Source organism: Lygodium microphyllum, chromosome 23 (genome assembly GCF_053477565.2).
Source record: "Lygodium microphyllum isolate KBCC chromosome 23, Lygodium_microphyllum_v1.1.10, whole genome shotgun sequence".
Taxonomy (NCBI): domain Eukaryota; kingdom Viridiplantae; phylum Streptophyta; class Polypodiopsida; order Schizaeales; family Lygodiaceae; genus Lygodium; species Lygodium microphyllum.
The window spans coordinates 7,515,236-7,587,324 of NC_141157.1; the positions used below are offsets into that span (position 1 = coordinate 7,515,236).

Here is a 72,089-nt window from a genome sequence, read left to right on the forward strand (position 1 = left end):
TAATGTATAGAAGAAATACAAGAGGAAAAAAGAAGATGGCAGCAAGATACCCACCTCTTACAATGGTGGATCAAGGTACTTGCCCCATAGCTATGGTGGGAGGTCCAAAAATAGGAGTCCTCAAGAAAATTTTTGATTAATGACAAAAAGATGATGTGCACAATTACATTCTCAACCTTTTATACTCCACCCTAACCCTATGCTAAACCTATGCACTTATTTGCTCTATTATAGAGCCTAAGTCAAATGATAATTTGGATGTTAAAGCAAAAGTTAAGCTAGTGGGTGGACAATGAAGTTTCGTAGCTTCCTTGAAGATTGCCAAAAAGAAACAATTATTTACTTTAGAATATGTGCTTGGTTGAAAGAATCAACTAGCAGGATTAACTATACTTCGAGTTCATACATAGTTAAATCATGAAGTTTAGATTTTTTAGTAGTGAAAATTTGAAGGTTTAGATGAAGCATCAGTTGTCTAGATGTTGCTAAAGCTCAAGGATTATGTTATGAATGTTTAGATGAAGATTTAGATGGTCTCAATTGTCTAAATGTTGTTAAAGTTAAAGGATAATGTGATAGTTGAGATTAGAAAAATTGGTGAGTTGCATACAAAAGTTAAGAAATGTTCAAGAGAGGACATACATGTTTATTATCAGAGTTTGTGCAAAAAGAAGTACTGAAACAAGTTAAATCAAAATGGATATAGAATTGCAAGTTAATCAACTATTGGATAGGTAGAATCAATTAGAAGATCTAAAATTTGACATGCAAATGTGGATTATTTTTTTGAATGTAACTTAAATTGTTTAGACATTGGACTTTAGCTTTGGAGTCCAAGATAGAGTTGGAATATTTCTCTAAGTCATGTTATATTGTACACTAAAACCCAAATTTTGTAGCAAAGGATAGAGTGAGTTTTGTCAATCATGAAGCATATTATATTGGGTTAGGAAGATATAGAGATACAAGGAGTGTTGGTTTCTAATATCGATTTAGAGAATATGTAGCAAGCCTTAGTCTAGATGAGTAACATTGTTTGGAAAGGGATCGGGCCCAAGTTGGGCTTAGTAGTCTCAAGACCTTTTCATTCTTTGTAGGTTACTTTTGTGTGTGAGAGCTTGAAATATAATGTGAAAAATATTAGAAAGTTAGAGGAAAAAGTTGTTGAGCTTAATTAGATCGTTGCTTATGCTCAAAGTTCAATGGTCTTGCCTCAAGCTAAAGAAAATGAGCCTAGAGAAGTTTTGAAGCTATTATGGTTCAAAACTTTGATATACTGAATGTTTTGATGATTTGCAAGAAGTAAGAAGCTAAACTACAAGTTGAAACAAGTCTTGAAGCCTATAGTTGAGGCTTAGGAATCAGCTCAACTTACTTCAAAATAGGGATTAAAGATTTTGAGCAAAGTGATTGATGCTAGTCTTGTTATTGATCCTTAGAATCTGGTCTTTTTTATTAGTAATTTGCTAGTAGGAATATCAGTTCACTACAAGAATTTTATTTTGCAATGTAAGTCATGTAAAATATTACACGGCGCAGCGAACAGAATTTGAGAAAGAGATAGAGAGTACACAACAGATAAGAGGAGAATCAGTAAATTCTTTAACTCCAAACAACTGATACAAAGATGGCTCTGTCCACCCGTGCGCTTCCACTGTGTGAAGCTTAGATGGCGATCTAGACAGAAGATAGGTGAAGAGTTTAAGGCTAGCTGGAACAACAACTCTGACTGGGTGAAAGATGAGTGAGTGATGGCTGCGAAGGGGTTTAGCTTTTATAGCCCGCGAAGGTCGTTAGGTCGGCTTGCTGACCGACCTACCATATGAGCCTCCACTAGTCGGCCAGGGAATATTCCAGGGAATATTCCCTTTACCATCGGGCCGGGGGCGCTGCCCCCGGACCCCACAATAGGGGCCCCTTTTAACTCCCTTACCACGCAACTCAATGCAATGTGCCTCGAGTTGCTACCAGCTTAACCACTCCGTCTAACCCAAAGATTAGACCCACAACAGTCACCTTTTTGCCATCCGGTCACATAGACCTCATCTGATATACAAGTCAGGACTCAACCAATGTCCGGGCTCACATTTGGCTTCTCCTCATAATGGGGGCCTTACAACTTTGAGCACCATGGATCATTGGTAGCACCTAATGAGGGTGGGGCATTGATCATATCTAACAAGTCAAGCATTTACTATTGGAAGATATACTTCATAACACTATTCTAATTAGGGATTGTGAGTCTGAATCAAGATTGGCATCCTCTTCATGGGTTGTGCAAAGTGTTGAGCCCATCATGACCTTAGGCTTATTAACTTTTAGTCATAAGCCTTTTGAGGGATCTAAATAGTCATGGGAATGTCATGTAACTAGTTAATTCACGAGTTGCATTCGATGTTTGGAATCAAATATGTATGGAAATGAGTGCCAAAATGATTGTATTCTACATGTTGTATATGTATTATGAGTAGCATTGTGCTTATCAAAAGGATAATGCAGGATTTCTATTTCTTCATTATGCATGCCATGTTTAGTTTTCAATTTTGAATGTCTGATAATTATGGTGCAATGGTTGATCATTTAGGTTTTGCATTTTGAATGTTATGTCTATTTGTGCAAGGTCATTGGTGACCCTAATGCAATTTCTTTTAATCCCAAGGCCCCTATTCACAAAAGCATAAATATTCCCACTCTCATCGTTTCCATCTAACCTATGTTCACATTACCATAATCTCTATTAGCCTATTCACACACTGTTTTACCCTTCTGTGCTTATGGGATTTCAGACATCTCTTCCTAGAGCATACATCATTGTCTCTCTCTCATACAAAGCCATAAACATACATGCATACATACATATAGAGATAGAGAGACAAAGAGGAGAGAGAGTAAAGCTTGAGATTGGAGAGATGTTAAGAAAAATGAAAAATCTTTTCTTGGGAAAAAATCAGTTTTCTTACTCTCTCTCTCTCTCTCTCTCTCTCTCTCTCTCTCTCTCTCTCTCTCTCTCTCTCTCTCTCTCTCTCTCTCTCTCTCTCTCTCTCTCTCTCTCTCTCTCTCTCTCTCTCTCTCTCTCTCTCTCTCTCTCTCTCTCTCTCTCTCTCTCTCTCTCTCTCTCTCATGGAGACATGGTGGAACAAGAATAAAAAAAATTTGGCATGTCTTATAAGCATGTATTCCTAAAGTAATTCTTTCTTGCAAATCATGCTAGGGCTCTTTGTGTTGTAGATAAGAACAAACTGAAGTATGAAGTCAACTAAGGGCAATAATGGTTTGTGAGAAGTAATATCATGGTAGCTTCACAATTTGTGTATAACAACCTTCTTAATTGGTATTCAACTAAGAACAACAATGCATGGCATAAATTGTGGTATGCCAAAGATAAACTACACATTGAAGTGTAAATCCTGGCTATCATAGAGGTAGGGGCAAAATCTTCAAACATCAAGGGAAATGAAATCGTCATTGAGGATGACAAGTTTGTGTAATGGCCTCTTGAAAAAACAATACATACTTAACCCTTCAATGTTATTAAGTAACTGTACAATCATGACATGTAGACTTAAGAATGTAACAAAATTTATATTTATACATTTGTTATGCATACAAGTTCTAGATTCTATTGGATAAGAGGAATTGCCACAAGGAATCTGATAATATTGACTTGCCCCCATCTAGCTAGAGTACTTAAAAATGCTTGAGATCGATGAGGGGATCCATCAATAATGAGAAGAGGGAGAAGAAGGAAGATGCAAGTACCAATAATGGTAGAGGTTGAGTATATGAATAGTACTTGAAAAGGGGGTTGTGACAATTAGGGAGTACTTAGTGAAAAATCCTTGGGCAAGCTAAGAAGGGTAAGAGAAAACTAGACTTACCTAAGAGAACTGTCAAAGAAGAGACACAATATTCAAATCCTAGTGATGAGGTGATTATTACATTAGGATGACTACAATATGGGCAAGACTAAGGAGGAGAAAGAAAGGTGCAAGGAAACAACTAAGACCAATAGAAGGGATCCAAGAGAATACATTGCAACACATATACAAGTGGCAAGATATTGCTTGTAGTAACATGCAATAAACAAAGATCAACTATAACAATGAGTGCTTCTATGCATTGGTTTTGTATTGGTTTGTTTAATGCATAAATTGTTTCTACGCCCTATGTTTGGTTTTCTTAGATGTCACTTCATGTCTATAGTTCTAAAACATGTTAGGATTTAGAATTGGATTTTGATATGTGATGCTTTATATGTATACCTTAAATTTTTCAATTGCAAGTAAGGATGTCTAAACAATTCTCGCTTGCCTTGTTGTGTCATCTTATAGCCATACCTACCATTAAGTGACCTCAAGGTATAAAGAGCTTCTAGAGGCCTTCTATAGCAACGAATATGTTTGTAAGATGCACATTTTTAGTCTCATTATAGACACTCAAAATGAAGGCCCGAAAATTCAAGAATAATGTAAAGAGTTGTAAGCAAGCATTAGGAGTTCAAGAGCAAGATTCATAGACATGGTGGGTATTCCTATTGAATTAATATTCTACACATGGGAGGAGAATAATTGGCTAATGTGATGGATGTAGTAGATAAGTGCATGCAAGCAAACTTATTGTTCTTTGTATATTATATTAATTAGAGCTAGTTTGTAATAGTAGTCACCTCAACTATAGCCTTTTCCAAACAATCCAAAGCAACAAATGCAAGTTAACTCTCTACTTTTGAAGGTCTTAAGCATGACAAAGAGTGAGATATTGTCAACTATATTTCACGTGATGATACCATCATCTATAAGCAAAACATGCTAAGATGCAAGTTGTGGATATCAATAAATTAAATAAGTACCAAATTATAGGGATTTTTGTGGCCAAAACTTTGCTATCATAAGTTATAACCAAAACATGGTAAGGTGCATGTTTTGGTGGAATAGGAAGAAACCTAACTAGATGTATAGCCTACCATTACAAAAATCTCGTAGAGGAATATTGAGGAGAGAATAAAGGCAGTGAGGACAAAGAATAGCAAAAGTTCAAGGTAGAGGGAGGAGATCCATGCATATGCCACCAACACATTGACAACTATGACCTTGAGCAAGGTTCCACCCTAGCCCCTACTATACTCACTAACTAGAGTAACAACCACAAAAGTGATAGTAGTTCCAATCCCATGAGTAACAATAGTAAAAAAAGCAACAACACCAACCATAGCAAAACAATATTGATAGCACTCCTTTGACTTTGAGCTCCCAACTAAGTTATGCAAGGTCTTTCCTCTCTCCCTCATCTCATACCTTAGTTTTCAAATTGAGAGAAACTTTAAAACTAGATAGATCATCCAGCTCACTGGACATTTTTCAGAAACCACAAGCAATGATGCACCAATGCTCAAGCCAAACTAGCCACCATCTATGGCATTCAACTAGCTTGGTGGCACTGATTGCTCAAGGCAAAAGAGCTAGTGTGGTATTGCCCATTGCTCTCCATCAATGCATAATCGCCTCCACCCTCCCTATCCTAATAGATTCAACCCCTCACTTAACCTTAAGATAGATTGTCACTGTAATTTTCCAAAAATCTATAGCATCTAGGCCACTAGTATTGACACCACTTTGATTTATAACATCATGCCATAGCCACTTATCAATTTGGTCTGCAAGGGAGGGACATATCTAGGGAGCTTCAATTTTGCCTATTGTTCGACATGTATCCTATCCTAGTCCTTCATCCACACCATTACTCAAAATCCTATAGACATCGCCCCCCCTAGGAGAGCACTTATACAATTTTGATGGTAGAGCCCATATACCACCATTGATTAGCTCGTCATCAATCATCTTACCATCATTGGAGTCCCTTCTCTCACCACAAAATGTTAAGGGACTAGCACATTGTTGCAAGGAGGTGATCTAGCCATCTATAGAGAGGGTGGAGAAAATTAAAGGTAAGGGAGAACTTGTTGAATGTAGGAGAGGCATTAAAGAACAAAAGAACATGGATGTGAAAATCAAATATAAGGGATTGATACCATTTAGAAAGGGGGGTGATTCACCTCTTTATGACACATGAATAGGAGAGCAAAGAAGAAAGAAGCAATAAGAAGAAATTGGCACCAAAGGAAAGGAAACATGTGAAATAAAACTACAAGCGACACAAGTTGGAGAAGACACATGAGTTGCCAACCAAGGACATATGAAAAAATATTTTTTGCCAATTTATTTTGACAATACCTAAATAGTTTTGAGACTCTTTTAAGACCCATATCTTGGGGCCACTTTCTTTGTGAAGCTTGAGTGTGGACTCCTTTTTGTGAAAATTATTAAATGCTAAGACCTAAGAAAAGAACTAGGTTGACAAATGCAGCTAAGTAAAGGACTATGAAGTTCCATATGCAAATCTTGCATGTTTGTTATGTAGCAGTTTTATTGATGGTGTTTAGACATGTGATGTTTTTTAAAGTGAAGTACCTTTGTAGATAAGATTTAGTATTGTTTAAATACATGGAGAATCTCAAAAGGAGAATATGTATACTTATATAGTTCAAGTCAATGATCATGAGTTTGAACATTCACTTTTTTTTTGCTATGTTAAATGAGGTTTCATCTCTTCAAAAAATAATATTTTTTACATCTTGTTAGGTGTCTGTATAGGTTGTTGTAACCTATCACGATTGTATTTTTCTTACGGATGGTGGCTTGCTCAAAATTCCTGGCCTTGTGTATGCTATCAACTATTTCTTCTACATTAACCTCGAAGTTATCCTCGAACAATTGGAATGTGTCTAGGTTTTTCTTCATTTTCGTGACGAGATTTCTTAGTGCTATTGGATTCTTTTCTCGATGTTGGTCCTTTGTCCTACATACTCCTTGTTGTTTTTCTTACATCTTGTATTGTAGATAAAGTATTTGTTTTTGCATCTCTGCATTGGCGCTTGTGGACTAGCTCATGGGTTTTGGTTGTTGCAAATAGTGCATGATGATATGGAAGTACTTGAGCTAGTGGCAGGACTTGCAGTGGTTGAGGTTGCAAGTTTGGCATTGGCAAAAGTTCAATTTCTTCTCGGTTTGCTTCTGTCTGCATTTCTGCAAGAAAAGTTGGTATTGTTTATTTTTTAAATGTTTGAGAAGAATTCATGATTGAGAACTTGCGTGTTACGTAGTTTATGTTGCTGAATGGATCAGAGTTGGAATCATATTTCTAGGTGTAGACCTCTTTGCTCAAAAGGTATGTGACCTTCTCGATCGTTATTGCAGGATTGTCACAACCGTGATTGTAGTGGTTCTTTTTCGTGTAATCTTTTAGTATGTCCTTTCCTTCTTTTTTCATGACTTCTACTAGTTGATTGAGCGAGATGTTAAATCCATAGTGTAGCAGCTCAATCAAGTATGTTCCAATGTCGTTTGTTCTTGTGTCCAAAAGCACTTGGGCTATGCTTGTTCATAGTGGATTGTCACTTGAGTCTTCGTACTCAAGTTCAAGTTTGTTGAGTATGCCTTTGAGAAGTCTTACATGATGTTAAGTGCATATGACTTAGCATTGTTGTTTTGAGTAAGAATGAAGGTTGCATAATTTGTAGAAGTTTGTGTACCAACTGCGATCATGTCATCTGACGCAAGACACCATTCATTGTCTAGAATTTGAGTGGATGTGGCCATCAGTTTTTGGAGGTCGTTGTAAGTTGCTAAGCTATTGACATATGTTGATGGCTTTTTCCTAGCGACATCTGCCATTCTCATCTAGTTTGTTGTTACATACTTGTGCTTCCGTGTATTTGCAAGACATTTCTTAATCTGGCACTCAGTATTCGTGTGGTTTTGAATGTATAGATGGAACACTTGCATGCATATCTCAATGTGGTTAGGTGAAATAATGTATTTGCATTTTTATTCATTTTAGGTATCATTTGGATTGTTCGTACCTCATCTGAAGTCATCTTTGCCTTGACGAGTGATATGTAATAAGGTATGCACATTAGTATGTTCATAAATGTATTAATAGGAGAAAAAATTTAGGAAAATACATTAGTATATTAACAAACAACATTTGAAAGGCGGTTTACAAGATTACTTTATTTCTTGCTTTAAGAAGCATATGAGATTGTTGTGTGATGGAATGTGTTGTGTTTAATCTTTGTTTGTTTTTTGTTGAGCTATGTTGTTTCTCTACTTGAGTCTTGGTGTTAGCAAATTTCTTCTTTCAGTTATGTACAAGAGCATTATGTAGACTAGTCCAAGTGCGAAAACGCTTCTTATGTGTATAAGTGTTTTTTGGTTGACTATGGCTCCTTACAATTTGTGGCTGATAATCACATATGCGAGTGTCAAAGAGAATGTGGATTTATGGTACCACTTGCTATTCAATGCCTTGCATTGGTGCTTGCTGCATCATAGGTGAGCTATTGGTTCATTGACTGGATCGTGACTTGGATTCCTGATATCATTTTGTCATTTGATGTGTTGATACAGTTGATCTTACACATCGCACTTGTTGCACCTATGGTGAGGTCAATGTTCTCAATTATCATTGCAGTTGCCCCAACTGCTATCTCCTCTCTCATGGAAGTTGTTGTCATGTAGCCAGGTTTGCAATGTTGGCTCATCATTTGCATTTGTCTAAACTTTGATGATGTGGATCTATTCGGTTGTGTAGTATGTGTGTAGAATCTACTTGTTGTAGTTGCGAACATCTTCCTTATGTGTGTATATGATTATTGTTTTTTGATCAACAAAATCTAGGATGTCCTTCTCATTTGATCATGCATTGATGTAAGCATTCATGTATCTCTTGCTTTGTTAGACAACAATACCTGATCACTTGTAGAAACTATAAGAATGAGGCAAGTTGTTTGCGTGACGAACTGAGGTTTGGAGAGTGTGTTGATTTCCATGTGCTCAATATGATGAAGATGTGATGTGACATTGTTTGCAAAACTTTGTCTGATGGTTGTAGATAGGCGGTAACTATGCAAGATCACCAAATAATATCACAAGCTTCTTGCTGAATGGATTGAGTAGTGAGCCTTCGCAAACACTCGCTAACTGGCGCATTATTATATCGAACATTGTCCTTGTTAACATGGAAATCTCATCGATGATGATTGCGTCAGCTTCTCTTATTGCAATGTAGCATTCGTCCATCTCTTGCAACTGTACCAGATATTGTTTTGCATATATTGGTATCTTGAATTGGTAGTGGACTATGGTGGATAGGCTACATAGTCTAGTTGCAACTGGTCATGTGCTTGCTATCAGCAGTATGCTCTTATTCCTAGCAATGCAGTTGTAACTATAGCAATGTATGAGGAAACTCTTTTCATTGCTTGGTATGCTACTGGACGATGTGTAGCTTGTATGTCGCATCGATGAGGTGGTTGTAGATAGATTGTTGTTATATTGTTAGAGTATTGTCAAGAATTGTTCAGAACTCTTTCGTGAGTTGTAGCATCTTTATCCATATTGATGCAACACTACTTTCACATTTAGAATCTGTTGGAGGTAGTGTGAATGTTGTTGGGTTGTCTTTTATGAAAGGGATCTTTTAAATGATCATGTTCATTAGTTGGTGGATTCGGTTTGAGGCGAACAAGTTTCTTTGCGTGTAGTCCTCTATGATGAACATTTTGAGGTCTTCCTCATTGGACATGAGACCATGGAGTTGGGACTCAATGTAGTACGATTGTGGTGTATTCTTGGTACTTATTAGTTTGCTCTCTGACCTGAAGGTTGTTCATTGTAGTAATGTGTTAAAGAAGAAATCTTCTGTTTGTTGGTGGTCTGGGTGAAAATTAGTGAATCATACTAGTCTCGTATGCTACTTCACGATATTTCCATAAGCATCATGAAGAGTGGGTTCGAGTTCAAATGCAGTCATCATTTGGTGATACTGTAGTTTTTGTGGTAGTGATAGAATGTTACGTGCTCTAAGCTCAATGGTCGGGCACAATAAAGGTCTACATGGTGCATGATGATATTCCCTATCCTTGCTAGCTTATACTATCATACTTGTGTAGGGGAGCTGTCAATATACTTGACAAACTCGCTTCGTGTGACTATCAAGATCTACATGCAATTCAATGCCACTTCGATAGGTGACACTAGCTTGCATAATATTGTGGGCAGAAATCACTTTTTACTTGTTTTAGTCCAAGTCTTGCAGTCCCAGTCTCTTGGCATCTTTTGTCTGGATGTTTAACTTTCCAATCAGCTCTGCCTTCATTGCGTACTTGAGTAGGTAGTAATAGATGAAAGAATTTGTTTCTCATTGAATATTCATGTGTGCTTCCCTAGAGTAGCAATCGACATGATATGGCACAACATTTTGGTGCTCATCTCTAGGATAGTAGTAGATGTATCATTGAGTTTCAGGGTCTATCGTTGGTTCTGAATCGTCACACAATGCATACAAAAAACCATACTTGCATTTATCATGGCTATTACTTTTGCTTATGTAGTAAGCACGATGGCACCAATAAATTTGCTTTGCCATGATGAGAGCTCTCAGTTTTCTTATCAAACTGCATCGATCATCATTGGATGGAATGTATGCACATATCTCATTTGTCGTATTTGCAACATCCACCTCATATAACCATACGATTACATGCGCTTATAAGGAGCCCCTATGTTGGATCTCATACCTAATGACATGGTGCTAGATGCACTCAACGCAAGCAGCTTTGCCAAGAATATACTTGTTGAAGAAAAGGTGGAACCTAGTGTGGAAGAGGATGATGCACTCAACAGGGCAATCTTTCCATAAGAAATCATGATTGAATTCATTTGCAATGCATTCCAACTTGTTTATCTCAGCCCACCTTGTACTAGTGGCCTCGTCTATAGTGAACATAAGGAAGAAATGAGGTATATCCCATATGTCGATCATTGTGATAAGGTCCTTCAAGTTATGCTAGTGCCAAGATGGGGATCCCGGTATTGAAGCAAGAACACTATAACGAAGAATGTGCATGACAACCTCCTCATTGGAACTGTTCTTGTTTGTGCAATTGTAGTTATCAATGTCCCTTTGTAAGCAAGATGTGCTTGTGTTGTTCGTGATCACAAGACAACTTGTTTTAGTTGGTATAGAATCAAGATGTAAGGCTTGTGTAAGGTGTACATAGAGAATAGGGTCGATGCCCACATCTTGATGTATTCACTAAGATAGATGTTGCCATCGTAAGCACCATGGCCAAGTGGAAAAAGCAATGGAAACACTACATCTTTCAAGGTGATATCTAGGCAAAGTGAGCTTCTTGCATGCAAGCCATCTATCCTAAACATTAACATTCTTGCTAGAGACAGTTATTATCCATAATATGATGCTTGCAAACTCGTGTTGATCAATTCTTTGGAATGTTTGTCATCGACTTGGCTCGACTATATTGTTGAGCAAACTGTGACCTCTTTGATTCTGTTGTTTTGCTTGGAGCATTGGGTCAAATGGAGAGCTTTCACGATGGAGCTCTAGATTCCTTTCAATAGATTGCATGCTGAGGATGCAAAGACATGTCCTTGAATGTGGATGTTTTGCTATAACCGTGTAATTTTGGGTCAATGGATTATGTAGCATGTTGAAAGCAAACACATACACAATATCAAATGTAGTCAAGTCAATTCTAGTAGATGGCTATGAAAGTGATCATCATTCCAAGAGACTAGAGAATTATTGAGAATAGATCGATGGTCCAAGGTTTTGTTTGCAATCACTTTTGTCATTTTGGAGACTGAGATGGATGTATCAATGATGCTCAACAATTGAAGCTATAACGACTTTGCATTGAGAATTTGTTTTGTGTAGCCTAATAACAGGGAGATCACATATTTGTTTCTATCTTTGTTCACAAGAAATGGTTGACATCTCGTTATCGTCATGTTGACTCTGTATTGTTGGTATACAAGGATGAGAATAATACTTGACAAAGCCGTTGTTACTTGTATTTCTTCTATAGATGCATCATTCTTTTGCAAGATGACACCATGGTGTTGCATTGTGACTATACCACAGCATGTGCACAGTGTTAGTGTTCCAATGGTGCTTTCACATTTTGTTGCCCAAGATGATTCGAATTTGTCTATGTTGTACCAACTTATAACGAAGGGTTTTAGTGATGTTTTTCTACAAACTATTTTTTCTAGAAGTCCTGAAGGATGCCCTATGACTTTGTTTTTGCATAGCATCCATTGATGCTGATGAGAACAATATATTTTTATCATTCAACACCACTACACTTGTTTATGAAAATAACATGCTATACTTCGTAATTACATATGTTTTTAAAAAATAAAAAGCTAATTTATTTCTTTTACGTGCAAGAATGATGATTTTTAATTGTTTTACTTAATTGTAATTCAAATAAATAAATAAAATCAATAAACATTAACAATACTTCAAAAACTAAATGAAATGAAAAAACATGCTATATAGCATGCCGAAGAGTTGGCATAGGTCTCTTCATATTTAAATAATTATGTGGGAAGGTCCCATTCCCCCGTCCATTCAAAATATGTCGTTTGTTCAAGATGTACGGTTTCATTTTTTCTAGTATATTTGAAAGATCGTTACACTTTCGTTTTTTCCATACATTCAAAAGATTATTTTCTTTTCCTTTCGTTTCACTACTAATTAACTATTAACAGCTACAAATACTATTGATACTACATAAGTTTAAGTAATTAACTAATAATACTACAATTACTAATACTATTAATAAGTCTAACTACTTCTAATGCTAGAACTAATAATTAACTATTAACTACTACAAATACTAATATTTAAGTAACATAAGTCTAACTTGTAATACTATAACTAATATTTAACTATTAACTACTACAAATACTATTGATATTATATAAGTCTAACTATTAACTAATAATAATACAAAAATTACTACTAATACTACTAACAAGTCTAGCAAATATAAGTCTAATCACTAATACTGCAACTAATAATTAACTAACTATTAACTATTACTAATACCACATAAGTCTAACTAAATTAAGTAATAAAACTACTAATAAGTCTAACTAATTAACTAAGGGAGGGCTCTCTCTCTCTCTCTCTCTCTCTCTCTCTCTCTCTCTCTCTCTCTCTCTCTCTCTCTCTCTCTCATCATGTCCTACCTATCGATCTCTTCTTTCTCCCTCAGCCATACCCCTGCCACCATCCACCTCTTCATCTCCACTTCCTCCTACATCTAGCATTCATTTTGCCTTCTCTTGTGACTCTCTCTCTCTCTCTCTCTCTCTCTCTCTCTCTCTCTCTCTCTCTCTCATAGCTAGATCGTGAGCGACATGCAAAAGCAATCGACTCTAGGAAAAGGGTAGAAGAAGAAGAAGCAGCAGCAGCACAAGAAGATTAAGAATACTAATAATATGCAAGAGAATTAACAAACATATTCACGAGTGCACCTTCTATGTCTCGATTGCCGAATCTTTGACTTGTGTCTCTTCCTTCGTCGAGTCTATCTCTCTTAAGCATTCTATTGCTTGGCAACCAAGTTGACCAACAACATGTTCATCATTTGTTGGAGCTGCCGCAAGTGTACATGTTGCACTATGTATGACCTTCCTCTCTCCTCACATAAGAGACAAATTTGGTAATCAAGGAAATTTCCCATACTACTTAACTCTCCTCCCTTTATATAGGTTTAAGGCTTCCCAATGTTCAAACCTTTCCTTTAAGCTTTTTAAGCTTTTGTTTAGAAGCTTCAAAAGCCAAAGGCTTTTTAAATGTAGGTTTTTTTAAAAATGTTTGTTGCAATTTTTCATAAGGGTGAGCAACAACTAACGCAACTATAAACAAAGTTTTTTGAAAAACTTTATTATCTTTAATAATCAACGATAGCTAACCAAGAGGTAGGACTGAGTTGACGTGCCGAGAGAGGGAGGATGACTGAGCTGACGCGACTAGAGGGGACGATTGAACTGACACGATGCGACTAATTGTTAAGCTTTTTAAAGATAATCAAAGGCAACTAACGATGACGCCACACGATTAACAACGGTAGCTGATGGTGATGCCACGTGACTGACTGTAAAAGTAGCTTTAAAAAAAAGTTTTTTTAAGATAATCAACGGTAGACAATGGCAGGTAACAAGAGCAGTGGGAGGGGGAGGATGGTTGCCGCAGAAGTGGGCGGTTCGTTTGCATGCGAGGAGGCTTTTTAAAGATAAAGATAATCGACTGCAAGTAACAGGAGATCAATGGCAGGTGACGGAAGGGGCAGGACGACTGTCGTGGGGGTTATCGCATGTCACGTGTGAGATAATATAAAAAAGATAATTTAAAAATGTTAGACAACAAAAAAGATAATCTAAAAATGCTATATAGTTGCACTTGTAATAAATACTCGCGTATTGGTTGCGAACCTGTTACCACTCCTCCTTCTTTGACAACTCCTCATCTCTCTCAGTGTCTCTACAGTGCCTCTTCCTCATTTTACTAGTGGTTTCTTCCTCTTTCAATGTTGATCTGATAGCGGCTCTTCCTCCACAATGGCTACTTTTCCATTTCTTCGAGTGGCTTGATGACGATGGTTGGAGTGGCCTTCCATCTATCTAGTGGTTCTTCCCCACTTATGGTGGCTCTGCTCATGCTACTACATGGCTCCTTGCTTTCACAATGATTCTTCCCTCTTCTTGATGGCATCTCTTCTTTACTTGAGGGTGGCTCACCCTTCATGCAATCCTCTTGATGGTTGTGTTAGTCCATTGGTGATGTGAAGGTTGTGGTGACGGGTAGTGCAAGTGGGATGGGTGAGGGGAAAAGCTTGAGGTGCATAGAGATGGAGAGAGAGAGATTTGATGCAAACTAAATGGTGATTATAGGTTGCTTTGGTAATCATTGTAAGGAGATTTTCTTCTAGTTATTGGTTGAGATGATTAAGGGCCATGTTGTTGCAGATCAATTGTTACAAGTGCATTCATATTGATAGTGATGACGATGATGGTGGCCCTCATGGCATGCACCAATGTCACAATGAGATGATAAGCGGTGTCTCTTTATAGCACTCATCAACAACAGTGGATCCCTCCTCTTCACACAATGTCAACCATTCCTTTCAAGTGCATGGAGGCGTGCACGATACTCACACTGGCTTTATGATCCCCCTACGGTGCTAATGCATCCGCATGGGGGTGGCATGGTGCTGATGGTGGTACATGATGGCATGCTCTGCAATAAGTTGCCAAAGATAACAACAGAGTTGGAGGCAAGGGAAGCGAAGGTTGACACATGGTAGCTCCAGAGTGGCCACATGACAACAAATTGTAGCTTCTCTAGCACACAGTGCTCATGGTGGCACCCCCAAGTCCTAGTGGACTATGTAGCTTCTACAAATGGCTAGCGTTGAGCCCCTAGCACACATTGGTTGCAAAGCATTAATGATTAATGCAAGAGGTCACGACCTTGGTGGTGGAATTGGGGAGGCAGACCAAGCTCTATTATTATGCCAAATTGTGGTGCTAAAGACAAGAAAGAATGAGACAATCTAAAACAGTATTGTGAAAGCAACGCTTGCTTTTTTAAAAATAATAATAAACTAATCAAAGTGAATGAACAAGAACAAATCATTTTTAAAAAATAATTTATAAATGTTAAACAACAAAAAATATAATTTAAAAACATTATATAGTTGCACGTGTAATTAGGAGTCGTGACAAATACTGAAAGGCCAAAAGACTAATGGAAAGTCTAAAATCCTATCCAAACTCTTGATACCAAATTCATGATGACCAATTAAGGGTTAGATCTTGCGTGTATTAACTCAACTCCCTCCATCCTTGTGTGTGTGTGTGTGTGTGTGTGTGTGTGTGTGTGTGAACCCCTTTTAAGTTTCCAACATAAAGCCACAAAGAGACCAAAATTTTTATCTTGTATGGTAAGTATTTGAAGCTCAAAATAATAAACCAATCAACGTGACATTTCATGCGTAATGACTTCACAATGGAATGGGTGCTTGAAAGATAGATGGAAGGATACAAATATGTTTTGTATTGTGGTTAGCAAATCATTCCAATTAGACTGAGTTGTGCGGATCTAATGCATAGGAATTATTTATGGTTTTACACTTCAAAGCATGGGATTATTGTATTTTTAGATGCTCATTAGTACAAGGACATTGTAACCTACATGTAATTTATTTTTGGATGCAACTATTTTGTAAGGCTTAGAAGGCTTGATTATTATTTTGTAAACCTTAGAATAGGTTTATTAGAATAAAAGGTAAAATTTATTAGAAGCACAAAAAGAAAGGCATTCATACAAAGAAAGCTAAAGCCCAAAAAGGAGATGCTTTTCAATGATTTTAAGCACAAAAGCTTAATAGAAATCCATAAATATATGCATGGAGGAAATGCTCACCTTTGGGGGGTCCACTTGTAGATCACACAAGATACCACACGAGTTCAAAAGAAAGGGTATTATATTTAGTAAAATTTGCATGATTATATTTACAAAAGGGGTTTTAAAATTATATATTTTTAAAAAACTCGTAAGTTTAGTAAAGTAAAATGGGTCATTTTGAGGCCATATAATATGCAAATAAATGGTATTTCTTAATATCCTTTGAACGCATGTTATATAGATGATTTCTTATAGGTGGACTCCTCGGATGCTCACCCATGCATGAGGGGAGATTGTACCCAATCTTGTGTCATGCATGCTTTTCACAATTCTCTTCTCTCTTGAAAATTGTGTTCTATTCAATTTTCTATTAATGTTACTTCTTGTATGATGAAGAATCTCAACATAAATGGCCCTTGCCCACCCCATAAAGACTACCAATGTCATAGAAGACACAACACAATAAGGGGAGATACCTTCTTCTTAATTTGGTGTACTATGTGATGAGTATGAGTTATTATAGTATGTCATGGGTGAAGGTAAGAAAAAAAACTTGACCTTGTAGTAAACCTTTTGTGGCCTATGCCTATATTCTAAAAGTTTATCATTGTGACTCTATTTTTGCTACTAGGATAAAGGGTCAATAGAGTATCATCTATCAATCCCCCATTGTTACATCATCTTTAAAAATAGTTGAATCATATACATCATATGACAATCAAATGAAAATTTTGGGATTTTTGAGATTTTTGTTAAGTGGACCTAGTTATAAATTAAGGGTTCATAGAAGAATAACAACGAGGCACCAATAAAGTGACAATCAAGATCATGTTAGTTTAAAGTTTGTTAAAATATAAAATATAAAATATTTACATGGACTACTTTTTTGACTCGCATTAAGTTTCTATGTAATACATAAGAATTTATCTCACAATTTTTTATGCAGATAGATATTTTATTATGTGTTGGGGGATATAGGGCTAGGGTTTGAGCCCACGTACCCATAGAATTCGCTCCACAGTGAAAGCACTATGCCATGAACCCATTGCCATTTGTATCATCTATACTATATTACAATGGAAGTATTTAGTGAAGCTAATATGATTCCTCATGGCAACTCTACAATATATTACAATGAAAGGATTTACCGAAGCTAATACCGTTCCTACAATAGTGATCCCACACCTCCTCAATTTTCAAAATAAAATATAGATTAAAGAATCAACCTCTTTTCATAGTGTGTCCACGAATCTCTCCCTTTCTCTACATTGTGCATATAGTGCATTAGTCTCACCATACTACATGCGGTGTGCATTAACACACACACACACACACTCTCTCTCTCTCTCTCTCAATTGCCTCGTTAATTTAGGAGCATACATGCATTAATTCATTCTCTCTCGGAGTATCCCTCTAGGCTCTTACTCTCTCTTGCCTTCCATTTTGGTCGAAAGGGTCTAAAGGTCTCTCTCATATTTACACGTTTAGGAGGATGAAGCCCATGTTGGAGAAGGATGAGATAGTGAAGAACGAAATAAGAAGATGCGGTCAATGCACCGTGCCTTGAGAGCAGCCCACGCTGACTCGCTTGCACCACCACCCACCATGGGATGTCGTGAAATAGGCCTCGCAGAATAGGAACCTTGCTTCCTGTGCCACCACACAGTACGCCATCGCCACGCAGCTCAGCACTGTCAGTGGCTCCCTATCTACTGCCGCATTACCCTGCCTCGATATCATCAGCCACAGCCTCTCATAACCCTTTTGATTCACTATTCTGCCCTTGCCACTGCTTCATTCCAATTCGTACGAGTGCTTCCTCTTCAATATCGGCATGGAGTGTGCCCTCCACACATCGATGAACCTCTTGTTCGAGACTCCTACTGTGTCTTGATATTCCACATCCATGTAGCCAGGGTTCTCGTGGCGGTCTCCATTCACATCCATGGAAGGGTTACCATTGTTTACTTGCATATTTGGTAGCGTCACCAACATTGATTAAGGGATTTGTATCCAACGAAGTCGTTTGCACTACATGCTAGTAAGCACCCAACCCCTGTCCTCTCTCGTGCAAAAGATTGTTGCATACAAGATAACTCTTCATAAATGTCATGTTACACGGCAAGTCTTAACCCACAAATCCATCAAACCTTCCTTTCTTTGTAATGCTAGTGAGAGAGCAATTATTTTAGTTCCTACTTGACATTTCACCCAATATATATATATTTTAAAACAATGCTCATGATTTTAGCTCTTCTTAATCTTTCACCTCATGCAAGAAAAAATAAGGGACCGTTGGAGTATCATCTTATGGTTCCCCATTGAGTTACATCATTTTTGAACAATACTCAAACTATACACATCATATGATAGTCAAATAAAAAATTTTGGGGTTTGAAGACTTTTGTCAAGTAGACCTAGTTATAAATTAAGGATCCATAGAAGAATAACAATGAGGTGCCAATAAATGACACCCAAGGCCACACTAGTAAGAAATATCACGGGCTTTTTTCCTGTACAAGCACGGATCCATAGCACTGCGGTTGTAGCCCTGTGACTGCATGAATGCATCAAACTTATAGTACCATTCCCTAGGTGCCTGCTTCAGGCCATATAGACTCTTGTTTAGCTTGCGCACTACGTGTTCCCTGCCAGGGTCGGCAAAGCCCTTAGGCTGCTCCATGTAAATCTCATCATGCACGTCCCCATGTAAAAAAGCCGTCTTGACATCCATCTGGTACAAGTCCAGGTCAAGCTGTGCAACCAAGGCCAAGAATAAGCATAGGGTGGTCATCTTGACCATATGAGAAAAGATTTCATCAAAGTCAATACCATGCTCCTGCTTAAAACCCTTAGCAACTAATCGAGCATTGTATGCCGGCTTGGGATGTCCAGGGGTACTTTTCAGCTTGTACACCCACTTGCATGGCAAAGCATTCTTACCCTAAGGCAAGGAAACCAAATCCCAAGTCTGATTCTTATGCAATGAGTCAAGCTCTGACTACATAGCCCTCTCCCAAGAGTGATAATTACCCCTGTGCATAGTCTCATCATAAGTAAGAGGCCCTCCTACATCTGTAACCAGTACATAATCCATAAAGGGTGCAAAATAGTCAAGAAATCGTCTATCTCTAGTAGAACGCCTCAACCCAAGCTCTGCCACCTGACCGACATCATGTCTAACATCAGCATGTCTAATATCTGGGCCATGAGCATCAAGTGATGCTGCACGCTGTCTAATTGGCCCTGGAGTGGGCTGAACGAGAGTAGGTGGCTCCTCCTGAAAGATAACTCTGCGTACCTCACCCTCAACCACTTTCTCAAGTTATATATGCATTTTTTTCTCATGAAAGATGACATCATGGCTGTGGATCACTTTTCGCGCTTGTGGATCCCATAGATGGTAACCCATCTCTCATGCATCTCCATAGCCAATGAAAATACATTTGACACTTTTAGAATCTAGCTTATTGCGTTTGTCCTTGGGCACATGGCATAATGCCTCACATCCAAAAACATGCAAATAATCATTAGAGGGGAGCTTGCCTGCCGATACCTCCTCTGCAACCTGAAAGTCAATGCCACTGCTAGGCGACCTGTTAAGGAGATGCACTGCAGTAGTAACTGCCTCAGCCCAAAAGTGCTACGGTAAGCCAGCTTGGCTAAGCATGCTATAGACCCTTTTTTGAATGGTCCTATTCATACACTCAGCTATACCATTTTGTGGAGGGGTGTAAGGGGCGATCAACTAATGCTTAAATTAATGCTTAATACCCTGCTCATCACAAAACTGCTCAAAAGCACGTGATACATACTCATCCCCATCATTTGACCTTAGGCATTTTAGACTTTCCCCAAACTGGTTCTCTGCTAATGCAAGCCAACGCTGAAATGGTTCTAAGACATCGGATTTTCTCTTTATGGAATAAGCCCAAATCTTACGTGAGTAATCATCTATGAAAGTAACAAAGTACTTTGCCCCATCGAGTGACTGACAGGGCATGGGTCCACATACATCTGAGTGCACAAGAGCCTTGGCTCACCCATGCGTTTCTTACCAGACTTTTTATGTGTATTTCTAGTTTGCCTGCCATACAAACAATGATCACAAGAATCAAAATGTGAAGAGTCAAAAGGCGGAAGATACTGCAAAGCATGGAGCATTTTTATTCCTTTAAGGGACATATGCCCCAAACGAGCATGTTAGAGGGATACATGGGGGATAGAACCCACTGACAAAACATGATCCAATGTAGCTCCAGATACAAGTAAGGGATAGAGACTGTCAGACTTGGCACCTCTTGTAAGCACAAGCCTGCCACGAGTAATCTTCCATGCAGAGTCTCCAAAAGACACAAAATACCCTACATCATCAAGCTATCCAGCCGACATAAGGTTGCAAGTCAACGTAGATACATGGCGTACATCATGCAAAACCAAAGAACTACTAGAAGAAAATTGCAGCCTAACATCTTCAATTCCCACATTGTCAAGAGGCATGTCATCACCAAGATGCACAGAACCAAAGATGGTATGATAGGTATGAAACCAATCTCTACAGGGTGTCACATGAAATGACGCACCTGAATCCAAAAGCCAGTAGTGTGCATACATAGAATGTATCTCAGAAGCCTGTAAGGCATCACATGAAGAAGCTGCAAGTATGTAATCGTCATCTGAATCAGTGGCCTGTATGACATTAACCTCTTTTATCTTCACATTGGACTTTGCAAGTACGATACTGTACTCAAAAGACTTTTCCTGCACTTTCTCTTTTCCCTTTTCCTTGCGCTTATCATCGCGCATCTTATGGCACTGCGGCCTAATATGTCATGCTTTCCCACAATAATGGCAGGTAAGATCAGACTTCCATCCACGGGACTTACTGCAACCACGTGACTTGGACCTGGACTTCTGAGAGTCCCTGCCCTTATGATACCTGCCATGTCTGCCACCTCTAACGGTCAATGCATGTGAAGAGCAGGAAGCATCATTGTTTCTCCTGTTGATTTCCTCAGTCAATAAAGCACTCTCAACATCTTTGATTTTCAGCCCATCAAGCTTGTTCGTGCACATGGCAGTACGGAAGACATCCCATGATTCAGGCAAGGTGCCAAGTAGAAACAACGGGTGCAAGTTGTCTTTGGACTCAATACCCTGTGACAACAGATTCTTCATGATAGCATGAAATTGACTGAAATGAGATGATAGGGATGTCTCCTCCTTCATGCGAAGGTCCATTAACTACTTCAGCCAATACATCTATGACATAGGACTCTGTTGCGCATAAAGCTCCTGAATCTTCTCCCATAAATCCCATGCACTCTGATTCTCATCTTCAACAACATTATGATGGACCTCTTTTGAGAGTGACAAAATAATGGTAGACTTGCATAGCTCATCAACTTCCATCCAAACAATATCATCCATATCCTCATGTTTAACACCCTTGAAATGCAAGGATTTAATCTACAACTTCTGCACCAAAACCTGCCATATCTGGGACTTCCAATACCTATAGTTGATACCATTCAACTTGACAATGTTAAAGAGAGCTGTGTCTTTCAGACGACCAGCCATACTATCCCAAATCAAAGCAAAAAAGTAAAATTGCAGGTTGTTGTAATTAGCATAAAATGCACTAAAACCACTGCTAAAACTAGTTGAAAGAGTGGATATCACCAAGAGAAGCACCTCTCCACCAAATATGACCAAGATAACATCAAATAGTAAGCATTATCCTCATAGAAGTGCTAGAAACTTGCAGATTTTAGCTTGTTGAAATAGATGATAGCAATATGTAAAATTGTCCCAAAGTGAAGCAATCATTGATACATATGTCATTGCAACTGCCAGGTAGTAAGATACATCCAACAGTGAGTGTCAACGGGCAAGAAGGTACCAAGAATTGTCAAACCAATAACCTATCAAACAAGAGAGATCTCATAGGTTTAGAAGTCATGCATGTAATGGGTCTCAGGGTAAGAGAAGAGACCAAGCACAAGCACAACTGATAGAGCAAGAAGCTCCATGCATAACCATCTAAGATGCATGCAAAACTGACAAACCTGTGATATAGATAGGTGCCCGTCCCAATAGGCGTATCAAATCAGCCCACTACAGACTAACTGTAGACATAAAGCTCTCAAGAGAGCAAATGCATGTAAATATCCCATAAGCTCAAGCTCGTGTAAGTAAGACTTTGTGTACATCCGAATATACCAAGAGGCTCCCACTAGAAGTAAAGTCAAATGCAAATAGAGTAAGCAATACTCTAATAAATCGAGTACATAGCATCAAATATGCCAAATCCCAATAAGGTACATCTAGAGCATAAATCCCAAGCTATCTCAGCCCCATAAAGCATAAGCCTGAAAGCATTCAAATAGCATGTAACTGACAACCAAATAAAATGCCCAGTAGATCCAAAATGCTAAAATACATGTGAAGATGAAGCTCCAAGTGACTGTCAAGCATGGGAAAACCAAGTGGCATCCATATTTGACCAAAGCATAAATGCAAGAAGCCCAAATGTCAAGCAGTGACAATAGGCATAAACCGGTCCAAAGCATGCCAACTGAAGCCAAACACCAGTGAATGACGATTGAGGCGGAGCCTAATCAAGCTCAAAAGCATTCCGAAACCAAAAAGAAGCATTTGACAATCTCCAAATACATTGGTATGATCATTCAAATCTCCGGTAAGCACCTTGAATCCAAGAATCAATGCATACACCAAGGAAATGAGCTTCAACCCACTGTATTACAGCAACATATTTACTGTCAAATGAAGCTCAATCGATGCCCAAATCTGCTCCAAATCAGTCCCAAAGCATAGACATAGCATCCCATAACATCCGAGCATCACTGGGCATCAAACAGGCAATGCCAAGAAGCATCAAACAGTAAATGTCAAGTGCTGCCCTGTTTTGACAGTCCTGGGACTGTGTATATAGCAATGGCTAAAGGTGGAAGCATTCGAATCAATCACCGAGAGCCAAGAACTAATGTCATGGAGTCCAACAATGATCGAGAAGGTTGCCAACAGTGCTTGGAAGCCGGGGAAGAAGCTAGAAATGCTAGGAATAGATCAATCCAGCTCCTTAAAAATGCATCGCATTTTGCGCCAGATGTTCCTGGGGGTTGGGGGGTCTTCAGCAATGCTTTGGAGCACTTGGCAATGTTGAGGGGGCTCCAAAGCAGCCCTGGAAGGTGCCAATGGAAGGCCGGAAGGTGGAGGAGGAGGTGGGAGATCAAAACATACTTGCAAATGAAGGTGCCATGGCTGCCATTGAAGCTTGGGTTGAAGCTCTTCAAATCCGGGCTGAAGAGAATGTTGGGCAAGCTCCAATGCCTTTGCTCTGATACCAGTTGAAAGGGAAGTGGAACCCAGGAGGAAGAAGCTTGGCGCTAAGAGTTATGGCGGATGGAGAGCAAGAGCAAGAGAGAGAGTGAAACTCAAAGTGGGAACTCCAACAATCACAATGTGTGGCCGGGGCTTCCTTTATTCAATATGTCCCTGAAAGAATAAAAAATAAGTGATTGTGATGGGCACCCGCCACCTGCACTGTGCAGTGGCGAGTACTGTCAGTGTAGTAATACATGGGCGGCTAGGCGCAGGCGCCTTTACCCCCAACATCACCAACGTCAATGATCATATGCATGCCACTAGAGTTTGTGGGAAGGTAGTACATAGCCCTTTGGCCTTTTGCATTGACCTCACTTATAGTCCATTATCATAACTTATAATATGTACATGGTCACATTATCCTAACCAATATATGTGTATGCTCATTATTAGACCTTATAATCCCTTCATTTTATGTGCATGGTTTCATAAATATTTATGCATGGTGTTGTATGTGGACGGCTAAGCTTCAAACACCACATTGTGGTGGCTAGGTTGGGTAGGTTGGACTAAGCCACACAAGCTTCTTCCTTATAGGGTAGTTCAAGATGCACACACATATACCCATGAGTGGATTTAGCCACACAAGCTTCTTCCTCATAGGGTGTATACCCATGAGTGGACTTAGCCACACAAGCTTCTTCCTTACCTATAACGAGGGGAGAGAGAAAGGGAGGCCAGGTTGGACTTAGCCACATAATCTTCTTTCTTATTGGATAGTTCAAGATGCACAAATGTATACCCATAAGTGTCTACGTACAACGAAGATACATGTGAGAGAGAGAGAGAGAGAGAGAGAGAGAGAGAGAGAGAGAGAGAGAGAGAGAGAGAGAGAGAGAGAGAGAGAGAGAGAGAGAGAGAGAGAGAGAGAGAGAGCGCTCAATACTTGAAGCATGGGTACCTGACCTTGATTGGAGCATGTTATTTGTTGCACACACATCTATACCCATTTGTGAACCATATGTTTAGCAAGGTACGGTTCAATCTTTGGACCAAACAACATGAATCAGTGGCACATATATCGATACCATGTACTTTCTTAAATTATTGCATCCTTAATTCTAGGGAGGCCACATCTTGTGCAATAGGCATTTGGTTTTGCATTGAGAGGCATTTTTAACTTGCTATGGTTGAGTTTTTATTGGCCATAACTTTGGAATTTTGATATTCTATTGTCATTAGCATATCTCTATGCTTGGTGAATATGCACTCAAAGATTATTTTATTGTTGAATTTTCGCTAAAGATATGGACCTCTCATACAGCCTTGGTGTCTCCTTATATGAATAATTTAGTATTGGTAGTTCTTTATAAGAATTTTGTTGTGTTTGGAGTCTCTCTTTTGCATTGTGACAACATTGGAATGGCCCTAACATTGGGCTAACTCCTTAGTGGAGTCCAAACCCCCCAAAATAGTCTTTTGCATAGGTGCAAATAAGTCTCGCTCAAATGATGCTGCCAAACTGATTGAGATCCCCACTGTATGTTTATATTCGCAACCTCAAAGGAAAGAAGATGCCACCGATGCAATTGCCTAGAAGACATGTACTACAAAATGACTGAATGAGGGGGTACCTTGAGGCCAGTTGACTATATTCCTAAGTTCCAAGGGCAATGTATTCTCAGATCGAACATATTACAAACAACCAGGGGACAATATTGTAAACACTTTAGGATATGTTGTTTAAAATATCAAAAAAACGAGGGAATGAAATGTTTAGGTCATATGAAATCTACACTCAACATCTAAGAATTTCTGTCATACCGTCAAGTGGCTTTAAAAAATACACCATTTCGGAGCATGCCATTGTTGCATGTGAAGTGTGTTAATTGATTTCTTTGCAGCAAAGGGATCTCATTTGCTCATCAAAACGTAAAGTACGTGAAGTGTAACTTTGCAAGCAGTGGCATCAACTGCGTGAAGCGTTATTCGCCACGCCCGCAGTAACTTTAAGTGTCTCAAAGAGATACATCTTTTGTGCGAAACTGTGACAAAAAATTGGGGTGGAGTGCTTCTTGCTTTTGGGGGTGTCACCTTGTTGGCCCTGCTCACTAGTCATGCGTATAGGACTGTAGCATTCCTCATCTGATTGTCGCCTTGTACCCGTCGGTTCTTTACAATGTTTGATTTGCAGATACGCTGCTCTCTCCGGCATGAAACTCAGCTGATTGTTAAGACATGAGAAGTCAGCTTATTATCGTCGTTGTCAGCGGTTGAACGAAGAAACAGGGTTAAGCTAGTGTTGCTGGTCACCGAGTTGCAGAATCTGTCTAGCTGCTATACAACGCCGGGTATGTTGTACCATTTCACATTCGTGTCTGAAATCCAGCATTACTGTCATGCATTTAGATATTTGAATGCCACTGAAGAACAGACTTGCACAGCAAAATGTTGAACTTAGGGTAGCTGAAAGATGCCAAGGCCTTGATGCTTGGAGTGGTCTCTTATGGCACACTCTCATCATAATCACAGGCAAAGTGCTGATAGCTTAATGCTTGAAGTGGCTTTTTGGACAAGATCCATCACACATACTTCTCATCTTCGATGGAATTTCAGAAATCTCAGAGAGAATGCAAATATTAGGGCAAAGAAAAGGGGCAGGATTATAAGCACTCCTGCAATTGTACCTAAGAAGTCCTCATGGAAACCAAAAGTAAAGCTTAAATAATCCTTTAGCTCTTGATATACTGTGTCTCCTTTAGCATTATCCACCTCAATCAGTCCAGATTCAGTTCCGTATTGGGAAGTGATTAGGCCATTTACAGTCCATGCAGTAGGACACAGCCAATAGTACCAAGTCCACCATTGAGGTAAGGCCTGCACAAAGGATCACAGATTTTAGAGGCAGGGAAAATAACTCAAGGTTGGAACTTAAGTGCGTATCAATGGTGAAACTTACTGGTCGAGGCATGAGAAATCCGGAGAATAGATTGAATATTGCATAGAAGGCTGAGGCCACTATCGCTGCCACATGGTGGTTGGGGGAAATGGCTACAGCCATCATCCCGTAGTATGTAAAATATAAGAAGGTGCAGAACATTACAAACAAAAACCACAGAAATTTATACAATGTCCATTCAAATCCCATCATAGTGTAGACAGTTGTGGCATACAGTATTGTCTGTGCTAATACATAGGGACACTCAATGATCACCTGACATTGGAAGAAAATGTGTCAGCCAGCAAGGATTCTCAGAATATGTGAAATGTAGTTGAGATCCATGGAGAACTTGCAATTTTCATGACTTGAAGAGGTTTGCTCACCTGAGCCAAGGCATATGATGTTGTGGAATACATTCCAGCTGCTTTTTCTTTGTAGAAAACAGTGCGCTCAACTGAGATTACCGGCTGCACTGTAGAGCAGTTGTTGATACCTAGAAATAAAGTTGAGCCATACATGGCACCCATAATTGAGAGAAGGTCCCATTGATTCTTTCTGTTTGAACACCCATGACATTCCATAAGTTAGATTACGCTGCATTTTGTGCAAATTATGATGGAAACTCAAATGCAAGTTGCACTGATGGCAGTACTCACATTTTTGTGCCAAGCTGCCAGAAAATGGTACCAACCATGACAGCCAACATTAGTGTAAAAGAGAAACGGACCAAGTTATATTCTGGACTGCGCCAGTAAGTCAGATTCTGCTTCCATAATAGTATCTTAAGCTGCCCCCAAAAAGTTTGGCAATACTGACTGGAAAAGTAGGGATCCTTCGTTCCTGGATCTGGGCTGTTTAATCTCTTGATCATTGCTCTGTTATGCCTGTAAATGAGCACCTTGATTTTGTGGTCCTAACTTTAGTGGATGACATAGAAATGAATGCCATATAGTGTTCTTGGAGGGATCACTTACTGGGCCAGAGAAGATCTTTGATAAAGGACAGCGAAGTCAATACCAAGTCGCCGCTCTGCTGCAACAGAGGTAACCTCGAGCATCCATGTAGCTGGATTAAGCTTTTCTTTCATTTTTGTAATCCCCGGAATAGCCTGTAGATAGTTCAACAAGCCATTATGTGATTCATGAATGAGTCAGCTCCACATGCCACTGTTTGAACACATCATTTTCTTAATTCTGAATTGGTCAGATGCATGGGAACTAAGTGATGCCCATTACTGTCTGTGCATGGGAATTCAGTGATGCCCATTACTCTCTGTGCATGAGTTCTTACTGTGTTTTGTTGTTGTAAAGGTGGGGATGTGCCATTCAAAGATGGAGTGTTTAAGGGGGTTAGTAGAGCCATTTCCATTCTATAGTTGTTTGAACTGCCTTTTTCTTTTAACTGTCCAGCTTGGGTGCTTGTGTCAGAGTGCTGCAATATGGAAGCGGATGCATGGGAGACTGTTCAGAAAATGGAAAGTAGAGACCAGGGAGGAACTCTAATGATAAATGCTGAATAATGAATAATCAGGGCAGAATCTGTAAAAGAGTTTGTGTAGCTGTATCTCTCTCAGAGAACCTCACAGTGACTGGCAAGATCTCTCACTAACAGTCTGAATACTGATGAACCACACAAACAGGCAATAAATGCACGGTGGAATCAGCCAGATCGGACCTTAAAATGGGCCAAGACACTGAAAATAATAAAATAATCTCAGAAATGCTTCATGCTGAAGAATCCACCTTGCTGTACGTGGCTGACTGCTCATATGGATTAAGAGCTGCATCAAAATTTTGCTAACACCAACACTCTGCCAAGAACGAGCTGTTCAAACTAAACTGGTCAATGTGGTGGTCTGTCTGGTCAAATTGCCCACGAACATTGATGCATACAAGAGATGAACCTCTAACACCAGGGTTCTGAGCAAACCCCTTTGGCCACCAATCTAGCCTTTTGCTTGTCCAAGGAACTGTCGCAATGATATTTTGTTTTGAAACCCACTTCACTCCAATGACTTTGTGTTTTGCAGGTCTTGAAACAAACATCTATGTGCCATTTTGCTCAATGGCCTCTGATTCCTACTCCATGGCTCTCTGCCAATGAGCATGCTGCATAGCTTCTCCAATGTGTCTCTCTAAGGGTGTGATGAGCCCATTAGAAAGGAGGCTGAAACTCCTCCCGCTCCACTATATTTGGAACATCCATTGGGTGGGAAGGCGGTAGTGATGGATCATTCTCCACTTGAGCCTCATCCCCTGATGCCTGGTATGTGCTGGCAGTTGTGACCACTGCTTGCCTAGATCTCCAAGAATAGGGTGCTCCCTCCTTTGAAGTTGAAACTCCATGAAGCATACGCTGGTGCTAGTGTAGACGTCTCGAGCCTTTTGATCATACAACTTGTATCCCACTGGCTGGGAGTTGTAGCCCATGGACAAATGCCAAGATGCCTTTGGATCCATCTTCTCTTGCTCCTTTTTCAGGATGTAAACATGTGCATATAGAATTGAGCCACTTGTTGGAGGTAAACTTGCTGCAATTTGTTAGATCTAATGGCCTTTAGCTTGCACCAAGATTGTGTTTCATCAAAGATTAGTTAGTCTAGAAATAGGGTGAATGCCCTTGACTTCAACCGCAAAAAGAAAGCCCATGTCATCTTGCTAAAATGATCAACGATAAACATAAAACACTTGCTCCCTGTTAGGGACTCTTGTGTATAGGCCTACATAAATCCGTGCGTACCAACTCATGGATTTTTGGCTTTCTGCTGGGACGTCTTATTGGGGAATGGAATCTTGCTGCAACTTCCCTTTGATGTAGGATACATAGGGTATTTGGCTTAGTCAGCCATAAGCTAGGTTGTCATGAGCTGCCTTTTGAAGGTACTTGTGGTCGAGGTGATTGAACCGAGCATACCATAATTGGGCGTGCGATTGGGAAGAAAGGAAATAATAGGAGGGAGCTGCTATGTTCTTCAACTTGTAGACACCATGCTCTAGAGTTAGTATCAAACTCAACTAGCACCCCTAGGCCATAGATCTTACTTACTAACAAGAGGTGAAGGCAAAGACCAGGCACGTAGAGTACTTGTGATATGAAAGCACCTCCATGTCCATTTGGAACAATTTGAATCTCTCCAATGCGACGAGCAGGAATTGAAGAACTATTGGTGATGAAGACATTGCCTTGCATCAAATGTAAGTGCTCACTACCTTCCTTCGACAGAATCATGTGATGGGAAGCGCCACTTCCATGATCCATTATTGAGCGAAGGAAACCATCAACATCGCGTCCTTGGAGCGTGATGGCTCCAAGACTTCCAAATGTAGAAACATTGATGACGATGAAGCAATTGCTGCTCTTGACGACTTGGAATTCTTCTTGAATGTCTCTAGTGAGCTAAAATATGTGTTACATGCTGATTAGTCTCTTAAACAACCCCAAAACATGCTTATTTAATGTAAAAATCCTAGAACAAGGAGTGGTTCGAGAGAACTAAAACAGGGAGAGGTTCTAGACTGTTGAGAACCAAAACTTTCTATAAATAGGCATTCTATCCTCCATGCAGCCTTAATCTTGTTTTTGTAGATTGTACACGATAGAGCTTTGCTGTCTACACCCCGTTTGTGGAGGATTCCTCAGCCAGAGCTGCCCATCATCACCCTCCCATTATTAGGCACCTGCTGTCCAGCCATTCCACATAGTTCGTGACTATCTTTAGTCCTCTCTTTACTATTGTCAGCCAAGCGACTGTTGCTGATCACTCCACTGCTGTTGCACAGCCAGCCATGTTAGCAGACTGCTGTGTTTTCAGGCTCCAACTGCCACCCAGCCATCGACTCTCCTCCAGCTATCACCTTCACTCCAGCTGCTGTGTTTACTGATTTTGTCTCCTCTCCAGCTGTTACCATCATCACTACAATTTGCATTGCTGTCTTCTCTCTCTTGACAGCTGTGTTTGCTGCATACTCTCTTCTGCCGGTTTGGCATCATGTTTGACTTTCCCAGATGCATTTACTGGTGTCTAACACCTTTTCCATCGTAGACTCCTTTTTGCTGTAATGGACGCTTAAGTAAGGACAACCCTTGGTTAGTATGCAAGGCTAGTTGAAGTTTCTAGAAGATTCTAGAACATTTTAGAAATATTTGCATCATCACTTATGTCATCACTGATGTCAACATGCTATGTGTTAGAAGCATGTCATGCCACGTGTTGATGTGTATTTGTGCCATGTGGCATCCTCTTGTAATGACATCTGTCCCCCTTAACCTCTCTAGGCTATAGTATAAATAGGGGTCATGGGCTACAAGCCCTTCAGTGTGGCCAACACTAGTTGTGAAGCTCCTGCAAGGTATGTCCTCTTCAAGTTTATGTCTTGTTTTAGTCTTGTCTTGTAATTAAGCCACGCTCTTGTGAGCATTCTCTTGTAATTGAGTTATCTCGCTATCAAGTTCTAGTTCAATTTCTTGTTCAAGTTTGCTCTGGTGAGCATTCTCTTGCAATTAAGTTCTCTTGTAATCGAGTTATCTCGCAATCAAGTTCTAGTTCAATTTCTCTTTCAAGTTCTTCTCTTGTGAGTTGTGAGAGCAATCTCCTCGGTCTCGAAGAGCACTTGTTATGTCCATAATAGTTTGGCAAGACTGTCCTACCACGATTTTGCTGAGTTGTGGAGTCCAATGATGGAAGGTATTGTTGCTTCTTTACAAAGTATCTAGCAACAAATCCAAGAGCTTCAAGAAAGTAATGCAAGGCTACAAGTAAAGCAAACACAAGCTTTGGGCTTAGCTGTGCAAGATCTACAACGATAACTTCAAGAAATTCAAGAGAGAAGCCTATATCAAGCCAGTGGTCCATTAGCTGCTGTTAGCCTTCATGATCGACATAAGGAAGAACCAAAGGTCAGTCTTCCATAGAAATTTGATGGCACAAGGTTAAAATTCAGAGGCTTCCTCCAATGGGTACGATTGTTTATATGTATGCAACTAGATCATTACACATTGGAGAAGTAGACAGAGTAAGAGTAGCTGAAACAAAGATTAGAAATCTATGCCAAGGGTCGAGACCTCCCTCGGTATATGCATTAGAATTTCGGCAACTCACATTGATTTAACATGGTATGAGGATTATTTTGTTAGTTAATTCCTTTGGGGGCTGAAAGATGATGTTAAAGATCGTTTGCTCACCATACCAAAGGTGTATACACTTGGTGAATTTCTCTCTTAAGCAATTGAATGTGACAACCGCCTATTTGAGAAGACAAGAAAGATGTTGAGGAGCCACTTTGAATTCGAACATGATAAAGACTTTTGAAGACCCAACCATCCAAGAAGTCCAAGTATCTAAGGCAGAGCCTATGCAAATTGATATGACACGGTTCAAGCCATTGGCAGCTCAAAAAGAAAATAGGCGGTGCATTAATAGCTAAATATTGACTCAACAAAGGAAGGATGAGAATTCATGTCGCCACTACTCCATCATTTTTGGGAAACATTGATGTCCAGCCTTAGTAGCAACCATGGGTCTCCTTCTATTTGCATATCCAATGTTTAGCTTTATATTACCAATAAAGATTCACCTGGGTGGAAGACAGATAGACAAACAAGCTTTGTTAGACTCTAGAGCCACAACATGCTTCATGGACGAGAAATTTGTAGAGCAACATGGTATATAACTTCTAAGGAAAGCAAAGTTGGTATGTGTAGAAGTAATTGATGGTCAACCTCTTGCTTTGAGAGATGTCAAGTATGAGACTTAACCCATAAAAGTTACCTTAAGGAGTCTTGTATCAGATATAGCCTTCAATATCATCCATTGCCCAAATAGTCCTGCCGTTATTGAGTTGCCTTGGCTAAGATTACATAACCGTGATATTGGAGGTCTAGAAAGGTGAACCAAGGCAAGTGCAAAATAATAAAAGGAAGAAATCTCAACCAATATACATTGGGGCAAAAGTGTTGATGTGTCGAGCAAAAAAACATCCATCCTTTTTGATTTATGCAATTCCAATGGAGAAGCCAAAGGACGAAAGCTTGGACACACTTCCACCTCCATATGCAAAGTTTAAGGACGTGTTTGAAAAGAAGAATGCAGATATGCTATTGAAACACCAATCTTATGATTGTGCAATAAATCTACAAGAAGGAGCCCAACAAAGCCATATCTATATGTTGTTTCAAGATGAGTTAGTAGAGCTCAGGAAATATATTGATGGGAATCTTGCCAAGGGATTTATATGTCATTCAAAATCTCTAGTTGAGGTGCTCCAATTCTCTTTGTCTAGAAAAAAGATGGATCCCTCTGTATGTGTGTAGATTATAGAGGACTAAATAAGATTACTATTAAGAATTACTACCCTCTTTCCTTGATTCAAAAACTCCTTGAACGACTTGGGAAAGCCAAAGTCTTTACCAAGATAGATCTTTGCGGCACTTACAAACTTGCCATGATAAAGGAAGGTGATGAATGAAAGACGGCTTTTTGCACAAGGTATGGGCATTTTGAATATGTTGTCATGCCATTTGACCTCATGAATGCTCTAGTAGTTTTTCAATATATGATGAATGATATCTTTTGAGAATACTTGGGACCGAGGGTATGATTCCATCTTGGTGGTGGTTGATCGATTCACAAAAATGGCACACTTTATCCCAACAACCAAGAGTATCAATGGAGAAGGGACAGCAAGGCTCTTCCTAGAATAGGTATATTGGCATCATAGGCTACCTAATGATATTGTCTGTGATAGCAGATCCCTGTTTATATAGCAGCTCAAGATCCTTCTGGTGTAGATGATAGTATACAGGAGGAGGGAACAATCTTTCTGGTAGTCCTAAGCTGTAGGTGATAGGTTCCATGGCTGTTTGAGCAGGGCAGCAGCAGTTTTTCAGTGTTTCTCATGATGAAACTCTAAAATTTCTCTCTACACAGTGTTCTCTCTCATCCCTAACCATTTCTCAAGTTATCTCAGTATTTTCTAGCAATTTGAGCCATCAAAGGGAGAGATTTCAGTAATCTCTGCTGTAAACCCTAACTCACTGTAGAAATTAGGGTTTTGATAGCCGCCTCTAGATGTTGCTTAGAATTGAGAGTCTAGGACTTGAATTCCAGCAGCTGAAATTGAGGAATTTCAAGGAGATTTAATAGGCCAGCTAGCCAATTTCAGATTTGGGGTTGAATTTGTCTTTCAAAGAGTAGGGACCAGGGTGAAGGCCAATTCCCAAGCAAACCAAGGGGCAAATTGGTTTGGAGGCTTGCTGGCTAGTTCTGATAGTGAGAAGCACTTGGATTAGTGGAGGAGATCAGAGGATCTCATTTGTACTCCTTCCATTGGCAATATAAGATAAAGAAATACTACAAGGGGCGCCAATTTTGGAGCCAACTAAGTGTCCAATGTTTGAGATTAAAGTGGTTAAGTAAGCGTTTTCAGTCTATGTGAATTTTATGCTTGTTGTAGTTAGTACTTAAGTAGGGAATCACCACCCTTTCCAAGAAGGAAGGTTAGTTTCAGATCAAACAAGCTTAAGAGAAATATAAGAGAAATGCAGATAAGCTTTGCATGCAATATTCATGATACAAAATTGGAGATCTAGTTTGGTTCTTCGATGTGATCTATGTTTTTGTCGCTCCTCCCATAAATTGAATTATCAACGACTTGGGTCCTTTAAGATTCTTGGCGAAGTAAATCTAGTCACTTGTCATCTCTAGCTTCCCCAGTCCATGAAAATCCATCTTATATTCCACATTTTAGTCTTGGAGCCATATTATCATATAGCTAGTATCCCTGGAAGAATACCAAAGTCATCGCCTCCAATCATAATTGAAGATCACCAATAATATGAAGTAGATTAAATCCTAGATTCAAGAATTTCAAGAGATAAGTGTATAGTATCTTGTTCATTGGAAGATGTAAGTGAATGAACATGGAAACGGGCTTTACATCTTCAAAGAGCTCTTGTTAAGGTTTGCGAATTTCATCTTTAACATCTAACCAAGTCAAGCCCTATTCAAAAGCATACCATTGTCCCTGATAGAACTTAGTGCTAGAAGGGGGGGGGGGGGGGGATAATGTAACAGACACTCAAGCAAGGACAGACCTTGGTTTGTATGCAAGCTGGTATAACCTTTGGTTCCATGAAGTTTCTAGAAGATTCTAGAACATTTTAGAAGATATCTACATCATCACTTATGTCATCGCTGATGTTAGCTTGCCATGTGTTAGCATGCATATCATGCCATGTGTTAATGTGCATGTCATGCTATGTGGCATCCTCTTGTAATGACTTGTGTCCCCCTTAACCTCCCTAGGCTAGAGTATAAATATGGGTCATTGGCTACAAGCTCTTCAATCTTGCCAACACTAGTTGTGAGGCTTCTGCAAGGTCAGTCCTCTTCTAGTTCTTGTCTTGTTCTGCTCTTGTTGTGTATCGAGTCACGCACATCTGAGCATTCTCTTGTGATCAAGTTATCTCGCAATCAAGTTCTAGTTCAATTTCTCTTTGAAGTTTTTCTCTTGTAAGTTGTGAGAGTAATCTCCTCGCACTTGAAGAGCACTTGCTATGTCCATAAGATCCCCTTCCATCAAGTGCACCTCATTACACTCTATACCACACCAAGGGGTTCTTCACACATAGGCATAGCTTTTAGGACCTCTCATTTCTCTTATGTAGGTGGTGTATATGTGATGGAGGCTTGTCCTTTGATACATACTTTCGGACTATCTCTCCACAGAGACAACATCAAGTACGGAGCATTTGGTACCACAATTCGCCTCTATGGCTTTATCTAGTGGACACTTGCTAATCTAGTTGACATTTGAATAAGGCTTATGTGTCCTAGTGCCGCTACCTCCACTAGAACCTTATGGAAACATTCATGTTCTAGTGCCTTTGTATAAATGGGCACTCATTGGATATCCATCGCCAATTTTTGCCTACCCACCTCTTGCTTCTATTTCTTTACCTTCTCCACCGCCACCACCTTACACGCACTAGGAGGGTACCTATCTTCTTAGACACCTCATGATTCTTCATCCTCATCAATCAAGCATGCATTTAATGATAAGACTCGTTTAATAGATCTAACAATACCACTTTGTCAAATCTGATGAGAGATCTCCTTGACTCACAAAACCTATGGGATATTGTGTAGAGGTTGAAACCCCAACGTGATCTCGTACTTATTCCATACGAGGTGGTCCGCTCATGGAAGGCTAGGAACATCTCCGCTATTGTTGAGTTGATGTAGGGCTTATTGCTAGAGTCTCATTCAGAGCTTCAGCACTTTGACTTAGCGTCTTGAGTGTTGTGAATACTTGACTAACTGCTATGCGGCTCGAGATAGGACGACTCGCATAAATCTAGACAATGAGTTTTAGAACCTCAAAATCACTATTGGGAATGACTTGAAGATCAAGTTGGCAGAGTATTGGTGACTCCTCGTTGAATTCTCCACTACAAGGGCTTCTAATTCTCCCTAATGACCAAGTTATATTGTTTCTAAACAAGTTGCCAAGGAAGTATTTCAACTTTGTGTAGCGAGTGATCTCACAACCCACTATGTGCACATTCTATAAATTTGAGTGTCAACTACTACGTTACGTTCGACTGTTCAATTAGTTTCATGGGGCATCTCCTATAGAGGGGGCTCTTGTTGCTTCTTCCCCAAAGGGGCAATAAGGGAAGAGCAAGGAAACTCAAAATTCCACTCTGACTCAAAATCAATCTAGCGAGACTCAAGGGAACACCCAATCATCTCTCAAATCCGGATGGCAGAATGTATTGAAGAAAAATTGGTATTGTCAACATGATAAAAAAGCTAGCCACTTTCATGATGAATGTTGATCAAAGGCTGGCGGCGCATGGCTAAAACCCAAGTCCCAGACCCTTGCCTCTCAGTCGAGCAACCCCTAGCAGAGAAGGAAGGGTGGTAGCAATCAATCTCAATGGAGAGGTTAGGCTCACACTGCCACCATAGTCAACAATGTTCTCAATGCCAAAGGGCTTGTCTGATTGGTTTGTAGAGGCCTACATTGTCTCTATAAAGACATTTGAGGATGTGGGTCTCATTCACATCTGCGCGTTGCCTTCCAATGAGGTGATTGCAAAGATCCACTCGTCACAGTGAAGTACTTCAGCTACTCCTTGGATTGTGGATAACGGAGCTACTCATCATATGACCCCGCTCTCGAGCATTTTCATCTCCCAAGCCCCTGCAACCAGAATAGTTCGTGTCAAGAACAACTCCTCTAGATTCAGGCTCACGGTCGCATTAGTTTTGCCATTGACCATGCCCTAGATTGTAGTACATTGGATGATGTATACTATGTCCCCTAGCTTGGGTTTGAAAATTTTGAAGGGAGAGATCGGTAGTGGCAGCTAATGGGTCCTTGACATGTCCTTAATTCCCATGTGGCTCCACAATTTGACATCATGATCTCATGGGTCCTTGACACATTGTTAATTGCTCCATGATCTGGCATCATGAGCTTAATTTTTGTACATTAATTAATTGATTAATTGATTAATGAATGAATGAATTATAACGAGAGAGGTAGTAATTTTGACGATACCCTGAAACACATTCTGGAACACTTTCTATATGCACAATTTGCAATGAGGCATAGCCTAGTGGCTTGTACCATGTGACAAAGTTTCTTTTTGAGCCGATAGCCGAGGGCTTCGAGTTCCATTGCTTCTAGGCTTTAGCCATTGCATGAGAGCCTACAAACATCAAGTGTCTCTAGCATTTTCGCTTAGGACATCTCGGATATGACTCTCTTTATGAGCTATTATGTCGACAAATAGTGAAGGGCCTTTCACACTTGAAGGTCTTGAGATATATTTCTAGCATGTCAACTCGGAAAATGACATTGTATCTCATTTCCTCAATAGTCCATACAGAGAGTTGAGTCTCCTTTGAGATTGATTCATGTTGAAAAACGCACTTTATTTCTTTTTGATTGTGGACTGTTTCTCTAGATACATATGGGATTACTTTCTTAAGAATAAGTCAAATGCTTTCACATATTTTTTTTCTTGAGTGTTGTTGGCTCGTAACCAGACTAGATGTCGTGTTGGTTGCATGAGAAGTGATAGTGGTGACGAGTTTACCTCCTACAAGTTCTCCGAGTCTCTATTGGAGAATGGCATCTCCCGCTAGCTCACCTCTACTAACTGTCCCTCATAGAATGGAGTCAGTGTGTGTAGGAATTCGACCATCATGAACATGGCATGCTCTATGTTGATCATAACAAAGCTCCTTGATTGTCTATGGCTTAAGGCTGTTAATATCTCGTTGTTCGTCCTCAACTGATACTTGATTGCGGCTATCCCTCAGTGGACTCTACAAGGCATTATTTGGCGAATGGCCAATAGTTTTCCACTTTAGAGTCTTTGGGTATTGTGCCTACGTGCACACTCTTGATGATCACATAGGAAAGCTCACTTCTCGAGCTGATCTCTTGATCTTTGTAGCAAGAGTCTATGGTTTGGATCCTTGGATGAACAAGGTGATTGTTAGGAGAGATGTAGTTTTTGATGGAAGGGATATTGTGCAGTATTTTGCATTGGATTTTGAGTCGATTCTTCATCCTACACCATCTGATACTACCTATTGAGCTAGGACTTCTTCCGGCTCATGATGCAGTTGGAAATTCTTTCACTCCCAAGCACCCTATGTGAGGTCTGTTACCTTGTTGGTACCAGTAGACCATGCGAGATTCAAGGATCCTTCTATTGGATTTCACTCTAGAGGGCTCCAGAAGACGTGTCTGGCTTGCACCTCAGGCATCATTTGCATTGCTATTAACGATTGATTACATAGCGCATTTTGAGCCGGATAGTTGGCTAGAGGCTCTTCAACATTCCCAATGGCGAGAGACCATTGAAAAGGAGCTCGAGAGTATTGACTGCAATGAGACTTGGACTTTGGTAGATCGTCTGAGTCACAAGAAAGTCATTGGGATGAAGTGGATTTTTCAAACCAAGCTAAAAGTTGATGGAACTTTAAACAAATATAAGGCTCGCCTTGTAGTACAAGGGTTTTAATAGAAGCAAGGCATTGACTATGAAGAGACCTTTGCTCCTCTTTCGCGGTTGACATCATTCCGTTTGTTGGTTGCGCTAGCCGCTCACCACGGTTGGCGGATTTATCAAATGGATATCAAAAGTGCCTTTCTCAATAGTATTTGGAGGAGTTAAAGGAAGTAGCGTGGTCTTGGTTTTAGAGGATGGATGAGTTCTTTTGAATTACGGATACCATTCTATTCCTTATGACTCGAACTTCTATGTACATATCACTTCAGAGGGGGTCAACTACATCTTGCTTTATGTAGATGATTTATTGATTACTGGTTGAGATTCTATTGCCATAGTGGAAATTAAGGCCAAGCTTTATGCTACTTTTAAGATGTCAAGCCTTGGTTTGTTGTTTTATTTCTTGGGGATGTAGGTATTTTGTTTTGAGGGTATTTTTGTATCTCAGCAGAAGTATGCTCTTTAGCTAGTGGAATAGTATTTCACTGATCATACACTACTTGTAGCCACACCACTTGATCCCACTGTCCACTTGTCTAAAGATACCCCAGGACAATCCTTTGATGAGTATACCTATAGATCTATAGTAGGGAAACTTCTTTGGTTGATTTATACTAGGCCTGATTTAGCTTACTTAGTCAGTCTACTCACTGCTCAGTTAGTATTTCACTGCACCTCACATGTTACATTGGATTGCTTGTTTGCATGTTTTGAGATATATTTGGTGTACGTATGCTTATGGCATGGCTTATGGTTCTGGTTTATATTTGCAGGGCTACACTGATTGAGATTGGGTAGGAGACCCCGACACCTAGCATTCCCACGACGGCTACCTTTGTACATTGGCATGGCTCCCATTTCTTGGTCAAGCTGTAAGTAAGAGACAGTGGCGGCTTCCACGGTTGAGGGTGAGTATCGTGTGTTGTTTGATGGTACCATTGAGGTCATCTACTTGAGGAGTCTATTGGTGGCGCTTCATTTCCCTTGTGACTCTCCTACCATTGTGACTGTGACAACCAGAGTGCCATTGCCCATGCGGGCAATCCGATCATCACACCACAAACGTAGCATGTGGGAGTCCACTTCCACTTCACAAAGGGAGCATGTTGAGCTGGGTAGTATACGGCTAGAGTTAGTGCCATCATTTGACAACTATGCAAACATATTGACCAAAGTGGTCGGCCGGTGTTGCAGTACATTCTACCTAGGATCAGCTTGAGTACACTCTCTCCTACTTCAGCTTGACAGGGAGAGGGTGCCACACTTCAGCTTGGATTAGGAAGGTTGCCACTTGGCAAAACTTCCCCATGTAAGTGCAGAGAAGATTGTTGGGGTTTGGAGAGGGCTCATTCTAGCTGTGAGAGAGAGAGAGAGAGAGAGAGAGAGAGCTCGCCATTGCTGTTGTAGCAATTCTTAGGCTAGGGAGAGGGGGTGATTGATCCAGGAGGCCTTCTAGTGGGAGGTGACAGCATGGAAAGGTAGTTGGGCAGCTGGCCACAGCCCAATTTGGGCCTTGAGACTGCAGGCGACAGCAACAAACCTTCTTTGGAGCAGGGCAGCGACAGATCAGATCAGATTTTCACAATGAAACTCTGAAATTTCTCTCTCTTCATCATTCTCTCTTGTTCCTCACACTTTCCTCAACATATCTCAGCCATTGGTAGCATATTCCAGCCAAATTTGATGGACAGTAGAGAGAGGACCTAAGCCAAAGATTGAAGGCTTAGTACAGTGAAATCAGCAGTTGGAAATTTGAAGCAATTGCTAGAGATTTGAGAAGCCAACCCATCCCAATCAGATTTGGGGCTAGATTTGACATGCCAATGTTCAATTGAAGGTCAAGTCTTGGGTGAAATCAAGGAGCAAATAGACAAGAAGCTTGTTGGTCATTTGCGATAGCAAGATGCAATTGATGGAATCTCAATGTATTCCATCTAGATTGCAATACCAGATAAAGAAATGCTGCAAGTGCCATCAATTTTGGGCCAATAGGTTGTCTATTGTCCAAGTTCAAGTGGCAATGTTGCATTTTCAGTTTATGTGAATTTTGTGCTTGCTGTAATTAGTGCTCGATCAGATTTACCACCCTTGTCGAGAAGAAGGCTAGTTTCATGGTTCCATTGCTTGGATACCATCAATTCCCTTGGCGGGCTTGAGGCACCTGATTGGAGGTTAGAAGCTTTGCTCTAGTGGTGAAATTGTATCTAGTTGACCAATTACAGCAAGGATGTCTTCTAGCAGTGATGATGCATCTCAATTTGAAAAGGCACATAATGAAGGGGAAAATGCAATGCCTGATCTTGGAATAGGCTCACATCAGGGATATCAAGAAGAAAATGTGCATGTTGACAAATAAATACTAATGACTAGCAAGGAAGTGAAGAATATGATGACTCCTTTAAAGCTCGATTAAGGACAGCAATAGACATCTTTGCCCATTGGCTAAGGATCCACAGTTTGAGAGTTTCTGAATTCTTCTTAGAAGGACAACAAGGGCAAGAAGAAGATTTCATTCTTGAAGGCTTTTGAGACAACAAGAAGCTTCCATTGAACAACCAACATAATCTAAAGATGCACCAAAGGTTGGTGATGAGCAAAAGCAATTAGTACCAGTGGGGCAAGGACATTTTGGTAGTGCCAATTCAATGGGTTTTGGATAGCTAGGCATGCCTGCAAGTATGGGGCAGCCAGGATACTTTGGTAGTGGTACTATTTTTTCATGCTATGGTGGGCCAAGGATCGCATATAGGTATGTATGGCACAACTCCTTATGGTATGTTGTGCAACAAAGTCCAATGTATCCTAGTATGGCTAGTGGAATGCACAACCCCATGTATGGTAGCATTGGCATGATGCGTGGGCACAAAGTGGTATGTATAGTAATGCATCTATACCCCCCGGTGCTTATGGAGCTCAAGGGATGAGTATTGGTCATGCGAATGCTTCTTATGGTGCTGGTCATGATGTATATGCACCAAATGTACCCTTTTTGCTATAGCTAGTTTATAATAACTTGATTCCCAAAGGGGCAGCAAAGGACTATGAATGAAGGTGGAAAAGGGGTGAAGTTTGAGGCCTTCAGTGGTGCACAAGATAGGCTGAAAGCTTTGACTTTCATTTAGTTGTTTGATGTAGCCTATCGGGGAGGCAACTTCACTGAATCCTCAAAGATTCGAAAGACAATCACTTTCTTGAAGGGAAATGCATTGCAGTGATGGACCACACTTTTAATGCAGGGTAGAGCATTGTCAACATGAAGCAAATGTTTACTTCAAATTGGTTGATAAGTATTTTGGATGTGGATATTATGACAGCTTGGAATAAGCTAGATGCAACTCAATGCAAGAATTTGGAGCAATATAACAAGAAGTTTTGGGAGGCATTGCTGCTTATGACTTCTTGCTATCTAGTTTCCCTTGATGAGCAAGTTGAGAAGTATGTTTGTGGGCTGCGAAAAGGAATCAGGGATTTTTACATTAAATCCATCGTGTCTAGTATGTAATAGCTCATAGAAACAACTAGTACAATTTATGGTTTGTTGTGTGGGAAAGATTTGGGCATCCAAGACATGGATGAAAAGTCGAATAAGAAGTTATCAAAGGTTGAGAAAACGGGCAAATCTGAAAGCTGGGATGAAAAGAAGCAAAAACAGCAAGAAAAGGGTTGGAAAATGGTTGCACAATGTAGGGAATTAAGGGGTTGCAAATAAATGTTTTGTTTGTGAACAGGAGGGTCAAATGGCAAAGGATTGTTTCAATAGGCAGCAAGCTGGAAATTTTGAAAATCGGGGAGATTCCAAGGGAAAGAAGTCCAAAACATATGTTGGTTTGGTGCCTGATGTAGTTAGTGATGATCAGCCCAATGATGATGCTACTGAGCTGTGTAGGGAATGGGAAGAAACTAGAGATCAGCATGCATTGATCTTCTTTGATAATGGGGGATGAGCCAACTTTATCTCCATGGATATGGTAGCCTATCTAGGCATCAGAGAGGATGAGATGGGACCCATGGGAGAAGTTGGTATGGTGTGTAAGGGCCATGTAGAGCTTGTCACAACACTCATTGGGAAGCCTTGCTTACATATATAGGGCTATGTGGACAATGAAGAGTTTTTCATTGCACCACTTAAGGGTTATGATGCATTGCTTCATATGCCTTGTGCCAAGTGTGCATGTAGCTATTGACTTGCGTGCTAAAGTGATTACTATTCAACATAAGGGCAAGGCCCATATCATGGATATAAAATTGAGAGAAGAATCTATCCCTATTATATCGGTTGTTGCTATTTTTAATGTAATGAAAATAATCTTTGAGTGTACTTGGTTTTCACCAAGGATAAGGATAATAATGAAAATGTTAGAAATTTGTCTAAATTGAATTGTTTGGGATGTCTTTGTCAATGATATCTTTCCATCCATCCCATTGTTAAGTGGATCCATTGTGTTGGCCTATACTAATAGCTTAATAAGGAATGTATCCCATAAAGGATTAATAGCTACAAGGTTTGCACTCCAAGACAATGTTGAAGACTGTAATTACAACAATGGTGAAATAAAGACAACAGTATACGCCAATCCAACTGTGGGCAAATAGCCAAGAAAGCAAGTTCCCACTGCCTGGAATGTCCGAGCAGCAACTAGAATACAGAGAATGCAACTATTAGTGACTAAGCACGGACCACCAGTATCAGAGACTATCATGACTCAAAGTGTCAGTAAACCATATATCTCGTAAGCGTATATATAACTGACAGTGTTGATAGAGGTAAGTACCGGTGTCATCAGAATCTGAATAATGAATGCTGGGTTGAGCCACCAAACAGGCTATAAATAGCGCCCAAAAAATAGAAAATCCCAGCACCAGGTTGGCTGCATTTAATGCAGCTACTGCAGGAAATCTAGCCAACTACACAGCAAATCTGGCCGACTGCAGGTGCTGATGTGGCACTGATGTCCGTACTGTCCAGCTGTCTAGGAAATGACTCTCTAACACCCCCCCTCAGATCCTGGACGGATCAAAAGACTGAGGGATCTGGAATGTTGCCGAAGAAGAGCCTAGGGAAGCACCTTTGTAAACAAATCTGCAAGATTTTTTCCGTCTTGCAATACTCCACATCAATGGTCCCATCCAGAAGCTTCTCTCGAGTGAAGTGATACTGGATCTCAATGTGCTTCGTCCGGGCATGGAATACTGGATTCCGGACCAAGGCAATGCAACTCTCATTGTCGCACCGCAGAAGAATAGGACGACTCTGGGGGCAACCAAGCTTCTCCAACAATCTCCGAAGCCACACAACCTCACATGTGGTGGAAGACACAACCTGATACTCTGCCTCAGTAGAAGAAAGGGCTACTGTGGGCTGCTTCTTGCTACTCCAAGAGATAACACTTGTACCCAAGATAAAACAATAGCTTGTAGTAGACCATCGGTGGTTCACATCTCCAGTCCAATCCGAGTCACTCCAACCTGCAAGAACCAGATCTGTAGCATCTGTACCTGCGGGATAAGAAATCCCTAAGTCAGAGGTCCCCCTCAAATACTGACGTATCCACAGGGCAGCCTACCAATGCACCTGTTTGGGTTCTGTCATGAACCCAGCCAAAAGACCCACAGCAAAACAAAGATCAACACGAGTGTTGAGAAGCAAATCAAGGATCCAATCAACTGACGGTAGCGTGAAGCATCCATCACGGGAGAATGTGAGTGTGAAGTGGCCTTTCAATTCGGATCCATAGGAGTAGTAATGGGCTGACAAGTCTCCATCTCAAAAGTCATCAAGAGCTCCTGAGTGTATCTCTGCTGAGAGATGAAAATTTCCCTCTGAGACTGATAAATCTCATGACCCAAGAAGAAATGAAGAAGCCCCAAATCCGTCATCTCGAATGCCTGATGTAAGGTTGTCTTGGTCTCTCGGACCTTCTGTGCATGATCCAGTGTCAAAATCAAATTATCAACACATAACACGAACATCACACGACCAATCTCGGAAGGGTATACATAAAGCTACGGATCGGCCTTGGAGCGCCGATATCCCAACTTCGACTGAAGAAACGAGTCAATCTTCTCGTTTCATTCACACGGAGCTTGCTTGAGACCATACAAGGCCTTCAGCTTGTAAACTTTTCCATCCGAGGATCCAAAGCCAGGAGGCTGCTCAACATAGATCTCCTCTTGCAAGTCACCATTCAGAAAGGCTGACTTCACATCCAATTGATAAACAGGCCATCTCCTATGGCCAACCAATGCAAGAACAACTCGAATAGTTGCCATACGAGCAGTGGGAGCAAAAGTATCATGGAAATCAATGCCTGGGCGCTGAGTAAAACCTTTAGCAACAAGGCGAGCCTTGTGCTTGTCCAAAGAACCATCGCTAAGATACTTGGTCTTGAAGACCAATCACCTTCTCGTGAGAGGGACGAGGCACAAGGGACCAAGTGCCATTCCTCTCAATAGCCTCTAACTCGGCTTTCATGGCCTTCCACCAACGATCAGACTGCAAAGCCTCCTTCACTGAAGTGGGCTCTCGATCCTGCATAACACGGGTCAGTAAACAATAGTTGAAGCAGACAAGCTCCGAAGAATGTGCCTGGTTCCTCAGTGACCTCCGCGGTCCATCCTGTGGTTCCCACTCCTTAGGGACCCCCTTGATCCCTGAATCTCGGAGGGTGTCACGGGCCCAACGAGGAGGAGGACGAACCTCTCCCCGTCGCTCTCCATCTGTTGAAGACTCAAGAACATCCACCGGCAGAAGCTCCTTGGGGTGGTCGGTGGAAGAGAAGACTCTGAATCGAAAGAAGAATCTCCATCAAGAGGCTCTGGCTCCAAAGGAATTGTCTCAGGAGCCCAACTCTTTCCTAGATCTCCAAGGACGGGGTGCTCCTCACCCCCCTCTGTGGCCGAACCGCACATCTCGGCTCGTGTAGATATCCCGCTTAACGGGATCAAACAAACGATAACCTTGGGATTGGGAGCTATAGCCAATAAAAACCTGTCGTCGGGAAGCCGCCTCAAACTTATCACGCTGCGTCTTCGGAATGTGCACATAAGTATCACACCCAAAGATCCTGAAATAAGAGACATCAGGCTTAGTCTCGAAATAAGCCTCAAAAGGTGTCATCCTGTCAACGGCCGAAGTGGGAGATTGATTAAGGATGTGAACTGCGGTAGCCACTGCCTCAGCCCACAGAAACTGAGGTGTCTTGCGGTGCTCCATCATAGTGCGTGCCATCTCGATCACACTTTGGTTCTTCCGCTCCAAAATGCCATTCTCTTTGGGGAGTGTTGGTGTTAGTAAACTCCTGGTGAATGCCCCCTATCTGCACAAAAACGAGCAAACTCATTAGACATAAATTCACATTCCTTGTTTGAACGCAAGGTCTTCAGTTGCCGGCTAGAATGGTTCTCCTCAAAGAGAAGCCAATCCTTGAAATGAGAGAGCCTCCGACTTCAAAGTCAAGAAATAGGCCCAAGTCATCCTGCTATAGTCATCTACGATCAACATGAAGTATAAGCTCCCCTTCAGGGACTTGGTCCTCATCGGGCCACAAAGATTCGTAGATACAAGCCCGCCTAGAAGCTTTGTTGGGAATCGCATCCCGATGCAGTTTTCCACGAATGCAAGACACACGACTGATGGCACACCACTATGTCCGGCAAGCCTCGGACAAATGACCCTCGCGACGCCTTCCGAAGGTACTTGTAGTTTAGGTGGCCCAACCAAGCATGCCATAGCTTGGACTGTGTCTGAGACGTAAGAGGAAGAGAAGTAAGAGCTGAAGAAGACTTCAATTTGTAGACTCCATTCTCCTCATACCCTGCAGAGAGAACCTTCCTCGATCCACGATCAAGGACTCCAACAGTATCATTGTCAAACTTCACCAAGAGGCCAAGAGCACAAATCTTATAAACCGAAAGTAAATGATACCCCAATCCTGGCATATGTAACACCTAGAGGTGTGGGTACCACCACGTCCATTTGCAATAAGCTACATCTCACCCCGTGCAGCAATAGACACAGAAGAGTTGTCTCCAATGAGAATCTGCCCACGCGAAGGTCGCAAATGGGCAACATCAACAAACGAAGGAGTCATGTGCTGTGAGACACCACTGTCCACAATCCACTCTCGAGCGTGCGGAGCTGTCATCGCAGCATCAGAAGTTGTCGGTGTTGAGTCCAATGACTGCTAAGTGTAGAAAAGCAGCTGACGAGGGTGTAGCCACCGCTCCAGAGTCCTTCGTGTTCTTCATCTTGGTATCCTTCTTGTCTTTGTCGGGGCAATCCTTCTTCCAGTGACCGGTCTTACCACAAATACGGCAAGTTGATTCCTTCTCCTTGTCCTTCTTGGATTTGTTGTCCTCCTTTTGGTCCTTTCCCTTCTTCCGAGAGGCTTGACCAACCAATGCCTCTGATTTGGAAGCATTCTATCCTTTCAATTGTTTCTCTTGGTTCAAGACCATAGGAACCAACTCTTTCCACCAAAGAGTCGACTCCTGCCTTGAAGCAATAAGAGCGGAATAAAAAGTACCGAATCGTGGCGGCAATTGGGATAGTAAAGTGATATCCATGTCTTCGGAGGAAATAGGCTTCCCCACATTTTGAACCTGCATCTAAAGGTGCCGAAGCTTATTGATGTGTTCCCGAAGCGAAGAAGACTTATTCACGGACAAAGTCCACATCTGCACCTTCAAAGAAACCCTCTTCATCAGGGTCATCCGGTTGTTCATCTGATCGAGCTCCAGCCATATCTCACGAGCCACCGTCAAGTGCTGGATGTGAGCTATCAGAGTTGTGGTGCAAGACAGAAATAGAAAAGATCGAATCCTGGCATTCAGTTTGTCCCAATGAGATTGGGCCTTGGTCAAATCCGCACGAGCATTGGAAGAGAGTTTGGACTCATCCCTCACCGAGGGCCTGTTAATCTCCTCCATCACCAGTTTTGCCAAATCATAAGACTCTAAAATGGCCAACATCATCACCCGCCAGATGCGACAATTGTCACCATCAAGCTTTTGATCTATTGGAAGAGCCGGTAGGACAGGCACCTTCCTATCCATGATTGCATGGAACTCCAAATCAGTCTCTGAAGACATGTTAACCTGTAATACTTGCACAAACGCAAAAGCAAACCCCTCTAACTGTAAAAACGCAACCTTCTAGGACTGATGCCTTTGCTGCCCAAATCTTCTTCACTTGCCAGAGGCGATGAAAAAGTTTAATCTGCAATGGAAGGCCTCAAACGCAGCCTTCCTCACCTACGAACAGCAATAACCTGCAGCAAATTCACCGATTAGACTCCTTTCCTGCACGCCCACGCTCGCTTCAGCCCTGATCTAATGCGCAGCCCTCTCGTGCACCCTCGAAACTTGGAAACGCAGCCTTGTGTCGTGCTGAAATCTCCTCTTCAGATAGGTTCAGCCCTCAGTCAATCCATCTTCACCGCTCTAATACCATGTCAAAGTGCAGCGATGCGGAAGCGTAGGACAAAGATTGAGAGAGAGTGAACATAGAGAGAAGAGAGAGAGAGAAAAGGAGACGGTGTAAACACAGAAAATCTGCGGTGTAATATGCTGTATAAGAGTGCAGAAATACACAAGGAGGCAGAGGGAATATCTGCGTATGTCTCTAACTTGATGACCTCGATCTCCATCAGCCCAAGCACAGTTTGTCTCAACCAACAGATCTTCAAGATCAGAATCTGAATAATGAATGCTGGAGTGAGCCACCAAATCGGCTATAAATAGCCGAAAAAACAAAAAATCCTAGCACCAGGTCGGCTGCATTTAATGCGACTGCAGGAAATCTGGCTGACTGCAGGTGCTGATGTGGCACTGATGTCCGCACTGTCCAGCTGTCAAGGAAATGATTGTCTAACAGAGATAACTGTGTCCAATAGCATACATGAACCATGAGGCTCACTATCTCAAAGAACCAAGCTTTGACAAGAAGTACAAGCGTCTTCTCTTCTTCCAGAATTGCTCTCTCTCTCTCTCTCTCTTTGTGTGTTCTTGTTCCTTTTTCTGTTGCGCTCTCATACAATATCATCACCAAAGGAGAGGATAAAGTGGAGATTGTTGCGGATTTGACCACCCCATGCTAAAACACAAGCATCAGCATTTGCCTTTGTTGCAATATCCTCTGCATCAAGCAACCCCTTCAGGTTGTTGGTGATACCCCTTCTTTCACAAGCAAATAGGTTTCTGGGTAGTCGACAACCTATCTTGGCAAGGTGGGGCATCTCCTGCATGTTGCAAATTTTGGACTTTGTGGATGTCTTGTAGGATATCAAAGATGTCTTATAACTAGTTTCGAGGCTTTGATGATACAAATGAGAAGCATTCTTACCACTCCTTTGAATGGTAGCGAGATTATTGCGAAGAGTGTATGGAGATACCACGCAACAATGATTGGAAGAAAGACGGAGGTCACTTAGTCTATTTGTATGGGATTCCTCTTCTCCTTGTTCTCTCTATATGTCATAGAAGGCCCGTTCTACTAGCCTCAAAATGCCACCTATGGCACCCTCTATACTGATGCCCATACTCCCTTCTTTGTCCAAAGAAGACTGCTTTGATCAAACTATTTGCTTTGGTCGTGTAAGATGGAATGTATCCTTGATACCTTAGATCTTTGGGAGTTTGTTACCCACCCTATTCGCCATACAGTGGAGGATCCCACCATGGGATCATTGATGGATCATGGAGTCCTATGGGATTGGCTCAACTCTAGAGCTTCATCTTTCATCTCTGTGAGCTTACAGGATTGTCCTAGTGCATGTGTGCAAGTTGTGGAAAACAGTGGGAGATGTGGACAATACTTGCTTCTTTGTACCATCAAAAGACATTTGCCACCGAATTACTCTTGAGAAGAAATCACGGTTGCTTGTTGTTGATGACTCTTTCACACTGAAGGACCACATCAACGCGTTGGAGGATCTAAGGGATGAGCTTACATCCCTTGGCAGGATGATATCTTCCGAAGATATGGCCATGATTTTTTAACTTAACTGCCATCTCCCTAGTTTGATGTCTTCTACACTAACCTTCTTACATTGGAAACCTGTGAGAAGCTTCTATGGGAGGAGCTTGCTTTGCTTGTTTTGGAGCATGATGAGCAAGCCAAAGAGGAAGCGAGTGGATCCAACTCCACCAAAGCTTTTATTGCAGGTTCGAGAGGGGGAAAGAAGAAGAAAGGGAAGTCAAAGGCTAAAAAATAGGAGAGTTTTTCAGACTCTTGACTCCAATTCGGAGAGGCCTAAATGTGCATACTATGGGAAGGGGACACATTTGGATGAGAAATGTTGGAAGAAGTATCCTCACCTTCATCCAAGAGCGAAGGATGGAGCTAAATTATCCGAGCCATCCTCTACCTCTACACCAGCTATTACCCATGAGTCCATGTTCCTCTATATCCATGTGTTGGAGGAGCCTTCTTAGTGGTCAACATGTCTTCAGAGAGCCCTTGGCTAATTGACAGTGATGCTTTGAGCCATATGACTCCATGAGATCTGTGATAGGATCTTTGTCCATCTGAGGTTTTAGTCATTGTTGGTGACATTTCTTCAGTGCCAGCTAGTGGTGTTGGCGCTTTGCCATTGTTGCTAAACCGTACCTTGCGATCCCTTTCGAAAGTCCTACATGTTCCAAACTTGGGCTTTCCACTCTTAATTTTTGGCCTAATTAGCTAGACTTGGTACCCGGGTTGTCTTCATCGAGCAGGTTGGGTTTATTGAGGATTTTTCTTTAGGAGTTGTTTTAGTGACAAATTGGTAGGAGAGTGGGCTTTACAGGCTCCATTCCCTTCTCTTATTGCAAGGTCCTCCATAGCAATTGTCTATTGCTGCACCCATTCTTACTTGTGCACCATCTATTCTATAGGTTTCTTCCCATCCCCCACCCTCTCCTTTGGTGATTCCCTTGTACCCCCCATTTCTTTCAGAGGGGGACAATCTTGGTGATGCGGTTGTGGATTTGTTGGCTCCTAGTGTTTTAGAGGGGGCTTCCAAGGATCACGAGGAGTTGCTTCATCCGCTGTCTCCATTGATGGACTTTACTAACATTGGCATTTCTTTTGCCACCCTAGGATTTGTTTCCTCTTTGACCTTCCACCATATCTAGGATCTGAGAGGTGTTAGCAATCATGATTGTTATGCTTTGTCATCTCCTTCCTGTGAGCCTTAGTTTGAGTCAAATGAGGACTTTAGGAGCTCTAACATGTTTGTCACTTGTTGACTGAGGAGGCGGCTATATTTGAGTATGCATTTTCTTTAGTAGTCGGGTTTCTATGTGCATTCCTAAGGCAATTTCTACATTTCCTAGTCCATCTCCACCTGCTGGACCTATATTGAGGTAGCATATGCATGCCACATATTTGGGAAGGTGATGGGTGTATGGGCTTGGGATTCCTGGAACGCCTTCCACACGTCCTTGCTATCCTGTCCCAAGAATAGTTGGTAAAATTAGTGCTCCAATTTGGATAAAAATGCTCTCTTTTTGCGCCGCACTAAGTGATGAAAGATCGAGCATGTTTAGTTGTGTGTAGGTCCCTCGTGCTTTGCCTTGCTAGAGACGAAGACGGGTTTTCTTGCACTCCTCGTTATACCAACTATTCTGTGGAACACTCTTGCTTGGGGCTGTGATATGGGTGCGTGTGTGGGAGAAATATATGGCAACTAAGGTGTCAAGTGCTCTAGCAAGCTATGCTGTAAATCCTCCAAGGGTATGTGGGGTTCCATCTCTTGCAAGCTCCAATAAAGACGGTCTGAGTAGGCACTTGCTATCAATTTGGTGAAGTGGTGTTTGGGGAATCTCGGGTGGCTTCTCATTGGAGGGAACGTATCATGTCTATAGGTGATGGTAAACTGTAGGTAGACATCTTTGGCTGCCATTGCTAGTGGACGAGGGGACACTCTGAAGTACTGTATGTGAGGGATGAGGGATAAGGGCCATAGGAGGTAGTCCACAGCTGTTGGTAGCGTATTCTAGCCAAATTTGGTGGACAGCAGAGAGATTACTGTTGTAGACTCTAATTTACAACAGCAATTAGGGTTTATCAGCCACCTTGGGACCCATGCTAAAGATTGAAGGCTTATTACACTGAAATCAGCTGGAATTGAATTGCCAAAGATTTTAAAAGCTAGGTCATCCCAACCGGATTTGGGGCTAGATTTGACCTGCCAATGGTCAATTGAAGGTCAAGTCCTAGGTGAAATCAACTAACAAGAAGCTTGCTGGTCATTTGTGACAGCGAGAGGCAATAGGAGAGTGAAGGGGATTCAAGGAATTTCGGTGTATTCCATCTAGATTGCAATACAAGATAAAGAAATACCGCAAGGGGTGCCAGTTTTGGGCCAATAGATTGTCCATTGTCCAAGATTAAGTGGTAATGTTGCAGTTTCAGTGTATGTGAATTTTATGCTTGATCAGGTTATTTACCACCCTTGCTGAGAAGGAAGGCTGGTTTCACACATCCCCTATGTGTCATTTGGGAATCTGCTCCTCTAGCTCTCTAGTAACTTCTAGACAAACATGGGGTTGTTTCCACAGATGCTTGCACTACTTTTTGAAGGCGCACTTCTTTGGTTGTCACCAAACAATGCAGGATTGAGCATTTCTTTACTGTTATGGTTGTGGGCAGTTGCTCTTTCTTCTTCATCAGAACCTCCTGCATCCAGTCTACTTCCTCACTTGTAAGGCTAAATTCATCTACAATTTCCACCTTGTTCTTCCAATTCATGCCACTGGGGTCCTAGTGGTCAGCTCACCGCTTGATACTTTCTTTGCGATCCGATTAGCCAGGTTTGGCCTCTCTAGGACAGGCATGAAATTGTTATCATAAGCACTGTGTGGAAATCCACACTGACACTGCAGCAAAGTGGGTTTCCATGACTGTCCCCTATCCATTTGGCTTGCACCAGCTTGTAACTTGAATTCCCCTCTGGTGGAGAATGTAGCTTGAAATAGTCCTCCAGATCCAACACCATGGGCACCAACTCTTCCCATGCATGGTATCAACTCTTCCAGAGCTGTTTAAAAAGAGTAAAACCCACCACACTGAGAGGGTAGCTGTGCAAGTAAATTGACAGCCATATCTTTGAAGGCATCACCTTCCTGGCAAGAGAACCTCCTATTGCAGCTGTTGCAGCTTGTTGATGTGATATATCATGATGTAGACTTGTTTGTCCTCCAACAACACTTGCTTCATGGGCGTTATCCTGTTGTATAGCTGCTCCAAGTGCAGCCATACCTGTCATGTACTCGTCATATGCTTGACATGAGCAATGACTGCCAGTGTGCATGAGAGAAATATTGAAGGAATGGATGTGTGCATTTGGTTTTCTCAATGCCCCTAGGCCTTTTTCAAATCAACTTTCTTGGATGTATAAAGAGTGTAGGGATCCTTGACGGGTGGATGGTTGATCTCCTTAGTCAACATCTGTGCAAGATCATATGACTCTAGAATGGCCTCATCATCACCTTCTAGATGCTGAAGTTGTTTCCATCTGGTTTTTGATCTTGAGGAAGCACATGTAGATTAGGGACCTTACAGTCCATTAGGTCCTGGAAATCCATGTCCAAATTAGTAGGCATCCTTCTCCCACCTTTAGAATGCAGCACCTCATGGGTAGCCCCCCTTTGAATTCTATGCCACCATGAGTGAGTTGGGCACTCAAAGGTGGCTTTCAATTGCCTAGCAACCTGCAAGCAATTGAATGTGTTGAGGGTGGGGTACAACTCAAGTGACCCTTTGAATTCTATGCCACCACGAGTGAGTTGGGCACTCAAAGGTGGCTTTCAATTGCCTAACAACCTGCAAGCAATTGAGTGTGTTGAGGGTGGGGTACAACTCAAGCAATACTTTATGTTGGTAGTTTCCACCTATAGCATGCAACTTTGCAATCACAGCAAAAGAAATCTCTCTCTCTCTCTCTCTCTCTCTCTGCATTTTGGCACCTCCATTTCTTTTAATGCCATGTCACAAAGGATATTACCTCAAAATATTCTATAACTTTTTCAGATTGTCTACCCAAGGGCCCAGCATAAATAACTTGACCACCACGTTTCATCAACAGTAGCTGCAAATCCAAAGAACAATCTTATGTATGCAAAAATATGGCATCTGGAAAGGCTACAAGAAAATTATTTAGTTGTAACAGAAATGATTTCGGGAGCCAGATATTAACTGAAGTGTGAAATTTTTTTACCTCATCAAAAGCTTCAAATATCTCAGTGCTTGGTTGATGGATTGTACATACAACAGTGCGTCCTGTGTCTACAGTGTTTCTGACTGCTCGCATAACAATAGCAGCTGCTCGGGCATCCAATCCTGAAGTGGGCTCATCTATAAATATGATGGAAGGGTTGGCCACAAGTTCGACAGCAATAGTTAGCCTTTTGCGCTGCTCAGTCGAAAGGCCACTTACACCAGGAAGCCCTACTAAAGCATCTCTCAAATCTTCCAACTCCACTAGCTCCATCACCTCCTGAACAAAAATCTGAAGTAGCCCCAAGGTTGATATTTAATGTGAAATCAGTTTCCACAATGCTGCTATAATCTACAACATAGTATCAGACATGCAGGTAATTTACCAGTTTTGTGTGGCTACTGGTATTAGCTGGCAGACGAAGCCTCGCAGAGTAAATGAGTGATTCTTGGACAGTTAGTTGTGGAGAATGAATGTCAGTTTGCTCACAATATCCAGAGACCCTAGCAAATGTCTCTTGGACTTTTGGGTGGCCTAATATGCGGATATCTCCCTCTATATCACCAGTAGTTTTTCTGCCTGCAAGTACATCCATGAAAGTTGTTTTTCCAGCTCCACTGACACCCATTAAAGCAGTGAGAATACCAGGTCTGAATGATCCTGTAATTCCTTGAAGCAGTTGTAATTTCTGTCTTTTAACCCCTTCAGTCAGCATTTCCTGAAAAGAAAGAGCTTTAGTTTGTAAGATATCAGTATGTGAGGTGAAACATTACAAGGAATATGTTTGCCAGGCTGTAGAATAGGAGACATCCTTCAAGTTCAAGATGTCAGTTCTTACTGAGAAGAAATATCTCACCTGTGGCATATCCACAGAATATTTGACATCTTCAAAGGAAATATATAATGGGGTGAAAGGAATGGACACCCTATGCTGGAATGCTGTTTCAAGGTCTCTATTATCTGGCTCATTGTTTGCTTGAAGTATCAAATCTTCAACTGCAGGTTATTGATCATATTGTTGTCACTATGTAAGCATCTCAGATCTGGGATCCCCAATGATGTAAGAGTAGATTGTGATTTAAAAAGCAGTCAAATATTCTTACGTTTTCTGTGTCTATCTGAAGCAGATATCAGCTCAGATAGTGATCTTGGCCTTGAGAGCATCTTGCTGGATTTTTCCAAGAGTTTTTCCCTAGTATCATCATCAGCATCTTGCAGTTCTCTATATGTTTCTTCGGAGATTGCAGCATGCGATCTCCCAAGTGCTGTGCAGATAGCTCAAGTGGGTTGGTGAAAGATATATAGACAAAAGTGACTACATGGTGTGAAGTGATCCCATCTTACCAGGGAAGTATGATAGTGCCAGTGTAAAAAGGATGTTGAAGAGGATGATAAATCCAGTCAGGGCACCAATGCTGATCCAGTAATAACATGGTTCTGTTTGAATCCCCCGGGTTGCAAGTACTGAATGGCCAAGGCTTGTGTTGGTTTTAGGATCAACCAAGTTCTGCAAGGTGAAAATACAGGGCATGAGCCTGGGCATATAGAGAATGGTGCTCTGGAAAATTTCTCAAATAGGTTGATAAGGTTAATTAGTAAGCACATCCCAATTTGAGAGAGCACGAGCAAAGGCACAACACATTATCATAATGGAGACCCATTATTTTCTTAGTGTTAACTCCAGTCAGACGAAACACACTCATTACCCATCGGGGAGCTAGGAATTCATTTATTGTTGTGGCTGTTTCTCCGTATGCAAGAGGTGAGGTCCAGTATCCCCATAGCCACCATTTTGGGATTTTCCCTGTGGGGAAAACTCAGTGTTTGATTAAAGCTTTCATCAAGGATAGTTTGCATGCCAGAATGAAATTAAAAATTCCCAGTTTTGCACCTTTTGGAATGATGAATCCTCCAAGTACAAATATAAGGACCAGAATCACAGAACCCCCAGTGTTTGCAATGATCATTGAACGACCAACTCCACCAATCAAGCGAAAGAGTGATGACGACATCTGGTGTGTTAGGAAGAGTACTAAATAGTGTCGGAAAAATCTGGCATGTGAAGTTTGTGATCATCAGCCCTCAAGTCTTAGACAAATGGGAAGAGGGAAACAGCCAACGACATACCTACCTGCTGGGTTCTGGGGTGAAACCAATAATGTAGTATGTGAGAACAACCCACAGTCCTGATTCTATTAATGATTGTGGAATTCGTAAAAGAAAGATTGGTAAAGTGTAAGCCCATGCAGGAAAGAACAAAAGGTCACGTTGTTTGAAGAATACAGAGAGCCGTATTATTGTAATTGACATTTCTGCAAAGCCATTAAAGGTAATGGTCACCAAAGAGAAGAATAAAGCTCCAAGATAGTAGTAGCTATCTTGCTTGTCTGTTTTGTGGTGGGTGCGTAGAAACACAGTCATGGCAATACATGCCACAAGAACAAGCTGGAAGAAAGGAAGCTACGTTAGTATTCTGAAAATATTATGAATATCTCAACTGTGGAGAAGGAGCTACACTAAGGTGAAGATATAGAAGGGTACCTGAACACCCTTGAAAATGTAGATGAAAGAATTACGCTTCATGAGAATCCATTCACGATCAAAGCAAGCCTTAAATAGCTGCATTTTGTTTGCGGAGTATGGGTGAAAGGTTAAAGCTGTCTTGTTTCTGCTATCTTTTGGGGCCAACTGTGATAGATCATCGGCAATGGATTGGCCAAGATGAAAGAGGGAAAATTTGTCACCAAAATCCTTGGCTGAAACATACTGGTAAAGTTTTCCTTTGTCACACCAGTACTGCTCTTGATCCTTTGGGGAAATGACCTGCAAGTAGACATGTTTGGAAAGCAGGTTTTAAAACATCTTGGGCTTTAATCTCAGAACCTGCATAATAACATGGTCAAGTACAAAATAGCACCTCTTGCAAGAAATCTGGGACACTTTTTCTCTCTGGGCATTTAAAACCACAGCTTTCAAAGAACTCCAACACGCTTTCCCTTGGACCTTGATAAATTATCCGTCCTTCAGAAAGCACGATCAAATCATCAAACAACTCAAAGGTCTCAGGTGGGGGTTGTAGAAGAGACATCAAGACAGTCCCATCCTGGACATGCATGAATTGTTGAATGCACTTGACAACCTGGAAAGTGGTGGAGCTGTCTAAGCCATTGGAGATTTCATCCATAAAAAGTGTTTTGGTTGGTCCGACAATCATCTCTCCTGAATGAAGTGTAATGATTAGCATTTGATGTAAATCCCCAAATTAAATTTATCATTGTCAGCTTTGTATGCACATTGGGTATGTAAATTACCGGTGGTGAGCCTCTTTTTCTGTCCTCCTGAAACTCCTCTTTGAAAAGGGTTTCCTATACGGATGTTTGCACAAGTATCTAGACCAAGAATCTTCACAACCATCATCAGGTGGATTGTTTAGAGAGAACCCGTGATCATTTATGCTCGAACCAACAGAATTTATGGTGGTTGGAAACCCATATAAGTCCAACAAGCTCACCTTCAAAATGTAGTCTGCATGAAGGCTGCCTTTTTCCCCCTCGACAGAAGTTGCCTATCAAATGAGAAGACCATTTGCAGTATCTGTGACTTATAGAATTTTCTTGGTAATGGCATTAAAAATTAACACCTGATCAGAAAATCAGTGCTGGCTATTTGCCAACCATGTCTTGTACTCACTTTCATAAAAACATCAATATCGGAATTTGGTATAATGCCAGCTGCTTTTTCTCGCCTTGTGAGCTCCAGCATCGTCTCTGGTTGCAATAGGAAGAGGACATGAATAGTGGGATGTATTGAGACTCTAGCATGTCTGATCTTGTATAAAAAAAAGGGGGTATAGGACGTACGGTATTTGGGACCAACTCCTTGACATTGAGCAGAAAATTCTAGTGTTTCCCTCACCGTCAGTTCTGCTATGTGCAAATCATGTTGGCTTATGTATGCTGACGTCTTTTGTGGAACAAATTCATGCAAAGCATAGCCATTGTATGTAATGCTGCCCGATTTCTGAGTAAATAAAGGATTAATTGTTGGCATGATCCTGAAAGGAATTCTTAAGTGGCTTGAAGATTGAATCAAGTGTGTTACCTTAAGTGTGGGATCCAACTTCCCGGCCAAAGCCAAAAGAAGACTGGTCTTTCCTGATCCTGGTGGACCTAGAAGAAGTGTCATCCTGTGAAAAGAAGAACGTTTTCATGTGTGTGAAGAGTAATCATCATGCAGCATACAGCTAATAATGTATCAGCATGGTTTCCTCTCTAATATCATTCACCTGCAAGGTTTGATAATGCCACTAACACATTTTAGGATTGTAAGTTTTGTTTTCTTCATAGAAGTGAAGCATGCCAAATTCAGCAACCCCTGTGAAAGATGTTGCTGATGCATGTCAGTTGTCTCGTTGAATTGTCTGCACTACGTTAGAGAACACAACTGTGAAATAATTAGCATGAGAAACCATTTTTGAGTTTTGAAACTTGTAGTCTTTCAGGTTTTCTAGGAGTGCTCAAGTGTATACCTCTAGGAAGTTCTTTATCACATTCCTTAGAGAGGGTATAGCTCTGAGGCCAACATGGCAGTTTGCAGTTATGGTGAGATTCTCAAAACGAACCTCGACCTTTGGTAATTCCATTCCTACTCTGTTTCAAGCAAATGCAAATCAAAATGAACATCTTTGATGGTTTTGTCAATAAACACCAGTAAGCAAATGAAGGATTGATAACGCATTGATAGAACTTAAGCACACAGTTACAATTAGAACAAAATGTATCATGGATAGTTATTACGATACTTCTCTATTCGTTCCCTCAGTTGCTTAAGGAAATTCTCATTGTCTTCCTCGGCCACCTTTACTAACTTGTCAAGTAGCATCTGTCTTTGCACCAAACCCATCTTTCTGACATCAATTCGCTCTGCTACCACTTTCCCGTCTTCCATTTTGCTCAGCACTGATGTCCTTAGGCGAACAAAGGTTGGCAACTTCTCCAAAGCTGCCCATTTCAGGGCCTCATCATCCTGAGTTTGAGCTTCTTGCCTAGCCTGCATGTTATAGGTTAGCACGTTATCAGCTCCTGAGGAGGCCCAGCTTCGGAAGCTGCTGGAAGCTCTGGAGGAGGCGCTTAGTGTGTGGTGGAGTTGTAACTGCCATGCTTCAGAGACCTCTAGCTCAGCGAGCTGAGCCATTGATTTTGATCAAAACCTTAAAACAAATCCCCCTCTAGATAAGGTTTAAATATTATGGAATCTCATCTATCGACTAGCACTCAAAGAACAGACAGACAAAGAGCTGGTTGACAAAAGACAGTTTGAAAGAAAGGAAGTTGTGTTGTGTATGCTTGACGAGTTGTATACGTAAAGAGAACTGCACCCGGTTCTCTCTCTCTCTCTCTCTCTCTCTCTCTCTGTGTATGCGGCCTAGCATTAACGATAATGCATTCTACTGGGCGCAACTGTAGAGCTGACATAACGTAGCTTGGTCTTGTTCTTGTCCATGTGTCTGTGTTTTCTTGGAGCTGGCAAAGCTGACACTTGACTAGTCCGAGTCAAGTATTAAGGGCGATTTCTCACTTGTTTAAATTTTTGTGCATGTGAGAGAAGTTCTCTTTTCCCGTTCGGTCGTGAATCGTGATGAGGAACGATCTTTTAAGAATCACGTTACGTCCTTCGCATAGTTGTCATTATAATTTGGACGCGAATAGATTTCAATATACGCCTCCCGCGGGCCGCGGGAGGCTCGAAGCCACGCCCGCAACCCACACCCAAACCGCCACGCCACGAACACGCATGACCCAAACTTTTCCTTCATCCAACACTTCCTGATGCATGCGATGGGCAACGTGTCTCGTTGTGACAAAATTTCCGGTGAAATCGAAGAACTTTCCTCATCTCAAGGCCTCTTCGCCGGACTCGAGAATCGTGAGTGTTAGCTTTGAAAACCGGGTCTCACCTTTACTAAGAAATTTGAGGCACCTTTAGTGGGTTGTCTTGTCCTTGCCAACATAGAAATTGGCACGTTATTTTGCTTCAATAGAAGTAGATTCCGTCATCTATGATTTTCTACAACCTTCTCGAAATAATTTGCAAGTTTTATGTACATAGACTAATATATATGTGTACATACATATGCATGTTCTACATGTCTATACATTGCACACTCTCACAATGAGAAGTCTAGGTAACTCTATTTTAATCCCTTGGAGCAAATTCCTAGGTGTAAAAGTTTTTCTTGCTTATTCTAAAGGTTGGTTACATTGAGGTTGTTGCCCTCTAGATCAAAGATTTGAGAACTATGGCAAGCCACTTCATCCATTGTATGCATATCTTCGTCTTTCAGCATGATGTGCTTCACTTTATGTAGATGTGCAAATCTTTTGATGTCATTACTTTCTTTATCTTCCATTGTCGTAGAAAATACTTCGGCGCTAGTAATTTATTGTATTGTTTAATGCAAGCATTAGAGACTTTATTATCGGTGTTAAAAATTTTAGTCATGTCATTTCAACACAATGTGCAACACACATAGTTCATCATCAATGTTGACATGATTTATCCACCACACACCTTTCTATAGGGTCAATAACAAACACTAGAAGAAGATGCTCAATAACAAGCCCTTGGGTGCAAGGTAGAGATGAGAAGTAAATAGAGAAATGAGTAAGTAAATATAAGTATTTTGGCTTTATTTAATTTTTATAGGCAATTTTAAGGGCTTTTCACACCTACACTTTTCAAGCACCAATAAAATCTAAATGTAACCTATGTTGTCTCAAAAGAAAAAAAGGATGCTTGATCTCAAGGAGAGTTAATATGTGAGATTGTATTGGGCCTAGGGTGCTTGATCTCAATGAGACTTAACATGTGAGATTGTATGGGGCATAGAGTGTTGGAAATAAATTTCAAAAATAAATTTTTAAAAAAAGGGCTAGTGATAACCTTAACGAAAGACTAGCATCCTCTTTTCCATTTTAGCTTATGTATCAAGGTTCATCGTGATGGAACATTGCTTACCTAGTTTTCTATATTTGTATCTTATGATATATGTTGGCTCCATATCCAAGCTATGTTGTCAAAGCACTAGAGCCTTGGATGTATAGCTTGTACACAAGCCCATTGCTTGGTTTTCACCAATCCAAATGATTAGTCGCTAATATAATCTTATCCATCTAACAAAATCTTGCTTTTTTCTTACCACATTGACATATGCTTGTTAGTCTTGCTCATTCTACCTCAATTTTCCACCATTTTTCAAGAAATTTTCTTCAAAAGAAAGCTTATGGTTAGGGCTTCCATTTTCTTCTACCAATGTGAGGAAGCATAGTGCACACGAGATGCCATTGACGTTGTTGCTGGTTACTTGCAACATTATGCTTAGTAATAAATTCAAACTCTTCATCCGTGCTTTGCTCAAAACCATTTGAATCCATATCAACATGACAAAACTTGATAATGCATCAATCGTAACAAGTGAATCCCCAACCTTCTTTCTACCTTTCCTTGACACTTGTGATGTACTTGGTGGAGTGACCTATGACCATGATCCACCACTCCAAGGTTTATTAATAGAACCATGAACACAAAGATCATTAGCAAACACTTTTAGCCATTTCATTAGCATGTCCTTAAATATTGCATACATAACTGTTGAATGGTAATAGGGGTATTAGTCGAGCTAAATGGTATGACTATATAGGCAAACACTCCCCATTAGCTAGCAAAAGTTGTCTTGTACTTGTTATTCGAATGAACCTACACTTGGTTATAACTTGAAAATTTATCCAAGAAGTTATAAGATTCCTTTCTTGCCACTCTCTCAAGCATGTACTCAATATATGATTATAAGGGATAGCTATTTTGCTTTGTAGCGACATTGACATTTTTATAGTTTACACACTTTGATTTTTTCATTTTTCTTGAGTATAATGCTTATTGAAGATACCCAATCCATGTACTCAATCTCATAGATGAATCCCATACTCAAGAGTTTATCAATTTCTTCCTTGATAACATGAGCATGCTTAAGATTCATGGTATATGATCATTATCTTACTAGCATCATGTTCGGGACCATAGGGATGTTATATGTGACAATACTAGGGTCTATTTCATTTAGTTCTTTTGTAGACTAAGTAACCACATCAGGAAACTCTTTAAGAGACCGAGAAGGTGAGTCTCTTCCTCCATAGTTACGTTGTCAGTCATGAACACAAGTCAAGGCTTCTCCCCTTCACCAATCAACTTGATTTCCTTAACTTTGATAAGTCCTTCCATGGGTTTACTAGTTTATACGTGCCTCTTAGCACCTAGCAATACTACGATTTGGTCACCTTTCTTAAAGTTTATGAACCATTTGGGGAGATCCTAGGATTTTTGTCATTCGCCTCTAAATCTTTGCATTGTTTCTTACTAGCCTCCTTCAACCTTCTGCACCACAAGTGAAGTAGGATATTGCCCTTGGTGTGTTGAGTCTTAGACGGTCAAGGAATCTTGTGGTTGTTATCAGAGCTTACCTCGAATTTAGAGTTGAATGCACATTGTATGTTAGATAAGGGAGTTTCACCAAGTGGTCATGGCTCAAATTCAACCTTTGTTTCATACAAAGTTGTGGACTCAACCTCGTTTAATCCTACTTGTTTGTAGTCCACAACCTCAAGATGCTCCAATCATGATTGGTCAAAATCCATTCAAATCACTCTTTTTTCTACAATTAAGGCCTTGGTCTCTTGTGGCTTTGAGTCCATGATTGTTTGCTCAATTGTACATCCATCCATATCATAATTGATGGTCTTTACTTCATTGGTAGATGTTTGTAGTCCACAACCTCAAGATGCTCCAATCATGATTGGTCAAAATCCATTCAAATCACTCTTTTTTCTACAATTAAGGCCTTAGTCTCTTGTGGCTTTGAGTCCATGATTGTTTGCTCAATTGTACATCCATCCATATCATAATTGATGGTCTTTACTTCATTGGTAGATGTTTCATACCCAAAGTTGCAATCCATGTATTCGTCATCTAAGTCTTCTTGATCAAAAGACCCATCACCTATTTGCTCATCAATTGCAAGGTTTTCCTCATCTTTCAAAAGGGCTCAGTTGTATAAGAGGTTCAAGTCGTGCACTTTGATCCACTTCCATTTCAAAGATTCTATGAGATCTTCAAGAGGCTCTAGGTTGGCTACAAGATTGCTTGCCAATATTCTCTTTCGATACTCAGAAATTCTCACTAGCTCTAACGTATTTGTAGTAACATGGTAGGTCTTATCAGGGGATTTCTTCTTTGAGCTTCTGGTCATCATGTAGATGGCATTGAGGGCAAGTTATTGTCCCTATGTGTATGTTCATCCACAATCCTTTCATAAGTTCTCACTTCTTGACCACTTTCTAATAATCATCCTTATCATTAGCATATGGCAAGTGGATGGTTGTAAGAAGATGTATCCAATCATGCCTTTGGACAAGGAAATGGCATCTAGATCGACACGAGAGGTCTTTTAGATATCCATCTCTATGTGGACTACTTTTGTTCAATTTTCGAAGAACATTAACCCATTATCTCAATCCTAAATCACTTGAGAACATCTCGTCTAGGGTCTAATGAGAAAGATGTCATAGTTTATTGCATTCATAACAATAAAGCTTATTGAGCATTGGAAACATGCTATCTTGATTGTTTGGTCTTTCAAGTCCCCAAATGGTCTAACTTTAGTGCCGTTAGTAGGCATTACATTGAAATGAGTAGTGTCCACAAGGGGACTACCCCAAGCTTGTAACACTACATGGCTGAAATAATGCCTACAAAATGCATTCCTTTATTGATTAGGAATAACTCTACTTGGTCTTGGGCACTCAATGGGGCTGAATCGCCAAACCCATAGCACTTGATGCACCATGTATTTGACCTTTAGAAATGCATTCCTACAAGTCTCCATTAAACTTGATACCTTTGTACTACTAGGTTGACAAACATTGTATACACATTTTACATTAGGATTCACTTCAGTTAGAATTTTGTTCTTCATATCTCTCAATGACTTGATAATCAATTCTACCAATCTACTTTTGCCTAGAATTTTCCTTGCTCAAATGTGAATCGTTGATCGAGGTGACTAAATCAATGTTACTAGGTATGGATTTATAACTGTATACAACAAAGTTGATGGCAAGGCACTTGTAGAAGCCAAATAAGAAGTTGTGGCGCCATAGGAGATTTCACACAGATCACATTAGCTATCATTGAAGGGTAAATGCTTGAGGGTACCAATCCATGGTTACTATATGATTCCTTCCCCTCAATTTTACATTTTTCCACTACCAAGCGTCTATATTTATATTAGTTAGGTTGGTAGGGCCTTTTAGACTCACATGCTCTGTAATGTTTCTCTTGTAATCTATTTTTGTTTTTCCTCTCCAAGAATACTATTCCCCATCTTGTGACTTAATGTTTCCATCTTTTCAATGTACTACAAGGGTTTGTCCTATGTAGTCACAAGCCCAAATAGTCTTGCAATCCTTGCCTAAAAAGTTGAGAATTGCTTTCCTTCAAACAATATAATATGATATTGTGAAAGTAAGAGGTTTTCATATCACAAAGCTGCCTTACCCTTCAAAGTCACTAGGAAAAGGCTAAGTTTTGGATCATGATCTATCATATCACTATCTAGCTATATTGATCAAGTCAAATTCTTGGTTTCAAGCCTATGAATTGTTGTTCAAGGATGTTGGGAAGGCGAGCAAGCCTGGCATAACCATTTGATGAAACTGAAACCTCTCTTAGAAATGCAACTTCATGCATTGATCCATCAAAAGGCATGAAGGAAAGCTTGGTTTGACAAACATGTTAAATAGATGGATTTCAAGAAAGCTAACCTTGTTTGCTCTATTTCATAAGGGGACACAAGCAAAAAATGAAGTTTAGAGGACTTATGCATTTTTGAGTATGCCCAATTAGCAAAACTAGCAATGTGGAGTTAGAAACATTGGAGGGAGAGGGGATTGGATTCTTCAATGAATGCCATATTAAGAAGTATTACCTCCCTACTCATCCATTACATGAGTCTCCCATGTTACTACTACCCATTGTCGTGTGATCTATCATCATGATAAAGATAGACCTTGAAGATGAGGAACCAAGTCCACCCACCTATCTAAGATTTAGGATCACTCCTGAGAAAGAACATACCCTTGATGCCTTGATCTATGAAAGGACAAGCCACAAAATTCTCCTTTATGACAATGGGATGATGATAGGATAACTACAATTGATCCCAACAACTAAGATCAACCTAGATGGGGATACACTATTTACCATGCTAGGAAAGTGCCATGTTATGGTGACCATCAAGATTGAGAGCCTCCCCATCATTTTTTATGTACTTTCAACTATAGAGGGAGTTGGGAAAGAAACAATGTTAGATACAACATTCAAATGGCAAACACAATGTAACATCGATTATAACGCCCAAAGTATCCATTTGCCCCTCACCAATGTAAGAATAGTCACACATTTTGACGAGGGTACATCGACATCTACAAAACTAGCAATGCCATTGATGTCCTCAACCTATGATACCTCTAGTTAGGGGTGTGAAAACTTGCTCAATGAAATATGAAAATCACGAAGGAACAAACAAGAGCCAACAAGTAAAGTGGCAAAAACGGAACCCACTAGTTAGGGGTGTGAAAACTTGCTCAATGAAATATGAAAATCACGAAGGAACAAACAAGAGCCAACAAGTAAAGTGGCAAAAACAGAACCCACTTGGAAACAATGGATTCCTAAGGTCAAACCCGAGAATATAGAATCTCGCCCTCCTATAAAACACCTAGCTAGATCCACTTACCATAGACCAAGATCCCAAAGGCGAAATTACATGAGACATGTTCATACTAGGCTGCAATGGCTTCCCAAGCCTTGACTGTGTGCTTAGGGGTACTATGCAGGTAATAGATGGGTTTGGTTACCAAAAAATCCAGGAGCATCTTGTTGATAAACCAACCAAATCCATGGCCTCAATAGTGGCTGTGATACCCCAAACTTCATTTTGCCATTGCCAAAACAAAAAAAATTCCAAACAAAATAAAACCAAATGTGAATCTCCTAGTATTCTTAATCATGTGCTTCCTTGTGATAGGTTCAAGCTAGATGTACCCCCAGACTCAACACTAACTTCGAGTACCTCAAAGTTGAATCCTAAGAAGTTGTCCACACAATGATCAACAAAGCCAAAGAAAACTCAAAACCCCTATTCACCCCCATCTATAGCAACTCAAGGATAGAAAAACAAGAGATGGGTGCTAGAGGCATCAAGGAGGGTAGCTTCATCAACATGTCCAATCGAGACCAAAGAGAAGAAATCTACAGAGCCAATCCTAAATGCTAACACCTCCATGTCCTTGTTGACATCACCTATGACTAACTCTTGAAGCTAGCATACATCACATGAGCACATGTCAATTAGCACCAATGACCACACTTCCATGACCACGACTAGTCTTAAAGAGCCAACAATCAACTCTTGACCAAATTCTCTCCAAAGGTCAAGTGATAGTATACACCATGTATGTAGCATAAAACCTTATCCACATCTAAGATTGCATCCATCATATCACAAACCCTCAATTTTAGAACTTGCTGCCAACATGGTTGCTGACATATGTAAAAGCATCGTCTATAGAATTAGCTACTTGGATAATGCTTTCACTTTGTATGCTCATAGCTATGAACATTTGGACCTAGGCCTTCTAAACAAAGACATAGTTACACCTATCAAAACCCTTTTATGTTCTTGGAAAGAGTATGTATTCATCTTCAATAAGTATCCTAACATTGTCGAAGAACTAATAGCTACCCAGTAAGTAGAGAGCAAGCTCTCAAAGGGTGCTTAATCACGTCATTCAAATGTAGCTATATAGAGATTGCACAAGAGGACCTAGATGAATTAAATCACTTAGCAAAATCCAATATCCCATTTTTGCAGAAGTGGTTTAACCAATAGACATAATAGGAATGGATCGACTATGAGATTATGACTCATGTTGAGTAGTGACACACCATAATGACAACTTAATATGATCCCACCTATGTTGCCTGAACATCATTTGGAGTGCTTGCTTTGACTACGAATCAACCATTTGAAGATTACATTATGCTACACCCCTACTTGGACCACGTTCAAGTAAGAAAATGGCCATGTGACATGGATCATTATGCATTTATGGAGAATAATCCTCACTTTGTGTGTCAACTCATTGTTGTAATTTTTATTTATTCAAAAAATGTGTAATATAATAGAAAAACTTGCAACATGGGAGCTACTTCAACACAAACACCATGATAGGTAAGTTGGCACAAACACCATGAAGAAAAAAGAAGGTCTACATCGTGTGGAAGTATTGCTAAGTGTTGAGGTGGTGCATAGGAGGGCACTTGACCTACCAGAATGCTTGGAGAAGGTTACCAAGCAGAAAGTGGATGTGAGTAAGAAGTTTAAACTTTCCAAGTAGGACATTGGCAATGATGGTATCAAAATTGAGACAATCCTCCCAATATGAAGCATAATTCCACAATGAATAAAATCTATGTGGGACTCTTTGAAGACATCCTAAAGGGAACATAAAAAAGCAAGACCTCAACACCTATACTAGGGAAACTATACATGCCACATCAAAAGTCCTAAGGCTCAAAGCACAACATCCCAAAGACTAATGATATGGCATTAAGGAGTAAGAAGCTAGTAAGGGGTAAAGCATCAAGGAAGACAGCCCTAGTAGGTTTTGGAGGAGTACTCTCGCAACTATTATTGAAGAGGCCCTTAAGGATCCTAGAGCAATTAGGGAACTAACAATAGGTATAAGAAAGGGAGCTACAATGTCATTAGTGCAAGAGGTCACCTCAATAGCAAGAGAGATAATTGTCATAGAAAAAGAGCCCCCTACTACAAGTGATGATAATGATGAGGAAGCACAAATGTGAAAGGCAACTAAGCTAGTATGGAAGCAATATGAAAAGACTCAAGGAAAATTGGCAGCACATAGATAGGCTGGCAAGACAACATAGACCAAGAAAAGATTACAAAATAGAAGGCTGAGGAAGCTCAAAAAGTTGAATTAGAAGCAATCCAAAAGAAAAAGTTGGATAAAACTCAACCAAGAGAATCTACATAGAAACACAAACATGAGAAAGGAAAAACTAGGACTTCCACAAGGAGGGCAAAAAGAAGGGCTCTTCCAACAAGGACGAGAAAGTGGAGAAGATTGAAGATGTAGTAGAAAGAGCCAAAGAAGAGTCCCAGAATTCAAAGGCAGAGTAACAAGCCAAACTTCAAAAAGAGGAAGAGAAGCTAATAAGAAAAGAGACAAAAGAATTTAACTTGCCATCTGAAACAAAATTGAGTAGCCAAGTAGAACATAGGAGTTGGCCTGCCTTGGATCCACCTCACCCTTCCTTGCCTAAGTAGGCTCAAGCAAGAGCACCAAGAAGGGTGGAAGCACTATAAGTGTAAATGGTTTCGACCTTGTGAAAGGCAAAGGGAAGCAAGCCATCTAGACACTACTATCTCATCTATCTCAACAAAGGGAATCGGCCTTAACAGCCACCCACCCTAACAGAAGAAGGTAGCCAATGAACATGGGAGGAAAGGTTCCACAACTAGAAACAATGTTCACATGTATTTTAGGGGGAAAGTTAGAAGGGCTAGCATTTAGAGGGTCAAAAAGAATGGGAGCATAGAAAACAATGTTCACATGTATGTTAGGGGGAAAGTTAGAAGGGCTAGCATTTAGAGGGTCAAAAATGGGAGCATAGAAAACATAGTAAAGAAAAAAGAATGGGAGCATAGAAAACCATAGTAAAGAAAAAAGAGGTGAGAAGTAGAAGGCACATCCACCCACATTCCTTATCCCACTTAAGGACTCAATCAAGACTTTGATGACCTAGTTAAGGCGATAGAAGAGCAAAGGGATTAGAAGGAAGAACAAGAAGGAAACAAGCAATACTTTCCCTAGAAAAAGAAAAAGAAGCCTACATAACTTACCAAAGATAGAGCACTTGCGACATATACAATCTTAGAATGGAAATGGCTGATTTGATGGAGAGAGGCATCGAGAATACAAAGCATGAAGAAGCACCAATACCACTAGGAAAATGAGATAAGAGAGAAGTTGGAGGCCCCAACATGAAACAGCCTTGACAATTATAGCCTTCCTACAAAAGGAGTTGAGCAATAGGAAAAATCAACAAATAAAGCAATTCAAGAAAAAAGAAGATGAGGTAGCATAGATGAAGCAAAGATTGCTTAAGGTGGTTGAGCAATGGGAGGAGGTAGAGACAAACTAGGAGCATCTCAAGTAAAAAGTGGAAAAACTAACAAAGAAGAATGAGGAGCTACAAGGTGCCAAGAAGCAACACCCCACAACCCTAGAAGCCCTAATAAGATGACAAGACAAGGTTCTATAGCATGCAAAGAGGGTTATTGACTAGATGGGACCATTATCATCACCACCACTTCAGATAGGAGATTAGGACATTACATACGTTCTGGAACATGCACCCTAGAATAGCCATCTACTGAAGCAATTACTAGAAGATTCCACTTCTTCTTATACTAATAAGGATTCTAAGCAAAAAAGGAAGGAAAAATTGGATGAAATCAAGAAGAGATGCAAGGCATCCCCCCAATATGTGCCTTACATACCATCCCAAAGGAAAAAGGAAGCAATGGCCATCCATTGGGAGGAGGAAATCTGAGCTAGATGGGAATGTTAGGACGTGCATATGCCCTTCAATTTCAACCTATCCAAGAAGCTAAAGCTAGTGTTCCCCCACAAATGTGGTTTAACAAGTAGTAGAGAAAGGTGATACCTTGGGGAAACAATGGGTTGATTAAAAGATATAGAACCCAAGGTTGTGGCAATAGGAAGAGAAAGAGTACTGGCACAATAAAGTCGTGTAAATGCCTAGGAAAGTACGTGGGTTTGAGGCACAACTATGGAGAAAGCACATCTTAGAAATCAATAATATGTCATGAATGGATTTTTGTTGCATGACATCTACAAAGAGAGAGAATTCCACTCACCTATCCTACCCATGAAGATATGGGGTTGACTATAACCCAAACATCTAACCATGGCGAATATGATTTCAATCTCATCTACAATATCAAAGCTGAGAAGCCAAATGACAACCTCAAATTCCAAGAAAGAGATTTGGCTCCATCATTCAAAAAATTCTTCAATGACTTCTTAAACTGCCTAGATCCAGCTTTTGTCACCACATGCAACTATCTCAAGCTTCTTATCATGTTGTTGAACCAAAAAAGAGTCATGGAATCAAGTGGTAATGAAGAGCTATCTAATAGTGAGTAAGGCTTGGTTGGAGTGCTCCCTAAAGCCACTCTTTTTGTCAACTCAAGACAAGGGAGAGAAATATCATGTTGTATACAAACAAACAAAAAAAGAACTAAAAAAATAATAGTCGAAAAATCCATTCATATGCACAGTACATAGGGGTCCTCAAGGTGAGGGTGTCCAATGATTCCAATTACCTAGCTCTATCCTCACCCTCCTAGCCCTTTCCCCCACATCTCATTCAAGGACCTCAATGGCAAGATATTTCAAGGAATTTGTAGTTTGTCACCCTAAATACCACATCAGAGCACCACATAAACAATCCTTCGCTGGTTGGGTCCTCAAGTGTGGGGAACGAACCTAGGAAGCCTTGGCATGCCTAGTATAGAACCAACTCCCAATCCTACTTTCCCCCATCACTTCACATCATGCGATATGCACAACTTGTCTTTTTAGGTACATTCAAGGTGTTACAAAGTGCCTCCAACCCCCACTATTCTTCGTTGTCATTCTACCCTTCCATTCAAGCCCCCAAGGATTTTCTAAGTACCATGGGACTGGTATTAATTAGTGAGGGGAGTAATGTTAACCCAATGCAAGTTTAGCAAAGCAAAGAGCCCATATAAAATTTAAAAAGATGGAAAAGCGACTAGAATTCACGAATAGAATTGAAGAAAATTCAAGAGTTTTGAGATGCAAGAATGCCATTCTTTGAGTCGAAAGTCACTAAAGTCTCAAGGAATACTAAAAGTAGCAAACAACTTGGAAATATATTGAATTATACATCTAACTAATTAGAACTCCTTGAACTTTTATTCATTGACATGCAACTTGTAATTCACATTTATTGCACATTTAAAAGCAGTAAAGATGAGTGAGTCAAGAAAAATTAAGTGAGAAGTTTTGGATGGGTCATGTGGCCCTAAGGATGCGCATGAAAGTTCTTTGAATTATACATTTAACTAATTAGAACTCCTTGAATTTTAAATCATCGCCATGCAACTTATAATTCAAATTTATTACACATTTAAAAGCACCAAATATGAGCGAGTCAAGAAAAATTAAGTGAGAAGGTCTAAATGGGTCACTGCTGGCCCTAAGGATGCGTATGAACCAGTGGCACTTTGAAAAATAGGCCTTGCCCAATTGTGAAAGAAAATTCCATATTTAAATTTGAAAAAAAAACAATAATCTATCTTTGTTGTGGTGGTTTCAAACTTTCAAGCTTATCATTTCATTATCTTATTCTATCGACTCTATCTTGTGAGATTATATTTTGCATGCAAGCTTGAAGAAGTGAATTTATATTTGTGTGCTTGTGATTCAACTTGCATGTCTTGCTTTCCTACTCTTGGTTTTGCAAGCATCTCAATCTCATCTCCTCATCTTCTTGAGCCTAACTCGAGTTTGAGAGAGAGAGAGAGAGAGAGAGAGAGAGAGAGAGAGAGAGAGAGAGAGAGAGAGAGAGAGAGAGAGAGAGAGAGAGAGAGTGTGTGTGTGTGTGTGTGTGTGTGTGTGTGTGTGTGTGTGTGTGTGTGTGTGTGTGTGTGTGTGTGTGTGTGTGTGTGTGTGTGTGTGTGTGTGTGTGTGTGTGTGTGTGTGTGTGTGTGTGTGTGTGTGTGTGTGTGTGTGTGTGTGTGTGTGTGTGTGTGTGTGTGTGTGTGTGTGTGTGTGTGTGTGTGTGTGTGTGTGTGTGTGTGTGTGTGTGTGTGTGTGTGTGTGTGTGTGCTCTGCTCTACTTGGAGGAAAAGGCAAGACATTACCATCTTGCACAACATGCGGGTTCTAGATTCATGGGGCTTGGAGATTTGCATGACCAAAGGGATCATTAGATCTTGGGATCTCTTTGATTATTGATTGGATTAGCTTGCATAGCTT

General features: G+C 40.7%; 1 protein-coding gene and 1 long non-coding RNA gene across 3 annotated transcripts; one reads left to right on the plus strand and one right to left on the minus strand.

Annotated features, from left to right (window-relative positions):
- Window positions 1-25,554: 25,554 nt before the first annotated feature.
- On the minus strand, window positions 25,555-59,377 carry LOC148015847 (ABC transporter G family member 36-like). Of its 2 annotated transcripts, XM_087663799.1 has the most exons (24): window positions 58,661-59,377; window positions 58,388-58,508; window positions 58,145-58,233; window positions 57,961-58,045; window positions 57,720-57,879; window positions 57,550-57,626; window positions 57,371-57,424; window positions 57,171-57,261; window positions 56,777-57,078; window positions 56,401-56,682; window positions 55,991-56,304; window positions 55,751-55,911; window positions 55,566-55,663; window positions 55,204-55,366; window positions 54,963-55,124; window positions 54,716-54,855; window positions 54,245-54,577; window positions 53,860-54,150; window positions 53,647-53,730; window positions 27,604-27,737; window positions 27,286-27,513; window positions 27,013-27,184; window positions 26,648-26,902; window positions 25,555-26,565 (listed from the first exon to the last, which is right to left on the minus strand). In XM_087663799.1, exons 1-24 carry the CDS (start codon window positions 59,050-59,052, stop codon window positions 26,284-26,286), a joined length of 4,470 nt encoding a protein of 1,489 aa, XP_087519925.1. In that variant the 5' UTR covers window positions 59,053-59,377; the 3' UTR covers window positions 25,555-26,283. The 2 variants fall into 2 exon arrangements, with proteins under 2 accessions (XP_087519925.1, XP_087519926.1); XM_087663800.1 differs by lacking the exon at window positions 58,661-59,377 and having other exon boundaries at window positions 58,145-58,279.
- Window positions 25,904-53,871, plus strand: LOC148015848 (uncharacterized). The gene is made up of 3 exons (XR_015688040.1): window positions 25,904-26,039; window positions 27,582-27,672; window positions 53,673-53,871. It is a non-coding gene; the product is annotated as an uncharacterized LOC148015848 (long non-coding RNA).
- Window positions 59,378-72,089: the final 12,712 nt, after the last annotated feature.

What these genes read in the sequence shown, in the direction of transcription:
- LOC148015847 (XM_087663799.1), bottom strand. Translation starts at nt 59,052, where the DNA reads ATGGCTCAGCTCGCTGAGCTAGAGGTCTCTGAAGCATGGCAGTTACAA. An exon ending in CTGAGGGAACGAATAGAGAA is followed by an intron (nt 58,509 to 58,660) that starts GTATCGTAATAA and finishes TGCTTGAAACAG; the next exon opens with AGTAGGAATGGAATTACCAA. An exon ending in CATCATATGCCTTGGCTCAG is followed by an intron (nt 26,903 to 27,012) that starts GTGAGCAAACCT and finishes TTCCAATGTCAG; the next exon opens with GTGATCATTGAGTGTCCCTA.